Source organism: Cotesia glomerata, linkage group LG4, assembly GCF_020080835.1.
Source record: "Cotesia glomerata isolate CgM1 linkage group LG4, MPM_Cglom_v2.3, whole genome shotgun sequence".
NCBI classification, from domain to species: Eukaryota; Metazoa; Arthropoda; class Insecta; order Hymenoptera; family Braconidae; genus Cotesia; species Cotesia glomerata.
The window spans coordinates 21,665,773-21,733,253 of NC_058161.1; the positions used below are offsets into that span (position 1 = coordinate 21,665,773).

The window sequence follows — 67,481 nt, forward strand, 5'->3', positions numbered from 1 at the left end:
TATACGAACTATTATCAAAATAAAAAAGAAATAACAAATAACAAAAAATTTTAATACTTTATTAAAATAAAACTTATTATAAAATTATTAAAAACTACACGTTGGCTTTTTGTCCTGTGACCTCTATAATTAAAAATTACAATAATAATACACTCATTCTTATCACTGTGCTTGTCACTATAATTTTCAAAAGACCGCGCTCAAAGTCTAAACGTAAAGTTGACGCATGCGCATTGCAAATCTTTAGAATACAAATATTCAGCTAATTAAAAATGTTAATAAAACAACAAATAAACAATGTGAAGTAGAAACAAATGTTTTATATACATGAACAATCATAAACAAAGGTTCAATGACCCGTATTGCTAAAATATGACCAAAATATTAAAAAATGCGATAGGGGGGCTAACTTAAGGGTATATTATTAATAAATTTTTTAAAAATAAGTAAATGGAGAACTAACAAATGTTTATAATGAACAATAAAGACCAAACAATGAACTAACGATGTGATAAAAAAAAAGTTGAAAAATTAGAAACAAAAAAACTCTGGGGTGCTAAATTTAGTGAGCTCATATTTTTAGGAGCATTCGAATTGAGGTACTTTCTGGTGGCTCCATCTAACATCCCCAATCAAAATCTGTATCCTAGTACCAACCTAACTACAATGTATCTTGTAGTATTTGTTATTCACCTTTTTATTGTGATATGAATTGTCACCGCAAGAGTTGTTAATTATTTTTGAGCGGGATTTTCAAACTTCAATTTTCTTTGATGAAAGTCAGCTTTTCAATCGTGGATATGAAACATTTTATGCAGGATAACATTATTATTGTCAGTATGTCTATATATCCATGACATATGCAGATATATTTTGGTATTGAATAAAGAATTGTACTTTATATTGAAAAACTGGTTCTAATAATAATTTTGATGCAATATTTATTGTTTATGTTTTTCAGAATATTTTTAATATTCTTCTTTCACTTTAATTTAAATAAATATTAATAAAGTAATGAAATAAATAAATATTAATAAAGTAATGAAAGTCAATACTTCGTGTTTTTTCACTTAATAATTGAATAATACTCTAAATTTTAACCATATAATGTTTTTTAACCTAAAAACTTAATCAATAAATTCACGAACAATATGAACTTATTTGAAATGAACTAATTTGAAATGAATAAATAAATATATATATTTTTTCAATTTTTAGCAGTAAGAGAAAGAATACGTAATTAAACAACATTGACAAATATTTATCAACTATTCACAATACAAAATTAGGGAAAGAAATGAAATTTGATTTTCTATTTGTTTTAAGTTTTTATTAAATTTTATAGTAAAATATTTATGAAAAGTGAAGTCATGAAAATGAGAAAGATAATTCCTTTAAATAACAAAATAAATATTTAGCGTAAGTCTTTATAACAGTTATCACATATAAATAATAACGTTGCCACCTCTTCCTCGTCCTCGGGAGCGTGTGTAATTCGCTCTTAAGCGTCCTGCAGCCCTACGACGACCACGTTTAACTGTAATTTCAAGAAATTAAAATGGTTAAATTTAATTAAAAGTTTTCAATCAACTAATTAACTTAATTATTCAATAAACTATACTTACCCGACGATCTTGGCGAACCAGGCTCAGATGGAGGACACTCACGTAATGGTAGGTCCATTGCTTGTTCTTGACCATCATTAGCAGCTAGGTCATAATCATCAGCTACACTACCAGCTTCCTGATTATTAGCTGGACCGACGCCACCGGCATGATTAGGACCACGACCATCTTGATCATTAGCTGGACCACCACCAGCTTGATGACCCGGAACTTGTCTATCAAGATCTTGCTCTTGAGGCAGCTCTACTCGGTCTGGTATTAATTGTACAGGTGGAGGTGGACCTTGATGCATCCCATAACAACCTGCCAATAATTGCAGATCCTGAATTGGAGGCTGTGACGGGCAATAAAAATTCAGGAACGCCTGCTCGTAGGAGAGTTGATATTGTACGCCATATTGTGGGGCGTGTCCATAAGGAACGTATCCATACGGAGCGTATCTGTGCAAGGCGTGTCCATTATGGGCGTATCCGCGTAAGATTTGACCTTGAAGAAACCCACGTGGGACCTGTCTTTGAAGATACCCACGTGGAACTTGTCTCTGAAGATCCCCACGTGTTGGTAAATCACCAGCTTGATTAACACCAACATTAGCTTGGTGAGCACCACCACCAGCTTGATCAGCGCCAACATTAGCTTGGTTAGCACCGCCACCAGCTTGATTATTGACTGGAACACCACCACCAGCTTGATTATTGGCTGGAACGCCACCACCAGCTTGATGAGCACCATCACCAGCTTGATAAGCACCAACATTGGCTTGATTAGCACTACTACCAGCTTGATTATTGGCTGGAACACCACCACCAGCTTGATTATTGGCTGGAACACCACCACCAGCTTGATTTTTGGCTGGAACGCCACCACCAGCTTGATGAGTATCACCACCAGCTTGATGAGCACCAACATTGGCTTGATTAGCACTACCACCAGCTTGATTATTGACTGGAACACCACCACCAGCTTGATGAGCACCAATATTAGCTTGGTTAACTCCGCCACCAGCTTAATCAGCGCCATTATTAGCTTGATTAGCACCACCACCAGCTTAATTATTGGCTGGATCATCACCATTAACTTGATTAGGTAGTGGTGATAGTGGAGGAGGTGGTATACTCGGAAGCGGAGCTGGAGCTTGATGATCCCTAAAATAACTTGCCGAAGCTTGATGTGGCAGATAATAAGAACTCGAGGCAGCCTGGTTGCCAACTAAAGGATAAAAATTCATTGCATATTGTCGATGCAACTGATGTAGTTCTTGGACCGCATATTGAACATTTTCCATAGTCTGATTTCCATCTATAATAAAAAATGAAGTCAGCAAATTGAAATTTTAAATTAATTTTAAATTTATTAAATTAGAACTGAAAAATATTTTTAAAGAATTTCACTTATAGTTTTTCAAGTTTTTTGCAAATGAAATTTTTTTTATTTTATTGTAATTTTTTTTTCAATTAAAAAAAAATCCTAAAAATTTTTAAATGTCGGCTAACTAAATTTTCATAGATTAATATGATAAAATTAAATAAGTTAAAAATCGATACTTAGATAGAAATAAATAAGTCAGTAGTTTTTAATTAATATCATCCTGGATCCTGAAACCAGCAAAAAATAGTAAAATTATTATTAAACTTACTGGGTAACGTTCTCAATCTTCGGTTATTGTTCGCCATTGTTGTAACCTGGAATTTATTTATTGAATTATTTACAAATAATTTTAAATAAAATTCACAACACATTAAATTTTGTTTATTCACAAGTTTTTCACAGTTATATATTTTTTAATAGAAACATTTTTTTGCAAGTAGACTTACGTGTTAAGAGAAAATAAAATAGTCGCAATAAAATAAAAAATTACTCCGAGGGACGAAGGCTTTTCTCAGTAATGCGTAAAGGGGTTTTCTGATTGTTATCTTGTAGGCGCCACCTCATTAAGGCATGTGCTTGCAGAAAAATATTAATTAAGAATCGATTGGCTATTTACATGAATTGAAAATATGCATGAAAATAATTAATCACAAATAATGTAGTTGAAAGTTAGTTAATAAAAATCGATTATTCAATAGGCATAAAACACGAAAACACGACAGCCAAAAATAGTGTTAACAAACAATTCTTAAATAAATTAATATTTAAATAAAAATGATCCTAAATATTACAAAATCACGTGACTTGAAGAGCAATGTGATTGGTCTGAAATCAGTTAATATGATTACCGCGTTATTTGAATTGATTGAGAATACACGATAGATGATGAAAATTAAGCTAACCGACATCTAAAAAATTTTATGATTTTTTTATTAAAAGAATTATTCCAAAAAAAATAAGAAAAAAAATTACATTATTAAAAAAAATTAAAAACGTCGGATAACTTTTGTGTCATCGATAGATGATGAATTTTCTTAACAAATTTTACTTACGGTGTTTTATTTTTCATTTACCGTAAGTCTCATCATATTTTATTATTTATATAATAATTTACTAAAAATTATGATAATTCATGAACGCATAAATATAAAATTATACGGCCCTGGTTTAAGCCAATGCAGCGACTGTCGAGTAAATGAAAATTATTTGACATCGTAGGTAGTGAAATCTGAATGCGGCTAGAATTATTATCCTATATACTAAAATTGATGGTAGAATGAAGTTAGCTTAGTATCGAAAACATGGACCCTGATTCCTTATTGGTTAAGATGGTAAGGCGCGCGCGTATGCGCGCAATTTGAATTTCTAGTTACACTGAATTTTAAGTGTAGTCTGAAAATATGAAACATTGGAAATTAGTTTTCTAGTTATAAAGTGTTTCTATGCAGAGATTGCTGAATAAAAAATAGTAGGTAAAATTCAAACAGACATATTCAACGCTGTTTGAACAGGAATAATTCTAATTTATAAAAATATAAAAATAAATCATTTTTCTATAAAAAAATTTCTCCCTAGCAATCTTGTTATTGAAAAAAAATGAAGAGATAATTTTTTATTTTTTTTTTATTTCTGTAATAAAAATACTTATCATTCATAATAAAATATATAAACTTATTTCTCAAAAAGATATAAGTATGATATGAAAAATGTTTATGTTGATAAATTAAATTATCAATTAGAAGCTTTCCGTTTCCCATAAACTTTAAAAAAATTTTAAAATATTTTGTAAATAAAAATATAACCATGGCTAATGGTACGGCAACTGGGAGATACGGATCCGTTCACATAAGCTCACTATAGTAAGCACCCCAGAGTTTTTTTTTTCTAATTTTTCAACTTTTTTCTTATCACATCGTTAGTTTATCGTTTGTTCTTTATTGTTCAATATCAACATTTGTTAGTTCTCCATTTATTTATTATAAAAAAAAATTTATTAATAATGTACCTTTAAGTTAGCCCCCCTATCGCATTTTTTAATATTTTGTTTATATAAAACATTTGTTCCTACTTCACATTGTTTATCTGTTGTTTAATTAACATTTTTAATTAGCTGAATATTTGTATTCTAAAGATTTGCACTGCGCATGCGTCAACTTTACGTTTAGACTTTTAGCGCGGTCTTTTGAAAATTATAGTGACAAGCACAGTGATTAGAGTGAGTGTATTATTCTTGTAATTTCAATTATAGAGGTCACAGGACAAAAAGCCAACGTGTAGTTTTTAATAATTTTATAATAAGTTTTATTTTTATAAAGTATTAAAATTTTTTGTTATTTGTTATTTCTTTTTTATTTTGATAATAGTTCGTATTATTCATAAAAATAGAATTGATGAATATTAAAAAAAATATACATGCATTGATTAAAAATTGTTTCTATATTTTTTAAGAAATTAAAAATGAAATGGATATTTATAAGTTATTCATTTATTCACTTAATGATATTGATATTGGCTGACGTCTTACAATTTTTTTTTTTAATTATTTAAATTAATTATAAAGTGATTCCTAAAACATGACACTTGCAGATTTTTTAATTTTTTACATGTGAAATGTGCTTGTCACTATAATTTTCAAAAGACAGCGCTAAAAGTCTAAACGTAAAGTTGACGCATGCGCAGTGCGAATATTTAGAATACAAATGTTCAGCTAATTAAAAATGTTAATAAAACAACAAATAAACAATGTGAAGTAGGAACAAATGTTTTATATACATGAACAATCAAAAACAGAGGTTTAATGACCCGTATTGCTACCAAAATATTAAAAAATGCGATAGGGGGGCTAACTTAAAGGTACATTATTAATAAATTTTCTTTAAAATAAATAAATGGAGAACTAACAAATGTTGATAGTGAACAATAAAGAACAAACGACGAGCTAACGACGTGATAAAAAAAAAATTAAAAAAACAAGCTCTGGGGTGCTAACTTTAGTGAGCTAAAAATATGATAATAGCCGCAGGTTTATTCTTAAAAATCATTGTGATTTCTAGTTATATATTTACTGTAAAGTTTTATACATAGTATACAAACTGTACTTAGGGCGAGTTTTTCAATTTAGGATAAAAAATAAAATGGTCGTTTCTAGGATACTCAAATATATAAACAATAGCTCTAATTTAACTTTTATTGAGTACTAAATGTAAGGGCTAGTTGCATCTGTAATTTATATAGATAGATATTCGCAGTGGTAATTTATATTTTATCTTCTGTAAGTTACTGTGTTTGAAGTTCTCGAAACTATCACCTCAGCGCTCCGGTTGTGCTGGATTAATTTTTTATATGCTGTTCCTGATTTCGTTCCATCATTTACTCAAATATTTTTTTCTTAACAGTTCTACGAGTAATTGTCATTTTATCGATGATTTTTTTCAACAGCTACTGACGAAAACATTTGGTGTACTTATTTTAATTTAAATTATTGGTCTGTAATGTGTCAAAATTAATTAAGACAAATAGTTGGCATTTTGACCGTAGCATGTTTTTCTTTGCATGTTTAGTAAGCAAATAAATCTTTGCATTTTTAATAAAAAAATAAGTCTTTGCATGTTTAATGAAAAAATAAGTCTTTGCATGTTTAATAAAAAAATAAGTCTTTGCATGTTTAATAAAAAAATAAGTCTTTGCATGCTTAATAAAAAAATTAATTGTCTGCCGATAGCGACAAAATTGTCTGCCCATAGCGACATAATTGTCTGCCCATAGCGACGAAATTGTCTGCATCCAACGACAAAAATATTAAATAAATAAATTTTCTGCATAGCAGCAAAATTAATTAATCAATAAATAAACGAATATTCCATTGTGGATCATATAAATTGACAATTGTATTAAATATAAATAATCATACTTATACTGTTCTCTAATTTGTTGTAAATATTTGTATGTTTATTGATTTATTAAGGTTATCAACAGAATAATCTGCTGATATTTTTCATATTTTTTGTAATTTAATTAATCTAACTTAGAATTTATAATTTTCAATTAATAAAGATTTTATACTTAATATTCTATTGACGATTATTTTTATAAATATAAATTATTTACCTTCCTTCATCGGTTTTTATCGCTCAATTCACCCTCAAAATGTTTCCTCTCGACAAATCAGATTATTCTATTATTTCCAATAATGATTTATTAGGAGATCAACATATCGATTACTTTGCTTATCTTTTGCATAGGCAATTTCATTATGCTTTTCATGAAGTTTGGCAGGTTCAATATCCAGAGTTGATTGACAAACTAGATACTAATAAATTACATATACAAATACTGCATAGCCGTGATTCTGATTATGCTTTTAATGAAAATGAACAATATAGTACTGATCATTGGGTTTGTAGTTATTATGATACTAAAAAAATTTACATTTTTGATTCAGCTAACAAAAAGCAACTTCACAAAAAACATCAGATTGTCTTAGAAAAATTATATCCCGATTTTAAATTCAACGCGAATACAGTTGAATTCCCTGATGTTCAAAGACAACCAAATAATTACGATTGTGGAGTTTATGCGATAACATTTGCAACTTCTCTGGCTTTAGGAGAGTGGCCAATAAAAGCTTCATTTTTATTTGATTATAATCAAATGCGCTACATTTAATAAAGATATATCGAACTAAAAATATATCTAGTTTTCCAAAAATTAATAATGAAAAAAATTTAAGTAAACCTATTTTTAATGCAATGAAAGACAAAAGTATCAACATCACTAACTATAGCAAAGTCTTTCGAGTTTTAAATATTAACAAAAGAACTATTACAAAAATAAATCAAGAGCCGAACAATTTAAATGGTACCGAAAGTAATTATTCATCAATTAACATAAGAAAAAGAAAGAACGACACAATGCCGGCAAATGATTATGAATTATCTACAGTTAAAATTAAAAAGAAATCGTTCATTCAGCAAAATTTAGAAATAAAAAGTAGTACAATTACAGAAAAAAGAGATTTTCCAACAAATAAAAGATGAAAAAGGGTTAAAACAACTTCAAATGAAGAATAACCAACTATAAAACGTAGAAATACCAATCACAGGTGTCCCTTACCAGTGTTGAATGACAAGTATCTAAATATGGTTACACATGGAGATCAACTGCAGGATGAACATATGTATCAATTTAAATTAATTCTAGCTAATTGTTCGAATTACTATGATCATCGTGACACATTGTATTTGGCTAGACCAGAAAATATTGAGCCTGTGCCACCTCTAAAAAACCATATTCAAATATTATACAGTACTGACAAACACTGGATATGCTCATATTATGATACTAAAAAAATATATATTTATGATTCCTTGAATAAATTTATGTTAAATGAAGATCAAACCTTATTTTTGAGACATTTGTATCCTTACTTCAATATCAATGAAAACAAATCATTAATTTTCATGAGAGTTCAACACCAACGTAATGGCACTGATTTTGGGGTATTTGACATTGCGTTTGCAATATCTTTATTATATAATCAAAAAGCTGAATGCATTGTCTACGAACAGAGTCTCATGCGTTCTCATTTGGCTAAAATATTTCAGACGAATACAATTAGTCACTTTCCGACTATTGATCGCAATATTACCTTAAATTTACCATCTTTAAAAGAAATAATAAAAACGAATCATAAAAATTCCAATCAACGAGTAAGTCGCACAAATAAATTATTGCATAACAACATAAACAATGATACAGAATCTCATCAAAAAGAATTATTGATAAAGCAGTCTGAAATAATAATTAATTCACCGTCATTGCCTAATGATAATTCTTCAGAAAACTCAAGAGAATTGTCTGAAGAGAAAATTAATATCGAAGATGGTGATATTGTCGAAAATTTAATACCTAAACAAGACTCCGAAATTGATGACAAGAATCATTTCAATTCGAACTCAAAATCTATTGATAGTGAGAAAATTGTAAAACCAACTGATAAGAAAATCCAAAAACAAAAAATATCAATAGCTAAAAAAATTGTGGCTAAATATTGTCGAGAAAATTCAAGAAAAAATTTTATTAAAATAAAATCTTCTGAATATTATATTAATAAATTAGCTACAATTATTGATGGGAAAAATCTTGTGGAGAAACATTTAGAAGCGCAAAGAATCATCAAATGGTGTATGTGTCAAAGAAAAATGTATATGAAATTATTAATAGATACTTTGCATATCTTGAAGAACAAAGCCGAATTTCATTTTTCACACCTACCCGTTGATTCTTTAGCAATTACCATAGATGAATATAAGGCTATGTGTGGTTCATCTCTCCATCACTCAACTACAGAACCTTATTTTTACGAAACGTCATATTCATTTGCAACAATTGAAGATCAAATTACTTCTATGAATAAATTAGGTCAATCTACAAATATACTACCTTTATTAAAAGATAAAAATGAAAAAAAAAAGTGGCTCTGCAATAGTTACTGTCGAGTAACTATGGAGACGGAAATGTATGTACGGTATAAAAACTTTCTTGAAAAATTAAAAACACGGAATTTGAATAATTTTCAAGCATTTTTGGATCAAATGTTTATATATCATTCAGTTGATGATGTCGTGGATAAATTAGGTCACTACAATTTTTGTCTTAGATCTTTTGATTCATGCAATTCAGAGTTATTATGCATTGAGTTATTTTCACCTCATTTTCCTTCTGTTCGATATATTAAACAACTTAGATACAAATTTAAATGACTTGAATCATCTAGATAAGGCATTAGAATCTGGCGATTCAGAATTTTTAATAAATGTTACTAATAAAATGAAAGAAGAAGGAAAAATATTAGATGAAAAAGAAGGAGGGTTATGTTTAGATGAAGATAAAATACAGACTGAGAACCAAGCAGCATTCCTGGCCTTTACAAAACGGTCATTGGATTTACCACGCTTCAAATGCGTATCCTGTCAAAAGTTAGTTTTCAGAAAAGATGTTACTGAATTGAGTAAATTGCGTCAGCCTATTTCAAATGAAATATGGAATAATTTGATTAACTTTATTAATGAACAAGATCCAACTATGAACAGCGATTTTATTTGTAACTATTGTTTACGAAAAATTCGCTTTGGATCCATGCCTCCAACTTGCTTACTGAACAATATGTATGTTGGGAAAATTCCAAATGAAATTTTCGCATTAAATGAGTATGAAAAAGTACTTATATAGCGAGCAAAAGCATTTCAAGTAGTTCAAAGATTAGGAACCGTTGCTAAAAAAAATCTACCTCATACTATGCGAATACAAAAACTCAAAGGTCAAACATTTCATCTTCCCTTGCCGATAGAAGAAACACTCGAAAAAATTTGTTCTACAACTGATCCTTTGAATAAACATCATGAGTTGTACATTGTGATGCGTAGTATACCTACAAAGTCAAATGTTATATGGGAGAAAATGGTGAGCTTGGAAAATGTATTCAGACTATTGACATGGTTAAAGAGTAATAATACTCTTTACTCTGAAATTAAATTACCACAATGTCCTCAAAATTTACTTGTATAGTTAGATTCAAAAAATATTTCATTTCAAATTGAAACGAATGACGATGAAAATTGTGAAAATACAATAAACGGTGAAAAAAATAATGATAACGATAATACTTCTATCAGTATAGAACAAGAAAAAAATAATATCGTCAGTAAACAAGAGATTTTTGATAATGAAAACGTTGAAGAGTTAGGTAATAAGTCAGAAAATAGAGAAAATAAAGGACTGAGCGGAGAGAATCATAGTATTACTAAAGACCACAGCTATAGTAAAATGTCATCTGTCAGAGACAGAAGTATGAATTCTAGTGATCATACTTACAGTAAAATATCATTGTCAACAAAAGACAAAGAAACTACTGATAAAATTGATGTTCAAGAAAGTAAAAGTAAAACACCTCAACATCAAGCTATGATCACTCAAGTATTAAATCCAGATAGTTCTCAATATGCACAGTACACTATATATCCTCTTCACGATAAAAGAAAGAATGATACTTCAACAAATATGTATCAAATGTTAAAAATTAATGAAAAAGCATTAGACAATCGATTGAAGACATTAGACTTACAATGTTTTCCAGATTTATATCCTTCTGGTTAAAACGTTTAATGTGAAGAAAGGATTGTACCTCTTACTGCTTTCGAATATATTAAAGCAAAATTAAAATCAGCTGATCCACGTTTTCGTCTAAACCAACAATATTTATTCTTTTTATTAAATGACGCTAACATTCGTCAACTTGGTGCAGGTGTTTATCATACACTGAATGTTACAAATGCTCGTGAAAGATACACAGCGGAAAGTTATTTGAAACATCTCAAATATGGCCAGTTAGAAGCAAATTTAACAACTCTGTTTGCTCGACTTCGAAATTCAGAACAATTTTGGAGTAAGCCTAGAAATAATTTGGCATGTATGACACGTCATTACGGACCTGCAACATGGTTCTTTACTGTCAGTCCTGCTGAATGGCTTTGGGATGATTTAATTGAGTATATAAAGGAAATTAATGCTCCACATTTTGATAAACTATCTGCAAGTGAAGTAATTGCAGCTGACCCAGTATCAGTTTCAAGATTTATTGACAATAAATTTCAAGCTGTTCTTGAATTCATCAAATCAGATAGCCAACCTCTCGGTCCACTTAGCCATTACTTTTGGCGCCGAGAATATCAAGGTAGAGGAATTCAACATTTTCATTTAATACTTTGGGTAGAAGGTGCTCCAATAATGGGTATTAACACCAATGAAGAAGTCGTTGAATTTATCATGAAATATGTAACTTGTAAGTTACCAGATAGAAAGATATCACCAACACTTTATAGACGCGTAACTACACATCAACAACACAATCACAATAGTTACTGCTCACGAACAAAAAAACCAAAATCGAAATAGAAAGTTAAAAACCAAAGAAGAAATTTAAGAATAAGTACGCAATGATCCCGAATCAACTGAGATATTTTGTCCATTAATTGATGATTATTACCCTAATCGTCCTAAAGATTTAGAAAATTTATGCTTGTATAATTTTGCTAAATGGTACGATACAACTAAGACAGAACCAAAAAATAATATTAATGAGTATTATGAAATACGTCCAGGATTATTTTTAAAAAAACGGTTACGAGGTTATTTAATTAATCATTTTAGATATAATATTGCAAATCAACCAGAGAATTATTTCTACTCATTGTTATTATTATTTCAACCATGGCGTAATACAGATGAGCTTAAAAATGAATTTGAAACTTACACAGAGTCATTTACTCATCAGCAGTATATGCTTCAACAAGCTAATGATTATCGTGAATACAATGAAGAATTTAAAAAAGGTTTAGAATACATAAAAAAATTGATTGAAAATAAATGTAATAATGACGATGATAATAATGATGATTCACAGAAAACGTCATCAAACTGTGATGCTGCCGAAGTACATATAATAGCTAAAGAAATTAATGATGCTGCACAAAAGCATGATAATAATAATTGTACTCTAGCTGATATGATTAATAACATGAACGCTGATCAAATGAAAGTTTTTGAAAAGATTAAAAATAACGTATTATCTGATAATAAAAAATTAAGATTGTATGTAAGCGGAGAAGGTGGTACAGGAAAAAGTTTTTTAATTAATGTAATAAAACGTTGGATTAGAGAAGAATTGAATCGAGAAACAGTTGTAACAGCCCCTACTGGTATTGCTGCTTTCAATTTTAATGGATTGACTATACATCGAGTATTTCAATTGCCTGTCGAACATGGTTTCACACCATCTTATACGCAATTATCTGACAATGTGCTAAAAGCATTACGTGATCAGTTACAAAACACAACGCTGTTTAACATTGATGAGATATCAATGGTCTCAAATATTACTCTGATATATATACATTTAAGACTAGTAGAATTTTTCGATGTCGATGATTGGTTCGGAGGTAAACATGTTGTTGTTTTTGGAGATTTACTTCAACTACCTCCTGTACATGAAAATCCAAGTTATGTCACATTATCATCTCAAGATGCTGAAAAGTATGTTGGGTCATTGTGTAGTGTTAATTTATGGACCGACTTATTCTGTTATGAAGAACTAAGAATTAATATGAGACAAAAAACTGATAATATTTATGGTCAGCTGCTTTCTCGAGTACGAGTTGCTTCTATGACTAATGAAGACATCAAATTATTGGAGCAGAGAAAAATTACTATTGATCCGTCTTTTTCGTATAATGAGAAATTACATGAAATATGTAATTACATTGATAAATTGCCGTCCGATTCAGTCTGTATAGTACCTACTTGTAAGCAATGCGATTTAATAAATTCAGTTATGACGAGTAAAATTTCTTCTGAAGAAATTGTACTGACGGCTCGTGACCACTTAGATTGTAATAAATCATTGATAAAAAAAGTATCTAACACTTTAAATAAAATAGAAGACAATGCTAGTCAATCAGCTGGACTTGCTAAAACTATAACAATAAAAATTGGTGCGAAAGTTATGTTACGTCGAAATATTGATGTTACTCTTGGTCTAGTAAATGGTACTATTGGAACAGTTAAATCAGTCTCCAAATCGATTGATGGGAGTGAAATACAAGCTATCAATATAGACTTTAGTGCAGATACCGAGTACGCTATTGAGAAGATTAAAGTCAAATTTCAATTATTTGAAAGTGCTTTTGTTGTAAGAGAACAATTTCCATTATGCTTGAGTTATGCAGTGACTATTCATAAGAGTCAAGGTTAAAGTCTAAAAAATGCTATCATTGAAGCAGGGAACACCATTTTTAATGTTGGTCAAATTTATGTAGCTCTATCTCGTGTAACAGAGTTACGTGGATTACATTTAATTAATTTTGATCCTCATTCTGTTCAAGCAAACTCTTCAGCAATTAAAGAATATAATCGTTTAAGAAAAATTTATAGGTCTGATTTACCTACCATACCAATTCCTGATACCCGGTGGCAAAAAGTATGGGACATGATTTGGGCAGTTGATGAACATTCTATTCAAATTGAACCCAAAAATGCGAAAAAAGCTTCTCTTAGTTTACTAGAATTTCGAGGTATCGAAAACTGTGATAACGTTTCCGATGGTTTTAATTCAATTATACAATGTATATTTAACAATACAATAATTAAAACATTATTAATCAATCATAGCCTAAAAAATCAATCTGTCAACAATAAACTTAATGATTTATTTAGCAAATATAGTAATCGCGAATTAGTTTTAAAGTCCAGTGACATTAAAGATTCATTAATAGAGCAGCCTTATTTTATTACAAATAACGATCCTGTATCAGTATTTCTTAAAATTTGTGATGATAATTGTGATATTAAAAATTTAGTGCAATTTCAATTAGAAATTAATGATCGTTGCAAAACGTGCAATTATTCCAATTCTTACAGTATATTTGAAAATGTATTACATGTTTCAATATATGATGAGAAAAAAACATTTGAACTACAAGAATTAATTGATTCATCATTTGGACATTGGCTTACTAATTTAAAATTATGTGGAAATTGTAAACAAGTCAGAGAAACGCTAACAAAAATTTCATTAAATTCCTTGCAACAGATATTAGTTGTGAAATTACATTTGTCCGTCAAAGGAAAAAATAAATTGACAAATAGGAAAAAAGGATTTATAAAATTGGTACCCAAAGCAAAAATATCATTATTAAATACAAACTATTCTGTTGTAAGTGCTATCTTTCACTCTTCAAAAGATGGTAATTCTACAAATCATCATGTTGCAATGATTAAACATAATTTATCACGGATCCAAATAGATGATGAGACCGTACAATCAGTAAGATGGCCTGTAAATTCTAAAAGTGCTTACCTATTTTTCTTACAAAAGAAGTAAATTGAAATCCGAACAAAAACAGTTTCACTGTAAAAAAACGCGCCAAGTCCACGTTCATAAAACTCATCTCAATAACATTCGAGCTTTACAAAAAAAAAATAATGCTCGATTCAATAATTTTTATTCTTTACAAAAAAATGTAAAATCCGAACAAAAACAGTTTCACTGTAAAAAATTGCGCCAAGTCCACGTTTATAAAACTCATTTCAATAACATTCGAACTTTACAAAAAAAATAATACTCGTTTCAATAATTTTTTTTTATTCTTTACAAAAAGATGTGAAATACAAAAAAATACCAAGAAACCGTCATAATGTTGAAAAAATTGAAAAAAAATTTATTGAAAATTTAAAAATTAAAAAAAAAAAATTTTTATCGTACTTGGCGCGCGTCATTGAGCAACCCAAATTTTTTCGGACGAATCACAACTCGAGAAAAAACAATTTCGCCTGAATATTCTTATACATATATATATCGATATAATTATGTATGGTTATATGTAACAATAACTTATTTATGTGTATATGGGCTATTATAAGTCAGGCTGATCAGATTATATATGATTTTGTATATAAATATACATAGACTGACATTAATCAAGTATGTACTTAGGTACAATTTTATATAAGTCGACATTTGGTTGTAAATACTTATATATATATATATAAGCATATATAATTTCGTAGGAAATTATATATAATCGTATATAGTTATATATGATTATATATGATGATAAGGCAAAGTCATTTTTCCTGATAAGCCATTTCTGAATGCCTATTTGAATTATTTAGCTGCATATTTATTATTGACTTTGACTGTCAGTTTGAGGAAATTTGAGGAAAGACTTGAAGGCATCTTAATCATTCGTCGGGCTGCATGCTGACCACTAGGTAATAACACTATTCACAGAGGTCATTCTATATGCATGAACATAAGTTCTATCTTTCCGCGGGAAAATTTAAAAGAAATAACCTTAGAATAACAAGCATGCGCTTAAGGCCTGCATGTTTGGTTTTACCTAACTTTTGTAAAACTTTCGTAAAATAATGATTCATTAATTATATTTATGCATTTTATAGGTAAACCTACACATAAATTTCTATACATTAACAGAATGTTCATTAACCCTGAAAAAATTTAGGTTACTCAATGACGCGCGCCATGTACGATAAAAATTTTTTTTTTTTTTAATTTTTAAATTTTCAACAAATTTTTTTTGAATTTTTTCAGCATTATGACGTTTCTTGGTATTTTTTTTGTATTTCACATCTTTTTGTAAAGAATAAAAAAAAATTATTGAAACGAGCATTATTTTTTTTGTAAAGTTCGAATGTTATTGAAATGAGTTTTATGAACATGGACTTGGCGCAATTTCTTACAGTGAAACTGTTTTTGTTCGGATTGTAATCACTAACTACATTCAAGAATTAGTATTAATATTTTGTTCGTTTAGATTGTGTGACCAACAATAACGTATGTTATCATTCTTATACAATTTAATTATAACCTCAACGCTCCTGACGAAAATGATGGCCATTTACACGGGTAATGTAAGTATTAAATCTATAAATTTATAAAATATTTCACATAATTTCAATGGATTCGTTCAAGAGATAACTTCACATAATTTCACATAACTTCAGTCGATCTATTCAAAAGATAACTTCACATAATTTCAATCAATTCTTTCAAGAGATAACTTCACATAACTTCATGTAATTTCACATAATTTCACATGATTTCAGTCATTTTAAATAATTTTTTCACATAAATCACTGTATCAACATGGCTTGCACAAATTGTGATGGTAACATTCGAGAAATTACTGATTATTTTGGATTTATTGCGTTTGGACCGAAAATCGACGATTTTCCAAGTGGAGGTACTTCCTTCAAGTATTCAAATCGACTTTATTTTCTAAAGAACATTATGTTAAGTAATTTTTTCACAGAAATCACTGTACAAACATGGCTTGCACAAATTTTGATGGTTATATTCGAGAAATTACTGATTATTTCGGATTCATTAAGTTTGGACCGAGAATCGACGATTTTTCGAGTGAGGGTACTTACTTAAAGTATTCAAATCGACTTTATTTTTTAAAAAACATTATTTTCACTAATTTTTTCACAGAAATCACTGTATAAATATAGCTTGCCCAAATTCTGATGGTTATATTTTAAGGATTACAGAAAACTTTGGATTCATTGCGTTTGGACCGAAAATTGACGATTTTCCAGGTGAGGGTACTATCGTAAAGTATTCAAATCGCATTTATTTTCTTAAGAACATTATTTTAAGTAATTTTTTCACAGAAAACACTCTATAAACATTGCTTGCACGAATTCTGATGGTAATATTCGAGAAATTACTGATTATTTTAGATTCATTGCGTTTGGACCGAAAATCGACGATTTTCAGAAAGAGGGTACTTCCTTAAAGTATTCAAATCGACTTTATTTTTTAAAAAACATTATTTTAAGTAATTTTTTCACAGAAATCACTGTATGAACATGGCTTGCACGAATTCTGATGGTTATATTCGGAAAATTACAGATAACTTTGGATTTATTGCGTTTGGACTGAAAATCGACGAATTTCCGAGTAAAGGTACTTCTTTCAAGTATTCAAATCGACTTTATTTTCCAGAGATAATTATTTTAAGTAATTTTTTCACAGAAATCACTGTATGAACATGGCTTGCACGAATTCTGATGGTTATATTCGGAAAATTACAGATAACTTTGGATTTATTGCGTTTGGACTGAAAATCGACGAATTTCCGAGTAAAGGTACTTCTTTCAAGTATTCAAATCGACTTTATTTTTCAGAGATAATTATTTTAAGTAATTTTTTCACAGAAATCTTTTTGTGAAAAATTTTCGTGAAAACAAAATTTGTGAAGAACTTCACATAATTCCAGTCAATTCTTTCAAGAGATAACTTCACATTACTTCATGTAATTTCACGTAATTTCAGTCAATTCTCTCAAGAGAACTTCACATAACTTCACATGATTTCAGTCATTTTAAGTAATTTTTCCACAGAAATCACTGAACAAACATAGCTTGCACAAATTCTGATAGTTATATACGAGAAATTACTGATTATTTCGGATTCATTAAGTTTGGACCGAGAATCGACGATTTTTCGAGTGAGAGTACTTACTTAAAGTATTCAAATCGACTTTATTTTTTAAAAAACATTATTTTCACTAATTTTTCCACAGAAATCACTGTATAAATATAGCTTGCCTGAATTTTGATGGTTATATTTTAAGAATTACAGAAAACTTTGGATTCATTGCGTTTGGACCGAAAATCGACAATTTTTCGAGTGAGGGAACTCTAAAGTATTCAAATCGACTTTATTTTCTAAAGAACATTATGTTGTAACGGTTAAAATTGGTGATAATAGGGATTTTAGCCCCTTTTATTATCTAAATTATCTAAATTAACCCGAGTCCAGTTTCGCTTGATCCAAAAAATTCTAGAATAGAACGTACTAGACATTATCAATAAATTCCGGCTCGAATTTAGAGCTCACCGATGTCCAGGGTCAAAAGGGGATTGTCTAATTAAACCATAACAAACGTAATAGAAGAAACAATAGCAATCTTTTATTTAGTAACAATAATTAAACATCGTAGTGAAAATCCCGGTATTTTTCTGTTTTACCGGCTGTTGGTAAAACAGGAACCTGCTCACCAATTTTTTAATGAGATTACTTTCTGTTTTACCGGCCGTCTAAGGGTTTCCAAAAATGCATTCTCCAGTTCGCGGCGCTAGTAGGTCAATTTTCTACTCAGGATTCCCCCGGAGAAACGAGAGGATAATCTCCAACTCCCTTCTCCCGCGGGGCTGCCTCCCAGGTCTCCAAAGTCGAGGTATCTAGCCGAATTCTGGTGGACCTATCCGGACCTAACGTAGACCTATCGATTAAGGTCATTTTTACTTCGCGAATCCTTGGATGAGGTGCTAAATTTGCACAGGTTCGAATTCCTCGACCTCCTAATCGCCGTCCCCAAGGATCGAGAGGATAGCCTCCAGCTCGATCCCTCCTACTCGATTATGATCACTTGCCGTACCCTGACAGAAGGTCGGAGTACGGGGAGTCCGTAATACCCTTAATAGATGAGCTTCACTTACCTTGATACAGTTGTACTCTGGGTAACTTGAGTTCCTTGGCGTTTTTTCCTTCTGGATAGCCTCCACAGGGAAAATCGACTCAGTGGTACTGGATGGCCTTTTCCGCGACAAATTTGGGACTTTATCATTTTTCCAAAAAGTCACTTGCAACGAAACGGAAGGATCGTTTTAGACACCTATCGCCAGGTTTGGAAGCTCGAAAAACATCAATTAATTCTAAGTTTTTAATTTCGAAATTTCATTTTCAATAATTGATTTTGCACAAAATTATTTCCCTCACTAATTTTTGCCCGGGATTAATTAAAAAGAATGATTTTGGCGTTCTTACAGCCATCCTACGGCGCACTAAAATAATTGACACGGCGTTCTCCAGGCCAATTCTTACGATTTTAGATTCTCCAAAATTCGAGCCTATCCTGGCGGACATTTAGCGCATACCAAAATTAAACATAAATAATAAATACTTAACAATAATTGTAATAAACAATCCGAACAAAAACAGTTTCACTGTAAAAATTGCGCCAAGTCCACGTTCATAAAACTCATCTCAATAACATTTGCACTTTACAAAAAAAATTAGGCTCGTTTTAATAATTTTCATTCTCTACAAAAAGATGTGAAATACAAAAAAATACCAAGAAACCGTCATAATGTTGAAAAAATTAAAAAAAAATTGTTGAAAATTAAAAAATAAAAAAAAAAATTTTTTATCGTACTTGGCGCGCGTCATTGAGTACCCCAAATTTTTTCGGAAGAATTTCAACTCAAGAAAAATCGATTTTGCTTGTATATATATAATCATATTATATATTTATATAGATTTCATTAGTTAAGGATACTGAACTCATTGAAAACATTGCTTAGTGTATTATCAGTTTTAGTGGAAAAACCCGTTCTTAAAATTTTTTTTAGATCTTTAGTGAGAACAACTGTCAATATGGTGGTGTGTTCAAGGAATCTGAAATTATATAAAATTTTTGGATTCATTTTTTTTTTTCAGCTTCGTCATTAATCTTTAATGAAGAACCTTATGCAATATTAAAGTTTGATATTGCTTCGTTTAATTGTAATTAACACATTTTGATTGGCACTCACACCGCACTGTCCCAATTTAGTCGGCCATATGTTTTATTTTTTAGTAAACACAATTCTCACAATGCAACCGACCCAACGTATGCATGCGTATCGACTTATATGTAGTTTGCATAACTGCGTATGACATGTCAATTTTACATAACTTTTGTAAAACTTATTATGAACTAACATAGGTTGACTTACTTATAAATTTCTCAGCATTAAAAAGATGTTTATTTATCCTGAAAAAATTTGGGGTGCTCAATGACGCGCGCCAAGTACAATAAAAAATTTTTTTTTTATTTTTTAATTTTCAACGAATTTTTTTTCAATTTTTTCAACATTATGACGGTTTCTTGGTATTTTTTTGTATTTCACATCTTTTTGTAGAGAACGGAAATTATTAAAACAAGCCCAATTTTTTTTGTAAAGTGCAAATGTTATTGAGATGAGTTTTATGAACGTGGACTTGGCGCAATTTTTTACAGTGAAACTGTTTTTGTTCGGATTCATGTTTACTTAGTGCCTCTAACTTATTATGACTAATGATTTTTTGACTAAAAATTACTTTAATTGTTATAATGATAATGAAAATTCATTTATAGCTACCCAGTACCTATAACTGACCCTGATAACAAAGGTTTTTATTGAAATTACTTTAATTAATCTAACCAAAAATAAAAATTCATTTATGGCTGCCCAGTCCCTCTAACTGATCCTCGCTACTGAATTGTTAGTTTAAAATTGTCTCAATTATTCCAAATCAAAATCGGAAACTCAGTCACAGCCATCTAGAGCCGCTGACTTCCCGTAGTTGCTTATTTTTTGTTATAAAATTATTTTAATTCATTTAAATAGAAATAAAATTTCACTCATAGTTGCTTGTTGCCTCTACCTTACAACTACTATTGTATTTTTAATTAAAAAATTCAGTCGACTGTGAGCCGTCAAGGTGTACAGACCTAAGCCGGAATTACGAGTCACACTATACCAAGTGCTAACAGCGCGTACTTTCAACCATCCCTATAACGTTAAATTGTTTTACAGTGTAAAGTAGTAAATTAAACTTAGTGATTGTGGTCCTTTGAGGACGCCAACGAAACAATGGCCCAAAGAAACAACCCAGGTTCCTCCTACGTCAACGTAACCAAAAGCCAACAGTTTCCTACAAAAGAACAAGCAATTGTAATCGACGTCACCCCAGAAGCACAAATAGAAGATTATGTCGTTAGCCTCGCAGCCCTTGTTAAACCCGAATCAATCAAATTCGTTTCCCGCATCTCGAACAACAGAGTCTGCATCTACTTAGCCAACAAACAGATCGTCCAGGACCTTGTAAAAAATCATCCGAAAATTAAGGTAAACAATAGCATAGTACATATCAGACCACTGATCACCAAAAATATTAGAGTGGTTCTATCAAACGTTTGCCCGATAATCCCGCATGACGTAATTGAACAAGAATTCACTAAATTAGGCATTAAACTTTCATCAGAGATTACATTTCTAAAAGTAGGAATGTAAAATCCAGCATTCAAACATATCCTAAGTTTTAGAAGACAGGTCTACATCACACCGCAAGATAAAGAAAAACTCCCAGAAACTATCAAAATAATATTCGAGGAAACAACCTACTTCATCTACCTGTCTACAGACTCAATTTCTTGTTTCATATGCAAAAAAGAAGGACACTTGGCCAAAAATTGTCCCACCGAAAATCCCACTACACATCAGGAAAATGAACCAACCCAAACACAGGCTCATGAAACGGAAGAAATTAAAAAAGACTCAAAAATAGACTCAATGACAAAAACAACTGAGTCTAACAATCCCCCACTAAGTCAAACACAAAACCCTATAGATAAGCTAAACACCCGAACGACCTCCCAAGAATTTCAAATTCCAATCACCCCACTACTAACAGGAATGAAAAGACCACGCGCCCCTCCCAGCAAGACATCTAACTACACTTCCCCACAAAGACTCAAATTACCCAGAGGTGACGACAGCTCTACTGATTATGACTCATCAGGTAATGACATATCGGAAAAATCACAAAATAAAACTAAAACAAAAAAAATAAAAATACAAGATAAGATTTTGGCTGAAGACTGGGTCAATATTACCCGAATCATCACCCAAAAAAATGATTACCCACTGACTGCCTTACAACTAAAAGATTTCTACACGAAATTGCACTGCAATAAGTACCCAATTGAACTAGCACTACAGTACACCACAGATCTAATAGGCCTAAAAAAAATAATGAATGATGTGTATCCTTATCTAAGCTCTAGCCTGAAAAATAGAACAACCAGAATAATCAACATCTTCGAAGAACACTTAGTAGCTGAAGAACAAAACGAAGCTAGATCAATGGACACCGATCTCACCCAATAAGACAAAAAAAAAAAAAAAAAAAAAAAAAAAAAATACAACCAAAACAAAAGTCTTAACCACTTATAAATTCAAATATGCTGATATTACAATGGAACTTAAACGGATACCACACTAGAAAAGAAAGACTAAAACTATTAATTACCAAGCTCAACCCTGATATTATCTGTCTTCAAGAAACAAATTTCAAAAATCAATATAGTGCTAATATAAAAGGATATACAGTCATAAACAAAAACAGATCAAACACACTCCACGCGAGTGGAGGTGTGGCAACATATGTAAAAAACAATATTCCTTCGCAACCCATTACCTTAGACTCTAACCTTGAAGTAGTAGCAACCAAGATAAGCTCACCGGATAAGCTCACAATTTGCAACCTATATTTACCAGGTAGCACACAAATTAGCAAAGATGATTTGACAAAAATAACAGACCAACTTTCAACTCCTTATATCATACTTGGAGACCTAAATGGACATAATGTACTCTGGCACTCTAAACTCACCAACTACAGGGGAAGAATAATCGAAGACTGGATTACAGATAATGACAACATGGTCCTACTCAACAATGGACAACCCACACGCTTCTCAACGGCCACTGGAAATCAAAGTATCATTGATTTAACATTTGCTTCCACTAACATTGCAACCAACATTGAATGGAATGTACTTGATGATCCTAACGACAGTGATCACTACCCAATCACCATCTTCCTACCAGAACAACAACCCGAATCGAACGAATCCCGCACCAGACGATGGATTCTAAATAAAGCAAATTGGAGCCTTTACCAAGAAACAATCAAGACCGGTATTTCAAAACTCGAAGCACCAGGTAAAAATTCTATCCCTCGCATCAACAATACCGTAGCGGAATTCAATAACCTAATCACCACCGCAGCAAACTTATCTATACCACAGACAAATGGCTAGCAACCTAAAAAACAGGTTCCATGGTGGAGCACAAATTGTGAAAACGTTGTTAAAGAATCTAAAAAAGCATACAGAAAATACAAAAAACACCCCACTGAAGAAAACAAAATTAATTACAAAAGATCGAGAGCGAACGCACGACGAACACTAAAATAAAACCAAAAGAACTCATGGCAAAATTACGTATCAACAATAAATTCACAGACCCCAACATCGTTGGTGTGGAAAAAAATTAAAGCAATGAAAACTACTCCACAATGCTCACCAATCTACCTAGAAAGACCTGATAGAACCTTCGCAAAAGACCCTAAAGAAATTGCTGACCACCTAGCAGAAACCTTCGCCAATAATTCGAGCGATCAAAACTATGACCAAACATTTCTGAATAATAAAAACAAAAGAAACGCTAAAACACATCAGAATCACAACCTTGACCCAATAAATAAACCGTTTACACTAAAAGAACTAAACTCAGTTCTCAGCAGTAGCGAAGACACTAGCCCAGGCCCTGACAACATCCCCAACGCCTTACTTAAACAACTACCAGCTGAAGGCAAAAGTTATCTACTAGAACTGTACAACCACATCTGGAATGAGCAAGTCTTCCCAGATATCTGGAGGCTATCGATAGTGGTCCCAATCCCAAAACCAAATAAAGACAGCTCCAAAGCTAATAATTACAGGCCAATATGTCTTACAAGTAACATGTGCAAGATCTTAGAAAAAATGGTAACAAAAAGAATAAAATGAAAAATGGAACAAGCAAACTGGATCGACCATCAACAGTTTGGATTCCGGAACTACAAATCCACAACAGACTACCTCGCAAGACTTGAAGCGGACGTCTGTGATGCATTTGTCAATAAAAATCACTTATTAGCAGTTTCACTGGACATCGAAAAGGCTTTTGAAATGGTAAGCAAAGAAAACGTTATCGAAATACTCGAAGAACTTGAGCTCAATGGCAACATAATCGCTTACATCAGTAATTTCCTCCACCAAAGAAAAATTATGGTCAGGTTCAAAAATACCCTATCAGATCCTGCAGAAACTGTTAATGGAGTACCAACTGGCTCAGTACTGAGTACTGTACTCTTCATAGTCTCAATTAACTCAATCCTAACGAGAATTATTCCTCCAGCAAAAGCATACTTGTATGCTGACGATCTCACCATCACTTGTCCCGGAAAGAACATCAAAGTAACCACACAATTGATGCAAATGATACTCGATAGAATTAACACATGGACGCAATCATCTGGATTCAAATTCTCAGCATCGAAATCCAAGTACATCATCTTCTCAAAAAAAAAAAATACATGAAAATTACGAACTCTAGATCAACAATCAACGAATAACCAAGACCGAAGAAATAAAGATACTAGGACTAGTCTGGGACAGCAAACTTACTTGGGCAGCTCACATCAAGAACCTTGAAGCCGAATGTCAACGTAGAACAAACATAATAAAAATACTAGCATCTAAACACTGGGGGTCGGCATCTCAAATCCTAATCAATACTTACAAGGCCCTCATCGAATCAAAGATTAATTATGGGGCGGAAATATACGGCTCAGCAATTAGCTCCAACCTTAAAACTCTTGACACTATTCAAACAACAGCACTAAGGCTTGCAATCGGAGCTTTCCGAACAAGTCCTACAACGTGCATCTTAGCAGAAGCCAAGGAAATCCCTCTGAGACTCGAACGAATAGAATTGTCCATCAGGTTTATGACGAAAACTTTAGCAGAGAATCCCAATCTTATCACTAACAACAACCATCTCAACATCGAATATCAAAAGCACCCCAACACCCCTAGGCCCCTTCGGATCAGAATACAAGACTACCTAACTGAAACAAACTTAACACTACCAAAAACTTTCAAAAGACAATTGCATCCTATCGCCCCATGGGAAACGATAGAAATAATTTCGGACTATAACCTTAACGAAAGAGACAAGAATATCACCACTGCGAAAACCTTCCAAGCACTCTTCCAGGAAACTAAAGAAAAGTACAGCAATCATTTAGAATTCTACACAGACGGATCCAAAACCAAAACAAGAACAGGATACGCCGCTATCAACGAAGACAATGTAGAAGCCTCCAAGTTACCGGATACCTACTCCATTTCTTCCTGTGAATTATATGCAATTATGAAAGCACTCCAACTAGGAACAAAAGAAAACAAAAACATCGTAATCTACACTGACTCTAAATCCAGCATTCAAGCGATCGAAGACCAATTCTCAACAAACCCTATCGTACATCAAATACAACAAATCATATACGGGCAGAATGCGACAAAGGTAATATTAGTCTGGATACCATCGCATCAAGGCATCACCGGAAACGAAAAAGCAGACACAGAAGCTAAAAACGAAACAAGAATAATTCAAGAAGACTCTATAGCACCAACGACTTGGATAGATTGCAAAAACTACATAAAGAAGGCTGTACAAAAACACTGGGAAAACCAATGGAACCTTATACCCAAAACAGACAACCAAACAACACTAAACTACGAAACCGATAATCAACCAAACTTCAACAGAAATCGGAGAGAACAAACCATTATAACGAGAATTAAAATTGGATATACAAAACTCACACACTCAGACCTAATGGAAAAATCAAATAAACTCATCTGCCCAAGCTGCAACACAACGAATAACATCAAACATATACTAATAGATTGCAATTTATATAACCACCAGAGAATGAAAAACCGACTTCCACTTAAGGGGGTATTCTGGTCTAGAAGCCTAAATTTTAGGCATTTTTCAAACTAAAATAAAAAAAAAATTAAGAACATTTTTATTATCGGTTTTTTTATATGATGTTTATTAACGTTTCAAGAATATAAAAAATAATTGAAAAAAAAAAAAAAAATGATAAATTGGACAAATTACAGGTCGGTGAAGTGGGGGCTACAAAAAAAACGGTGCACCCTGGTTGACATGATTCCAGCCCTTGTAGTAATCTGAAACAAAAAAATTTGAAAAATTTTCAATCTGTAAAGATGTCGCTATCGCGTTGACCTTAGTCAAGAAAAAAAAAAAAATTCACAAAATGGCGTCGACATGAAATATCAATTTTTTTTTTACCCCCTTTTTTTGACCTTTTCAAATTTTTTAAAAATACTCTAAATTAAAATTTTTTTAAATCCAAGGCAGACGCGATAGAGAGATATATAAAAAAGATTCCCATTAAATTTCAAAATAATCGGTCGAGTAGAACTTGAGATATCATGTCAACCACTTCAAAAAAAGTAGTTTTGAGAAAAACGCGTTTAAAGTTTGAGAAACAATTATAGTAGAATAACTCGTATAATAACATTCAATACTCACTTTGGATTAATCGGCGATTCCAGATCCATACATTGGGCCTTCCTCAACTTCATATTCGATGTTTTGTGAAGTTCTTTCAGCTAATCGAGCTGTTCTGCCTTCTTTGGAAGCAGCAGTAGCTCGTAGCTCAGAGCGCTCAATCCGAACTTCGTTACGTCTGATAGCAAATGAATGAGCTTCAGTACTAACGGTGATGCCCATAAGTTTCATCATTTTTAACATGGGTAAATAACCTTCATTAAAAATGGCAACAGCTAAATAATTCGCAATTTGAATTGTTTGAGATCCAGCGTGAATATGCTTGGGAGCAAAAGTCCATATTAATGAATTGAGCGATTCATTGTTATTTTGAGTTTCGGATCCCAAACATCGATGTAGTAAATCGTCAGACGATAAACTGGTATAAATGGGCTCAATTACTTTCAGTACTTTTTCATCCAGGGGGGGATGTTCGTGGACAAACTCTTCAAGAGTGTTCTCAGCTGAGGCTTGTTGCCATTTACACCAGCTTGACGAACCAGTTGGGCAGTACATGTGTTGTGGATTCTTATCGCTTGAACTTTTATGATAATAAGTAGCCCATATTTCATTCTTCATACTCTGCAAACAATCAGGATGCCGACGAATTGCCAGACCGTAGTATAAACTCAACTCATTGATTACTTTATCTGTCAATTCACCAGCTCCTCTGCCGCTGTCTATCTGGACGACTACTGCTCCCCCGCGCACTTTTTCTATCCATTTTTAAGCAAATAAAAAAAACAAAATTTATTATTTCACAAAACTATCCACAGAGCACTTGTCTACTTCGCTTCAAGATTGAAACTAAACTGAACAGAATAATTAATGATAAACAATATCAACATTATAACTTTCGCATTGAACAGTTCCTGGTATATTTAGTATGTATATTCCTAGTATATTAAGTATGTATAAAGGTATATATAGAAGTATAAAAATATATATTGAATATATATGAAGGCTTATGTCGAAAACAAAAGAGTTCTTGGAAAGAACGAGTGCTCAAGTCTTCCAGGAACTGCCACTGTTTATTGTGTGATTCGCGACGATCGGCCGGCTTAGATGCTGCGTCACAAAATCGACTGTATCTTCGAAAATAATTCGAATCTTGAAAAATCCATTTAAGGACATATTTTTAAGGGTCTAAACTTTGAAAATATGAAAAAAAAAAATCGATTTTTTCAAATTTCTAGACCAGAATACCCCCTTAATATGCAAGAAATACTGAACACACAAAGCGGAAATCAACGACTCATCCTATTCCTGAAAGACACCAAATTGTATACTCAACTATAACTATCACATATAAATAATGTAACCAATCTAACTTAACATATTCAACCCATCTAGACCAATTGTAAGTCGAAAAAATAAGATACTGTAAATTAACAAACCTATACTACTATTTAAGATAAATTAATTTGTATAATATAATAGTGTAATCGCTCATGACCATTGATGTTTTAATAGCGACAATAAATAATTTCATAAAAAAAAAAAAAAAAATTAAAAAATTACTTTAATTGTTCTCAAGGAAAATAAAAATTTATTCACAGCTTTGTAGTGCCTGTAAATGACCTAGATCACTGATTTTTTCAATTAAAATTTATTTAATTGTTCTAAATGAAAATGAAAATTTATTCATAGCTACCCAGTGCCTTTGACTTACCGTTGCTACGTATATTTTATTTTCAAATTGCTTCAATTATTTTGAATAAAAATAAACATCTATTTATAGTTGCCCAGTACCTGTAACTGACCCTGATCACTAATTTTTCAATTGGATCTAATTTAATTATTCTGAATGAAAAAAATTTCATTCGTAGCCGCCCAGTTATTCTACCTAACCCTCGCAACATATTTTTTTTGCGTCAATAATCACTTCAATTATTTTAAATAAAACTGAAAATTTATTTATGGCCACCCAGTACTTCTAACTAATCCTCGCTAGCGATTTTTTAATTTAAAATTGCCTCAATTATTAAAAATAAAAATCAAAATCTCAGTCATAGCCGCCTGGTGCCCCTGACTGACCGTCAATCCTTATTTTTTATTTAAAAATTATTTTAATTTATTTAAATAAAATTAAAATTTCACTCATGGCTGCTTAGTGCCTCTAACTTATCATGACTACTGATTTTTGATTTAAAAATAACTTCAATTGTTCTAAATGAAAATAGAAATTAATTCATAGCTACCCAGTGCCTGTAACTGACCCTGATAACAAAATTTTTTATTGAAATTACTTTAATTAATCTAAATGAAAGTAAAAATTCATTCATGGTCGCCCAGTCCCTCTAACTGATGCTCGCTACTGGATTGTTAGTTCAAAATTGTCTCAATTATTTCAAATAAAAATCGAAAACTCAGTTACAGCCGCCTAGAGCTCCTGACTTTCCGATGGTGGTTATTTTTTATTTTAAAATTATTTTAATTCATTTAAATAAAAATAAAAATTCATTCATGGCTGCTTAGTGCCTCTAACTTATTATGACTAATGATTTTAGATTAAAAATTACTTTAATTGTTCTAAATGGAAATAATAGTTCATTCATAGCTACCCAGTACCTGTAACTGACCCTGATAACAAAGGTTTTTATTGAAATTACTTTAATTAATCTTAATAAAAATAAAAATTCATTCATGGTCGCCCAGTCCCTCTAACTGATCCTCGCTACTGGATTGTTAGTTTAAAATTGTCTCAATTATTCCAAATTAAAATCGAAAACTCAGTCACAGCCGCCTAGAGCCCCTGACTTCCCAGTGGTGGTTATTTTTTATTTTATAATTATTTTAATTCATTTAAATAGAAATAAAATTTCACTTATGGTTGTTTATTGTCTCTAACTTACAACTACTATTGAATTTTTAGTTAAAAATTACTTTAATTGTTCTAAATAAAAATTAAAATTCATTCACAGCTACGAAGTGCCTCTAAATGACCCTGACAACTGATTTTTTGATTAAAATTAATTTAATTTTTCTAAATGAAAATAAAAATTTATTCATAGCTACTCAGTGCTTTTGACTGACCGTTGCTACTTATTTTTCATTTTCAAATTACTTTAATTATTTTGTATCCTTTTCTAAAAAGTGATTCGGTCGGATGTTTCGTCAATTCTGTAACCTTTTCATTCGGTTTGTTATTGGTCCGTTTTCGTTATGGCGGTTGTTGTAGATAATAATGGTCGGTTTGGCGGTTTTTTCAAATTTAGTTTTTTTTTCGTTATTATTATTTAGTTCATTCCATTTATTTTATTACATATTATTATATTAAACATTATTGTTCAATAAATTTGTTTCTCGATTTATGATTCAAATAAAATTTTCAATAATATTCAAAAATAAACTTTTTCTTATTTTAATGATAAATAATGAAAGATTAACTGTTTCGCCTATTGGATACTTATTTTTATGTAATACCATAACAAAAATTATTATACCCATGACCTTGTTCATCGATTGTTTGATAATCGATCTGTTGTTTGTCATCTCGAATCTAGGTGGCGCATTATTTTATGTTTATGATACGGAATCAGTTTATTTATTTGTTCGAAGTTTGTTATCAAATTGTAAAACTTAATGTTTGTTGTTTATCATTTAACTTATAAACTTGTTGTTTATCATTTATATCCTTATAGAATTATATTTTTAATAAAAAAATAAGTCAATTGTGTGTATTAAAAATATAATTTAAGCTAATAACAATTTATCGTGAATATTTGGTTATGTAAGTATTATTTTTTTATAAAGTATTTATTTATTTTTCTGTATGATATATATTATTTCTTTCATTTTCTAATAAATAAGATTTACATAAAAAAAAATTTACTCGATTTATCTTCAATTAGATATACGAAAACCGTAAAATTTATTTTGATAGAAAAAAAAATGATATAGTTGAATATTTATTTAAGAACTGATGATCATGTATTTCTTTTTTAGCCAAACATTTGGGATTCGGAGAGAAAATTCAAAGAGACAATTAATTTTTAAGAGATCATAACAAAAATAAGAGAAATGATTTTATAATAAGAGTACATAAGAGCACATAAGAGTACCTAAGAGAATATAAAAGTACCTAAGAGCATATATATAGGAGATTATATTTTTTATTGTTTTAATTTTCAAGAGTATTTCAAAAGGTATCTTGGTGTAATTTAATGTGTGTCATATTAATTTTACTTTGATTTTATGTATTGTTTGAGTTTAAAAATTTATTTTTTCTAATTAATTCTGTACTGTTGGTATCATTAGTTATTAATCAATAAATCTTTTAAGTTAACTTAATTTCTGGACTGTTGATTTATTTTCTATTTAATAATATTTAATTTTTTTATTAAAAGATAAGTTGTTAAGTATAGTCAAAACTGCATGTGATTACTTTCCAGAAAAGTATATAAAACTCTAGACTTTGGTAATTAAGTAGTTGAGTATCGAGTGTGTGCACAGTGAGTTAGTCAGAGAGCTAGTTCTAAACGAACAGTATCGGATTATCTTAGTCTACCGAAATATTTCTTATACTTATTGCTAGTTGTAATTCTATTATATTATATTTAAATAAATACTGTTATTATAATTATTAATTCCACTGAAGCTTAATTCAATAATAACAGGTTATGGGCCCAGGTTGCGCAAAACAAAAAGTGAATTAAAAGTTGCCACGTGGAAAATCAGAGTTAGCGTCATTCGTACCAAATACGCGGGAAAACCGCTTTGTTGAGTCAGATACGCGAATCATAAAATGGCGACTATTAAAATCGATCCGCTCACTGCTGATAATTACGACACGTGGAAAATACATATGACTGCAATTTTGAAGAAAAATAATATGTGGGAATATGTAACTGGTGCAATCCGAAAACCACCAGCATCAGATCGGGTAAAATTGGCAGAATGGACAAAACTGGACAGCAAGGCGGAATCAGACATTTTGCTAGCAATATTAAGTAGTGAATTAAGACTATACGCAAATTTGGGATCATCAAAAGCAATTTGGGATAAACTAAAAGCAAATTTTGAGTCACGTGGAGCAACACGTATATCCACATTATTGAAGAGGTGCATCACGACAAAAATGAATGAGGGTGATGACCTGAGAAAACACGTCGCGGATTTTTGTGAAACGGCCGAAAAATTGAGTGATGCCGATACAAAAATCCCAGATCAAATGCTCGTAATGCTGTTACTAGGCAGCCTACCAGAATCATACGTAGTTTTCAAAGAGACCATCGAGTCACGCGATAAATTGCCAAAATTAGACGCGCTAATAGTGATATTACACGACTGACGAGAGGGACAAATGGCCGACGCACCAAGCCCACAAGGTGCCATGTATTCGAGAAAACCGAATACGACTCCAAGAAGTCATAATTTCCACAAGGAAGGGAAACAAGATCAACCACACTAAAGAAAAATTAAGTGTCACCGCTGCGGGAAGGAAGGCCACATTGCGAGGTAATGCAGAACGAAGCTGCCAGGACATCATAAGCAAAAATTTAGCGCCAATAAGACTGAAAGCAAAGCTGCAAATAACGAGGGATCAAGCACATGTTTAAACATAGCTGCAGAGGCAGTATACAGCAACGTGAGTGACGAATGGTGCATTGATAGTGGTTGCACTAGTCACATGTGTAACAACAGAGAGGCATTTGAAAACTACAAGCACGCCAAATCTGAGGTAGCATTAGCAACTAATTAAAGTACGCAAATCACAGGAACGGGAGACGTTCGATTAATGGTAGACAATAATGGTGATCATGAAATAAAATTTGAAAACGTGTTACATGTGTCAGACTTACGAACGAATTTATTATCGGTGGCTAAAGCAACGGATCGTGGTTTCGTGGTAACATTTCAAAAAAATTACGCGTTGGTGACAAAAGACAATAAGGTGTTTATGCGCGCAGATCGTCAAGGAGATTTGTATTATGTACGTAAAAGTAAAAACTGTGTGAAAAACGTGGAAGTAAAAAATAAACTAGACATTATGTTATGGCATGAGAGATTAGGCCATTTGAATGAACGCGATATCAAAGAAATGGTTAAAACTGGCCTTGTACATGGTTTAAAAGTAAACATAAATGAAAAACTTCCAGAATGTGAAGTGTGTATTAGTGAAAAACAAACACAATTACCGTTCGCAAAAAGTAAGGATAAACATACACAGAGTCTATTGGAAATAGTGTATAGTGACGTATGCGGACCGATGAGGCACGCGTCAGTTGCCCAAAAAAGGTATTTCGTAACCTTTATAGACGATAAATCGTGTTATTGTGAAGTGTACTTTATAAAAAATAAGAGTGAAGTTTTAAAAGTGTTCGAACAGTACAAAAATGAAGTTGAGACATTTACGGGAGAGAAAATAAAATCACTCCAAACGGACAATGGCACCGAGTATTGTAATCGGGAGTTCGACGCATTTCTACAAAAGCATGGCATAAAACGCCGGTTAACTACGCCATATACGCCACAACAAAATGGCGTAGCCGAGCGAAAAAACCGAACGTTGGTGGAAATGGCACGCTGTATGATGAAGCAAGCAGAGGCTCCACCACATTTTTGGGCCGAGGCGATATACAATGCAAATTATACACGTAACCGATGTCCGAAAAGCGCCCTGAGCGGTAGCATACCGTATAAAGTGTGGACGGGAAAGACCCCCACTTTGGCGCACATGCAAGTTTTTGGCGCAAAAGCTTTCGTACTCGACAAGAAACAAAACAAAGGCAAATTTAAGTCGAGATCGAAGCCCGGAATCTTTTTGGGATACTCCCAAAGCTCAAAAGCCTATCGCGTATTTATCCCTCAAGAAAATAACACAATCGTGAGCAGAGATGTGAGATTCTTGAGTTATTCTGGTTTTAAACGTGAATATAAAGAGATATTGAATGAAGATGATATTGAAAACGGAGATGGTCTAGTCGTAGACTTAAATGAGAATATTAATGAAACAGAGAAAAAGCTTAACGACCCACCTGAAACAAGACGCGCAAGAAAAAGAGGAGCCACATTGTCATGGGAAAATCTTGTACAACCAGCTAAGCGTGGAAGGGGTCGTCCAAAATACTTACGTACAGGATCAGTGGGAAGACCACGTAAGAAATATCATTTAGCAAGTACAAGTGACGATGAAAATCAAGAAGAAAGGGAGGCTCAAGCGAGTGAAGACGAAGAAGAGGATAAAGAAAACGATGATGACGTTTTTGAAAATACAAACCTTACGATGACAGCCGATCCTACAACATGGGAGCAAGCGAGAGAGCTTCCAGACGTAAACAAATGGAGGAGTGCACTAGAGGATGAATTTTTAGCGCAAATCAAAAATTGTACCTGGGAAATAGTGAAACGCCCGACCAATCGAAGAGTTATTGGTAGTAGATTTGTTTTTTGCACTAAAACGAATGGTACCACCGAACGTAAAAAGGTACGGCTGGTCGCGAAAGAGTGCTCGCAGAAAATTGGAGAAGATTTCTACGAAACGTTTTCACCAGTAGCACGATCAACGTCAATAAGGATATTAGCAGCACTGGCAGCGGAGATGCAACTTGAGATCCATCAAATGGACGTAGTGACAGCTTATTTAAATGGAGACCTTGAAGAGAGTGTATATATAAGTGTACCGGAACAATTACGCGAAATATTAACAAAAATAAACGAAAATAAACCAGTAGGTTTAGGTGAAAAGTGTGTGAGTGACATTAAAATAAAACAAACAGCTAAACGCTGGCTAAACAATCTTATAAATCTAGGTGATGGTGTGTGTGAGTTGAAGAAAGCCCTCTATGGTTTACGACAATCCGGACGTCAGTGGCATAAGAAACTAGTAAATAAATTGTATGCGTTAGGGTTTAATCCATTGCCACAAGACTCGTGTTTATTTATAAATAGAAAGAATAATAAGTGCGGCATTATAGCCATTTATGTTGATGATATTTTGATCGCGTGTGATCATGATGAATGGATAAATGAAATAAAGTTATCGTTATCAAAATCTTTTGAAGTTAAAGACCTAGGAAAAGTAGATCGCTGTTTAGGTATTGAGTTCTCTCGTGATGAAAATTATTGTGTTTATTTAAATCAAAAATTTTATACTGAGGATGTTTTAAAGCGTTTTAATATAGAAAATTGTAAGCCTGCAATCACACCAATGGAGGTGAATTGTAAATTAACAAAGACTGAGTGTGTGAATGAATATGAAATGCGAAAATATCCATATCAGTCGTTAATTAGTGCTTTGATGTATTTAGCGATTACCACAAGACCGGATATATCATTTTCGGTAAATTATTTGAGCCAATTCAACAATAATTACAATTCCAGTCATTGGAATGCAGCTAAACGCGTATTACGTTATCTTAAGGGTACGAGTAATTACGGATTGAAGTATGAGAGGACAAATTTATCATTATTTGGCGTAGCTGATGCTGATTGGGGTGGTAATGTAGTAGATTACAAAACTTATTCTGGTTTCGCGTTTATTTTAGCGGGTTCACCAATAAGCTGGGAAGCTCGAAAACAACGCTCAGTTGCCCAGTCAACTACTGAAGCTGAGTATATTGCGGTATTTGAAGCAGCCAAAGAAGCCATTTATTTGCGTGAATTATTAAATAATATAAATATTGTAACAGAGTGCGTAGAAATATTCAATGATAATCAGGGAGCAATAGAGCTTGTAAAAAACAATGCCTTTCATCCGCGCACTAAGCATATCGCATTAAAGTATCATAAAATCCGTGACGAGTTTGAGAAAGGAACTATTGATGTAAAATACTTATGTAGTCAGAAAATGCCAGCAGATGTATTAACAAAAGGGTTAAGTGGACCCAAGCATTATGAATGTATGGATAATTTAGGTATGGATGTACAAAATGCGTAAATCACGATACATTTTGAGGGGAGGTGTTAAGTATAGTCAAAACTGCATGTGATTACTTTCCAGAAAAGTATATAAAACTCTAGACCTTGGTAATTAAGTAGTTGAGTATCGAGTGTGTGCACAGTGAGTGAGTCAGAGAGCTAGTTCTAAACGAACAGTATCGGATTATCTTAGTCTACCGAAATATTTCTTATACTTATTGCTAGTTGTAATTCTATTATATTATATTTAAATAAATACTGTTATTATAATTATTAATTCCACTGAAGCTTAATTTAATAATAACATAAGTAATGGGGAGAAGAAAAATTATTCGTACTCAATAAATTGAACTCAACGAATAACTGCTTCATACGTTAAAGGATTAACTTTCATTAATGTAAAAAAAGTTTTTTAAAAACTATCAAAATAATTTAAGCAAAACAATAATCATCATTTATCTTATAAGTGAAATTCAGTATCAAGTGCCATAAATATATATCACATTTTCTAAGTAATTCGTATTTAAGTTGTAATATATCATTTGTGATATTATTTATGATAATATTTAAAATAATTAACTTGAAACGAGCATGATAATATATTATTTATTTTTTAATATAAGAATTGAAGTCATAATTATTACTAAAATTATCATATTTTTCTGAAAAAAACATTAAAAGTTTTGGACATGTCTATCTACACTTAAAAAATTCCTGACAAATTCACACCCCGTGAATGTTAGGGCCTTGAATCCACGCTGCGTAAATGTAAACGCCCTTGCATTCACGCTGCGTCGATTTATCAGGACTTTTTTATGTGTGAATTGACACTTTTAAAATTAAGTACTTTAAATGATGTTACAACGTAAATTAGGTGATATAATATTTAATATTATACATGAAAAAAAATTTATTATGATATTTGATTAATTAATTCCTATAAAAATTAAGAATTGAGAAATATATGATTAAGAATTTAATTAAGAATTAAGAAATTAATAATTTTATAAAATTACAAAGTTTGTAATTAGAATTAAGGAATATTGTGAGTAAAGGAAAAATATCAGTGAGTAAATAAAAGCTAATTTTTAACTACAAGTTATCCTTATCTTTTTTAAATGTTTAGTATCACAATTTTTATGATGTATTCGGGCGCCCGAAGGGCGCAGCGAGAACTACTAGTAAAAATAAAAAACTATTTATAGCCACCCAGTGCCTGTAACTGTCCCTGATCAATAATTTTTTAATTAAATTCAATTTAATTATTCTAAATGAAAAAAACTTCATTCGTAGCCGCCCAGTTTTCTAACTAACCCTCGCTACTTATTTTTTTTTATCAAAAATCACTTTAATTATTTTAAATAAAAATGGGAATTTATTTATGGCCGCCTAGCTCCTCTAACTGAACTTCGTTAGAAATTTTGTAATTCAAAATTGCTTCAATTATTCCATATAATAATTAAAATCTCAGTAATAGCCACCTATGGCCTCTGACTGACCGTTACTCCTTATAGTTTATTATAAAATTATTTGAATTCATTTGAATAATGAAAATAAAAAGTCATTCATGGCTGCCAAGTTCCTCTAACTTACTATTAATACTGATTTTAAAAAAAAAAATTACTTTTATCGTTCCGAATAAGAATAAAAATTTATTTATAGCTACCTATGGCCTTTTACTGAACCTAATCACTAAGTTTTTTATTAAGATTAATTTAATAATTCTAAATCAAAATAAAAATTTATTCATGGCCACCCAGTTTTTTTCACTAACTCTATCTACCGATTTTTTTCATTAAAAATTACTTTAATTAATCCAAATAAAAATAAAAATTCATTCGTAGCCGCCCAGTCGCTCTAACTGATCCTCGCTACTGAATTGTTAGTTTTGAATTCTCTTAATTATTTAAAATAAAAATCGAAAATTCACACAGCCGTTTGGAGCCCCTGATTTCCCGTTGATGCTTATTTTTTATTATCGAATTGTTTTAATTCATTCAAATAGAAACAAAATTTCACTCATGGCCGCTCATTGCCTCTACCTTACAACTACTATTGAATTTTCAATGAAAAATTACTTTAATTGTTCTAGATGAAATTGAAAATTCATTCACATCTACGCAGTGCCTGTAACTGACCCTGATCGCTAATTTTTGTATTAAAAAAAATTTAATTTTTCTAATTGAAAAAAAAAATTTATTCATAGCTACCCAGTTCCTTTGACTTACCGTTGCTACATATTTTACATTTTTGAATTACTTCAATTATTTTGAATAAAAATAAAAATCTATTCATAGCCGCCTAGTACTTGTAACTGATTATAAACACTAATTTTTCAATTGAATTTAATTCAACTATTCTGACTGAAAAAAATTTCATTTGTAGCCGCCCAGTTATTCTACCTAACCCTCGCGACTTTTTTTTTTTTTTAAATCACATCAATTATTTCAAATAAAAATGAAAATTCATTTATGGCCCCCCAGTACTTCTTACTGCTCCTCGCTAGCGGTTTTTTAATTTAAAATTGCCTCAATTATACCAAATCAAAATCAAAAACTCAGTCATAGCTGCCTGGAGCCCCTGACTGACCGTCAATCCTTATTTTTTATTTTAAAATTATTTTAATTCATTTAAATAAAAATGAAAATTTATTCATGGCTGCTTAGTGCCTCTAACTTATCATGACTAAGGATTTTTTGATTAAAAATTACTTCATTTGTTCTAAATGAAAATGAAAATTTATTCATAGCTACCCAGTTCCTGTAACTGACCCTGATAACAAAGTTTTCTATGGAAATTACTTTAATTAATCTAAATAGAAATAAAATTTTACTCATGGCCGCTCATGGCATCTACCTTACAACTACTATTGAATTTTTAATTAAAAATTACGTTAATTGTTCTAAATGAAAATAAAAATTTATTCACAGCTACGCAGTGCCTGTAACTGACCCTAATCACTAATTTTTTTATTAAAAAAATTTAATTTTTCTAATTGAAAATAAAAATTTAATTTTTCTAATTGAAAATAAAAATTTATTCATAGCTACTCAGTGCCTTTGACTTACCGTTGCTACTTATTTTTCATTTTTAAATTACTTCAATTATTTTGATTAAAAATAAAAATTTATTCATAGCCGCCCAGTACTTGTAATTGACCCTGATCACTAATTTTTCAATTGAATTCAATTCAATTATTCTGAATGAAAAAAATTTCATTTGTAGCCGCCCAGTTATTCCACCCAACCCTCGCGACTTATTTTTTTTTTTTTTTTATAACTTCAATTATTTTAAATAAAAATTAGGAAAACGGTTGACCCCAAAGGCTATCCCTGCAACTTCCCGCTAATTCCGTTAATACCTGGCCACTTTTTTGAGCTCTTCGAGCGCAAAAGTACAATCTGTGTATTGTTTTAAGCTCTCCGAGCTCAAAAAGATACCTTTTCTATGCTTTTGATCTCTTTGAGCTCAAAAGTCTGATAGAAATTTCATAGAACATCATTTTTTGAATGTTCATACCGCAATAACTTTTGAATAAATGAACCGATTTTTACGCGGTTGGCAGAATTCTACGCAGTTTTTTGTGCCTCATAAAGAATTTCTAAGTTTCAATTGGTCAAACTGAAAATTTCGGAGTAACTCTGAAAAAACACTTTTTTTGGTTTTCTATCGATCACGATATCTTTCGAACGAATCAACCGATTTAGACCGGATTGGCGGCAATCGACGTAGTTTTTTAAGGTTAAGAGCTTATAATTTTTTAAAATCGATCGGTTGAGCCGTTTAAAAGTTATCTCAAAAAACCACTTCAGAAAAATTTTTTTTTCCTACTTTTTTATAGATTTCTCGAAATTTCTGAAAATCTATAGGTCCGAATCGGTTTAAATTAACAGAAAATCTAAGGTTGGTGGAGCTCTTCCAAATAGCACCAATCGCGATAGAATCGGTTCAACCGTTCAAAAGTTATAAGAGGCTTACATACTTACACACACACACACACACGCACACACACACACACACACACACACACACACACACACACACACACACATACACACACACACTCGGGGCAGAAGAGATACTGCTACCGGGCGCGTCTCCCCGAGCGGATAGGAGAACGCTCGCTATCCTTGGATGACACTTAATCTCTTAGTTGATGAGGTACAGCGGGTAGGAGCCAAGCAAAATAACCAAACAAAATACGCTCCCGTGGACAAAACTCCCCTTTAATGGATTGGTCGCACTAACTGACCTAACTAGACAATCGTTCCCTGCTGTGACCCACTGGGAGTGACCGGAACGTCGTGTCGTAGTTTCCGACGATGCAGGCCACGGCTGATGTGAGCTTGCTCTGCCGAGGTGTAAGTTGCAGCAGTGGATCAGGAGCCAGCCACTTCGGGCCTTGATCAGGAAGTACGCAGTGAGTGTTAGAGATCGGAATCTTCACCGCTCCGAGCGAGTCTAGTCCGTCCGTGTATTCCGGGACTGGCTAAGTGTCGGCTAGGCCTCAGGGAACTGGGGTAGGAGTACTATCTCCGAGGGTACACCCGTTCCTAGTTATGACAACCCGCTCCACTCCGTACGATGCGCTGGTGAATTTAAAAGTATGAGTAAAATTCAGGAAAACAACAATAGTCAAAACGGGCCTCATGCCCAACAAGCAGCGATTGAAGCAAGCGCTGAAATAAAGCGGTCGCAAGCGTTTGAATGCCTTGAAAAGCTGACCAGTGAGTTAAATGACTTCATCCAATCTAAGGTCAATATCCACAAGGAGATTAAGACCAAGACGACCAGCGTAGCCAATGCCCTCCAGAGATTCAAGAAACTTGATGAAGAATGGTGTTTAACAGTACGACGCACTTCTCGCACTACACCGGAGAGAAGCATTCAAGCAACTATCGTGAATGAAGAAGCATTGGACACTGGAGCCGAAGGTGACGGTGAATCAGTCACGGAAGACAGAATCAGAACTAGCAGCAAGTCAACTAAGAGAAAAGATCGATCTTCTCCCGACCCAACGATCTGCCAAGTTGTGAAGAAAAAGGACCTGAAACCAAGCCCTCCAAAAAACACGGCAGTGCAGAACGCCGGAAAAAAAGAGGTGACTGAATGGCAGAAGGTCCAATCCAAGAAGGAGAAGAAGGACCAAGCGAGAGAGCGGTTACCAAAACAACCGGTGAACAAATCTCGGCCGGAGCCTTAGCGGGAAAAACCGCGAAAATTCACCAAACCAGATGCCTTAATTATTCGACCCGTTGAGAAGGCAAAATATGCCGAGATACTGCGTCGGATTAAAAAAGATGTCCCACCAGATCCGACCCGTGACGTCGTTGACAAGGTTCAAAAGACGAATGATGGGAATATGCTCAATACGCTTTCCAGAAAGACCGCATACAAAGGACAAGCTTTGCTGAAGACCATCAAGAGCATCCTTAAAGAAGAAGCGCAAGTCATCTGTGAAGGCCCAGAGAAACAGCTTAAAATCTGGTACATTGACGACGAAACAACTAAAGACGATGTCCGGAAGGCCTTACAAGAGGCAGCTGGAAATGATTACGAAATACCTGAAGATGTCATTAAAATTCGTCCGGCCTACAGAGGTACTCAAACTGCTTCGGTACGATTGCCAGCAGCAATAGTGCAGAAGATACTTGGAAAGACAGGCAAAATAAGGATTGGCTGGGTAAATTGCCGTGTCAGAGCAATTAAGACACCACTACGATGCTATAAGTGCTGGCACTTTGGGCACACTACTGCCCAATGTAAAAGCGAAGTCGACCGATCTGGGCTTTGCATCAAATGTAGGCAAACAGGTCATCAAGCTGCTCAATGCTAAAATAAAGTGAAATGTGCGTTATGTGCGAAAAAACCTGGCTCTCAGGACACTGCTCACCGGTCTAGTTCTGGCCGATGTCCAGTCTTCCAAAAAGCACTCCAGAAGCTGACAAATAAACGAACATGAGGATACTGCAGCTTAACATCAATCACTGCGAAGCTGCGCATGACCTGCTTATGCAGACAATACGGGAATTAAAGCTCGACGTTGTGCTTTTATCGGAGCCATATAAACATTTAGTTGGACAACCTTGGGAGACGGATATCACCACGATAGCTGTGATCTGGGCTTGTGGTAAGCTCCCTTTCCAGAGTGTAGCTACCAATGGCAGCGCTGGCTTTGTAGCAGCATCAGTAGATGGCATCCGTTTTGACAGCTGCTACGCACCACCTAGCCTCTCAATTGCTTAGTTTACTGACTTCTTGGATCGACTGACCGACGACACGAAGCAACATCATCCAGTGGCGATAGCCGGGGACTCTAACGCCTGGGAAGTGGACTGGGGCAGTAAGCAGACTAATGTACGAGGAAGAGAGCTACTAGAAGCTCTTCCTACACTAGATGTAGTCTTGCTCAACAGTGGTGACACGCCGACCTACACCAAAGGTGACGCAAGCTCGATTGTAGACGTCACTTTTGTCAGTACCAGCCTTGCTAAAGGTAACACTAACTGGAAGGTACTGGACATCTACACTGCCAATGACCATCATGCGATACTCTGGGAAACGTCAAACGACCAGAACCTCCGGGGGCCTATCAAGCAATTTTACACCGTCGGTTGGGAGGTGAAATCTTTTGACCCAGAAGTATTGCTAACAGCCCTCGATAGTGATCCGATAGAGACTGGATGTGCAGAAGAACACACTAAGGCCCTGATGATGCGAGTAACACAAGCTTGTGATGCCAGTATGCCTCGCAAACGTGTTATGAATTCAAGACCTGCGGTACACTGGTGGAATGATCATATCAGCAACCTCCGTAAAGAGTGTCATCGAAAGAGAAGAATATCACAGCGTGGCTATCAACGACCTTACTCTGCAGTGCTGATCGCAGAGTACAAAAAAGCTCGTCGTGAACTCAATGAGGCCATAAAAGAGAGCAAAGGAAGATGCTGGAAAGAGCTCATATACGAGGTCGACAAAGACGTGTGGGGTCGGCCGTATAAGGTGGTCATGACGCACCTGAAGAAACAACAAATGCCGTCACCTACGTGTCCCCAACTCCTTCAGAAAATCGTCACTGCGCTGTTTCCATAGCAACACAGTCTCAATTATCAGTCAACGCAAAATGAACTGGACGACATTCCACCTGTCACTGAAAAAGAATTGTTGGAGGCCTGTAATCGGGTAGGAAATAATAAAGCGCCGGGATTGGATGGAATCCCTAATATAGCCTTGAAAACCATCATAAAGGCCGCACAAATATTATTTCTAGACGCTTACAACGCATGCCTCAAGGGGGGGACTTTTCCTCGTCAGTGAAAACAGCAACGGTTAGTACTTTTACCTAAAGGAAAGAAACCGCCAGACGAACCGTCATCTAACCGACCACTCTGCATGCTAGATACGGCGGGTAAGATATTTGAGCGTATCATCCATCAGCGAATAGATGCAGTAGTCTACCCACTCTTGGCAGACAACCAGTATAGATTCCGGAAAGGACGATCAACCCTGGACGGGATCAACCTGGTTGTTAATACGGCCAAAGAGGCAATCGCAGGAACTAGATGGAAGGGTGGAACGAAGAAGTACTGCCTGGTAGCTGCCTTGGACATCAAAAATGCTTTCAATTCCGCTAATTGGGACTGCATCATGCAAGCTCTCGACGAGAAGAACGTGCCAACATATCTTCGCAGGCTAGTGATTAGCTATTTTACAGATAGAGTGCTGAAATACGATACAAAGAATGGTCCGAAAGAGTATGATATAACCGGTGTTGTGCCACAGGGCTCTGTTGTTGGTCCACTTCTGTGGAATATCATGTATGACGGGCTCCTGAGACTGAAGCTTCCAAAATGTGTCAAACTGGTAGCGTATGCGGATGATGTTGACGCTGTGATCGTCGCCAAACACCTCGACGAGATTCATTATCTGTTTAACATCACTTTTGAGAAGATCGACCAGTGGATGGATACAGTGAACCTACAACTGGCCAAGCAGAAGACCGAAGCAGTGCTTATTACCAGCCAAAAAGAAGTTGAAACAATCAAGATAAATGTCGGTGACCGAGAAATCACATCACAACCTTATATACGATATCTGGGAGTGATGCTTGATGCCCGACTCAACTTCAAGCAGCAAGTGGAACACGTCTGTAAGAAAGCGTCAGTAGTGAGAGCTAGTCTCGCACCATTGATGCCGAACGTCGGAGGCCCAAAGCAGAGCAGGAGGCTACTATTGTCATCAGTAGTCACATCGGTGCTCACCTACGGAATATCAATTTGGGCTGACGCACTAGAGGTGCAAGATTCATGGAGAAAAGCTGGACCAATATATCGTATGAGTACCCTACGAGTTGCAAGCGCCTTTCGAACAATATCAGAGGAAGCAGTGTGTTATTTCCGGAACTTTGCCGCTCAGAGTCCTAGTTGAGGAAAGACGGAACCTTCACCAACGAAAGAGGACAACCACACAAAGTGCCGAGGAACTCAGAGCTGAAGAACGGCAGAACAGCATCGCACGATAGCAGTGGGACGCCGCGACAACAGGGAGATGGACACACCGTCTCATACCGAAGATCGACGTTTGGCTAAACCGAAGTCATAGCGAGGTCAATTACTATCTGACGCAGTTGTTGTCAGGACATGGATGTTTTCGGACGTATCTTTACCGCTTCAAGCATGATGATTCACCGGAGTGCCCGTCCTGCCCAGGAATCAATGCAGACGCGGAGCACGTTTTCTATGAGTGCCCACGATTTTACCCACAGCGAGATGAGCTGGAGATGATCCTAAAGAAGAAAATCCAACCAGAGACAATAGTAGAAGCATTGTTGTCATCAAGAGCCTCCTGGAACGCCATCAGCACATTTGCAACAGAAGTCCTTATAGACTTGCGTTCCATCGAAAGAAGAAGAGCAAATGACAACAACTAGAAGAAAGGTAAAATAACACCTTAGCTACAAGAAGAAAGAGCAGTAGCTAGATCCTCCCCTCACGAAGTAATGCCTAACAGCGGTTTCCATGAGGGATTAGGGGAAAGAGGAAAAGGGGTTTAGGGTTTAGTGGGTAGGGGCGCTAGCGTCGAGTTTTAGTATGACACTGCGTCGAGTCGCCACATATCTAGGCCAAACAACTATGCCTAGAATCCTTAAAAAGGATTCCCCCCCTTAAAAAAAAAAAAAAAAAAAAAAAAAACACACACACACACACACACTCGGGTCAGAAGAGATACTGCTACCGGGCGAGTCTCCCCGAAAGGATGGGAGAACGCTCGCTGTCCTTGGATGACACTTAATCTCTTAGTTGATGAGGTACAGCGGGTAGGAGCCAAGCAAAATAACTAAACAAAATACGCTCCCGTGGACAAAACTCCCCTTTAATGGGTTGGTCGCACTAACTGACCTAACAAGACGATCGTTCTCTGCTGTGACCCACTGGGAGTGACCGGAACCTGTATCGTAGTTTCCGACGATGCAGACCACGGCTGATGTGAGCTTGCTCTACCGAGGTGTAAGTTGCAGCAGTGGATCAGGAGCCAGCCACTTCGGGCCTTGATCAGGAAGTACGCAGTGAGTGTTAGAGATCGGAATCTTCACCGCTACGAGCGAGTCTTGTCCGTCCGTGTATTCCGGGACTGGCTAAGTGTCGGCTAGGCCTCAGGGAACTAGGGTAGGAGTACTATCTCCGAGGGTACACCCGTTCCTAGTTATGGCGACCCGCTCCACTCCGTACGATGCGCTGGTAAATTAAAAAGTATGAGTAATGCACAGGAAACAAACAAGAGTGAAAACGGGCCTCATGCCCAGCAAGACGCACTGCTACTTAGTGCAAAGATGAAGAGGACAGATGCGCTGGCACATCTGGAGAAGCTAGTCAGTGGACTGCAGGACTTTCTCCAAACCAAGTAAAATGTCCACAAAAAGATCAAGTCGAAGTCGATGAACATCTGCAGTGCCCTGAGAAAGTTCAAAAAACTGGACCAAGAATGGCAGGAGATCCAAAAACAACACGGTAATATCGTGATGAAGACGAGTGTGACAGCGGTTTCACCAGCAAAAGCCGACACGTTTGTCGAGGAGATGGACACAGGTGGCGAGGGCGACGTCGAGTCAGTTGTCGAAGACGGAGAGGAAACTGGAACTGATATCAGGCCCGGGAAAAGGAAAGAACGAAATTCCCCAGACTCAATGACCAGCCGTACTAAGAAGAAGAAGGACCTTAAACCAAGTCCCCCGAAAAACGCGGTAACACAGAACGGCGGAAAAAAAGAGATGAATGAATGGCAGAAAGTCCAGTCAAGGAAGTCCAAGAGAGAGCAAGCAGTAGAAAAGCTCCAGAAGCAACCACCGAAGGAGTCCAGGCCAGAGCCTAATCGGAAAGAACCGCGCAAACGGATCAGGCCGGACGCACTGATCATCCGCCCCGCAGAGACGGCAAAGTAGGCTGAAATTCTGAAGCGAATAAAGCAGGACGTCCCTGACGAACAGGTACGTACTACAGTGGATAAGATCCAAAGAACTAGGACCGGGAGCTTGCTGATTACGCTTTCGAGGAAGAGCGCTGACCGAGGCCAAGCCTTACAGAAGGTAATCTGCAAACGGTGACGCGAAGGTAATCTGCAAAGGGCCACAGAAAAACGTCGAAATCCGAGATCTTGACGGTGCCACAACCAAGGAGGATATTCAGGCTGCCTTGCAAATGGAAATCAGAGAAACCTGCGAGATACCACTAGGGACAATTAAGATTCATAAGGCCTACAGAGGTACTCAGACAGCTGTTGTGACACTAACAGCAGCTGCAGCGCGGAAGATATTGACAGGAAGCGGTAAAGTCCGGATCGGCTGGGCCAACTGCCGAATCAGATCTACGAGGAGACCAATCCAATGTTTCAAGTGCTGGCACTTTGGACATCTTGGATCCCAGTGCAAGAGCAATGTGGATCGGTCTAAGCTATGTATTAGGTGCGGACAAGAGGGACACAAGATTGCTGAATGCAAAAACCCAGCGAAATGTGTATTATACGCGGATCAAAGTGCGGAGAACTCGGCTCATTATGCCGGCGCATCCAGGTGCCCAGTATTTAAAGAGGCACTCCAGAAGATAACAAACAAACAGACATGAAGATATTGCAGCTAAACCTAAACCATTGCAAAGCTGCACATGATCTGCTTATGCAAACAGCAAGAGAACTAGAGTTAGACTTAGTAATGATAGCAGAGCCATACAGATACCTGAATACCCAGCCTTGGGAATCTGACAGCACCACCAAGGCTGTCATCTGGTCTTGTGGTAAGCATCCCTTCCAGAGTGTAGTTAACAATGATAATGCCGGCTTTGTAGCAGCAACAGTTAACGGCATCCGTTTATACAGCTGTTATGCACCACCTAGCCTATCCATTGTTGAATTCACTGAATTCTTGGACAAACTGACCGAGGACGCCAAGCAGCATTATCCGGTCGCGATTGCCGGTGACTTCAACTCCTGGGCAGTAGACTGGGGCAGCAAGCAGACAAATGCGCAAGGAAAAGCACTCCTAGAAGCTTTCTCTACACTAGATGTAGTCCAGCTCAACAGTAGTGATACGCCAACCTATACTAAAGGAGAAGCAAGCTCTATCGTAGATCTCACATTCGTCAGCAGCAGCCTCATCAATGGGAAATACGACTGGAAAGTGATATATCTACACAGCCAGTGACCACGGGGCAATTCTCTGGGAAATATCACATGACCGGAATACAAGAAGACCAATCAAGTCATTTAATACCATTGGATGGAAAGTGAAGCCTTTTGAGACAAGCACATTGGTAATAGCCCTTAATAGTGAACCGATTACTACTGGATCCGCAGAAGAAATGACCAAGGACCTGATGAAAAGAGTTGTCCAGGCCTGTGACGCCAGTATGGTCCGGAAACACAGCATAAGCCAACGCCCGGCAGCGCACTGGTGGAACGACCACATCAGTGTTCTTCGGGAAGAGTGTCTAAAGAAAAGAAGAATATCCCAGCGTGGCTATCGACGACCTAACTCTGCGGAGCTGGTCGCAGAATACAAAAAAGCCCGTCGATCATTGAACAAAGCCATCAAGGATAGTAAGAGACAATGCTGGAAAGAGCTCATCAACGAGGTGGATAAAGACGTGTGGGGTAGGCCTTATAAGGTGGTTATGGCCCACCTAAAAAAACAACAAATACCATCACCTACGTGTCCTCAACTTCTCCAGAAAATCGTCACTGCACTATTCCCACAGCAACACAACTTCGATTACTAGTTGGCGCCAGGCGAACTGGATGACACAATACCTGTCACTGAAGAAGAACTGCTGGAGGCCTGTAACCGTGTAGGGAATAATAAAGCGCCGGCATTGGACGGAATCCCTAATATAGCCTTGAAAACCATCATAAAGGCAGCTCCAACATTATTCCTAGACGTTTATAATTTATGCCTTAAGGAGGGGACTTTCCCGCATAAGTGGAAACAGCAACGATTGGTATTGTTACCTAAAGGGAAGAATCCACCGGATGAACCTTCATCTTACCGCCCACTTTGCATGCTAGATACAGCGGGTAAGATATTTGAACGCATAATTCACCAGAGAATTGAAGCAGTAGTCGACCCACTCCTGGCAGACAATCAGTATGGATTCCGGAAAGGACGATCAACCCTGGACGCAATCAAACTGGTTGTTAATACGGCCAAGGAAGCAATCGCAGGAACCAGATGGAAGGGTGGAACGAAAGAGTGTTGCCTGGTGGCGACCCTAGACATCAGAAACGCATTCAACTCCGCCAATTGGGAATGCATTATACAGGCCCTCCAAGAGAAGAATGTACCAGAATACCTTCTTAAGATCGTAACAAGCTACTTTGAAAATAGGGTCTTGAAGTATGACACGAAGAACGGTCCGAGGGAGTATGATATTACTGGAGGTGTACCACAAGGTTCAGTCCTAGGCCCGCTCCTGTGGAATATTATGTATGACGGTCTATTAAGACTAACTCTGCCAAGAAACGTCAAACTCGTAGCATATGCAGATGACGTAGCCGCAGTGATTGTTGCCAAACACCTTGACGAGATAAACCATATGTTCGATCCCACTTTTGAGCGCGTTAACCGGTGGATGGACGCAGTGAACCTGCAACTGGCGCAACACAAGACTGAGGCAGTGCTTATTACCAGCAGAAAAGCGGTAGAGACCATTAAGCTAAAAATCGGCGAACAAGAAATCACATCACAACCTTATATCCGATATTTGGGAGTGATGCTTAATGCCCGACTCAACTTCAAGCAGCAAGTGGAGCATGTGAGTGCCAAAGCGTCAGTAGTGCGTGCCAGTCTCGCACGACTAATGCCGAACGTCGGAGGCCCAAAGCAGAGCAGGAGGCTATTACTGTCATCAGTAGTCACATCGGTGCTCACTTACGGAATATCCATTTGGGCCGACGCATTAAAAACGCAAGAATCATTGAGAAAGGTTGGACCAGTATATCGACTGAGTGCCCTACGAGTAGCTAGCGCTTTTCGCACAATATCAGAGGAAGCAGTGTGTGTTATTTCTTGTACTCTGCCTCTCAGAGTCTTAGCTAAGGAAAGACGGAACCTATATCAACGAAAAAGGTCAACCACACTGAGCCCTGAAGAACTTAGAAGCGAAAAACGGAAACACAGCATCGCAAGATGGCAACAAGAGTGGAATGCTTCAGATAAGGGTCGGTGGACGTACCGTCTCATACCTCGGGTTGATGTGTGGTTCAACCGGAGTCACGGTGAGATCAACTATTATTTAACGCAGATGTTATCAGGACACAGATGTTACCGGAAGTATCTCCACCGCTTTAAGCACGATGATACCCCAGAGTGCCCGTCCTGTCCAGGGGTCAATGAAGATGCGGAGCATGTCTTCTTTGTGTGTCCACGTTTCAACCAACAGCGCAATGAGTTAGAGAAGATTCTGAAGAAGAGAACCCAACAAAAGTCAACAGTAGAGGCAATGTTGTCGTCAGAAGCTGCCTGGAACGCCACAAGCATTTTTGCTACAAAAGTGCTTACCGAGTTGCGATCCATTGAGAGGAAAAGAGCGAAAGACCGAATCTAGAAGGAAGAAATAACATCTTAGCCACCAGAAGGAAGAGTGGCAGCTTATTCCTCCCCCCGCGAAGAAATGCCTTACGGCGGTACCATGGGGGATCAGAGGATAGAAGAGAAAGGGGTTTAGGGTTTAGTGGGTAGGGGCGTCAGCGTCGAGTTTTAGTATGACGCTGCGTTGAGTCGCCACATATCCAGGCCAACAGCTATGCCTAGAATCCGTAAAACGGATCCCCCCCAAAAAACACACACACACACACACACACATACACACAAAGCAGCGATTACCGTAAGCGCTGAGATGAAGCGGACGCAAGCGCTGGAACGCCTCGAAAAGCTGACCAGCAAACTTCATGAGTTTGTCCAATCAAAGGTCAATATCCGTAAAGAGATAAAGACCACGGCAACCAGGGTAGTTAACGCCCTTCGAAGGTTTAAAAAACTGGACGAAGAATGGCAGTCACCTCGACGACTCACTCCTCGTTTTACGCCGGAGAAGAGCAGTCAACTTGCTGTGGAGATCGAAGAATCAATGGACACCGGAGGCGATGCTGACGGTGAATCTGATGCTAAAGACAAAGGTCATACTTCCAACAAGTCTAACAAGAGGAAGGACCGAAACTCCCCAGATGGAATAGATGGGCGATTGACGAAGAGAAAGGACTTGAAACCAAGTCCTCCGAAAAACGTGATGAAACAGAACGCCGAAAAATAAGACGCGACTGATTAGAAAGATGTCCACAAAAGGAAAGAGAAACGGAGGCTAGCCAAAGAATAGCTCCCAAAGGAGCCTCCAAAAAAGCCCAGGCCGGAGTCTAAGCGCAAAAAACCGCTCAAATGGATCAGACCCGACGCACTGATCATCCGCCCGGCCGAGAAAGCAAAGTACGCCGAGATTTTGCGTCGCATAAAGAAGGACGTCCCTGATGAGCAAGTTCGCACAACAGTGGACAAGATCAACAAGACCAGAAGCGGGGACTTGCTGATTACGATTTCGCGGAAGTGCGTGGACAAGGCCTGCAACATACCATCGCAAACATTCTTAAGGAGGAGGCCAAAGTGATCTGCAAAGGGCTACAAGAAGACATCGAGATTCGAGACCTAGATGACACCACAACAAAGGAGGATATTCAGGCTGCCCTGCATGCGGTAACCAAGGAGCTCTGCGAAACACTACCAGAGACAATCAAGATCCGCCAAGCCTACAGAGGTACCCAAACCGCTGTCGTGACACTACCGGCTGCAGCAGCTCAGAAGATATTAGAAGGAAGCGGTAAAATCCGAATTGACTTGGTCAACTGCCGAATTAGAGCCACGAGAAAACCTACCCAATGCTACAAATGCTGGCATTTCGGGCACCACGGATCCCAGTGCAGAAGCAAGACAGATCGATCCAAGCTATGCATCAGATGCGGCCAAGAAGGACACAAGATTGCGGACTGTAAAAACCCAACAAAATGTGTTTTATGCGCGGAAAATAAGAGCGCAGAGAACGCTGCCCATCACGCCAGCACATACAAGTGCCCGGTATACAAAGAGGCACTCCAGAGATTGATAAGCAAGCAAACATGAGGATATTACAGCTTAACCTCAATCACTGTGAGGCCGCGCATGACATGCTCATGCAGACCGTGCGAGAATTAGAGCTTGACTTGGTACTAATAGCAGAGCCATATAAACACCTGAGTACCCAACCCTGGGAAGCTGATAGCACATCCAAAGCTGTCATCTGGTCATGTGGCAAGCTCCCTTTCCAAAATGCAGTCGACAACAGCAATGCCGGCTTTGTAGCAGTATCAGTAGAAGGCATCCGCTTCTATAGCTGCTACGCACCACCTAGCCTCTCCATTGTTGACTTCACTGATTTCTTGGATCGACTAACTGAAGATGGGAAGCAATACCATCCAGTAGCGATAGCCGGGGACTTCAACTCCTGGGCAGTTGACTGGGGAAGCAAACATACCAACGCACGAGGGAAAGCACTACTAGAGGCCTTTACTATACAAGATGTAGTTTCGCTCAACAGTGGTGATACGCCGACCTACACCAAAGGTGACGCAAGCTCATTTGTAGACCTCACTTTTGTCAGTAATAGCCTTGCTAGAGGTGACTACAACTGGAAAGTGTTGGAAATCTACACTTCCAGCGACCATCATGCGATATTCTGGGAAATATCAAACGACCAGAACCTTAAGAGACCAATCAAGCAGTCTAACATCGTTGGTTGGAAGGTGAAATCTTTTGACCCAGAAGCATTGCTAATAGCCCTCGATGGTGATCCGATCAACACTGGATGTGCAGAACAACATACTAAGGACCTGATAAGAAGAGTAACACATGCTTGTGATGCCAGTATGCCTCGTAAACGTGGCATAAATTCGAGACCTTCGGTGCATTGGTGGAATGACCACATCAGCGTCCTCCGTAAAGAGTGACATAGAAAGAGAAGAATCTCCGAGCGCGGCTATCAACGGCTCAACTCAGTGGAGCTGATCGAAGACTACAAAAAGGCGCGTCGTGAACTGAATAAAGCCATCAAAGAGAGCAAAAGAAGATGCTGGAAAGAGCTTATATACGAGGTGGATAAAGACGTGTGGGGTAGGCCTTATAAGGTGGTTATGACCCACCTGAAAAAACAACAAATACCATCATCTACGTGTCCTCAACTTCTCCAGAAAATCGTCACTGCACTGTTCCCACAGCAACGCAACTTCGATTACCAGTTGGCGCCAGGCGAACTGGACGACATTCCACCTGTCACTGAAAAAGAACTACTGGAGGCCTGTAACCGTGTAGGGAATAATAAAGCGCCGGGATTGGACGGAATCCCTAATATAGCCTTGAAAACCATCATAAAGGCAGCTCCAACATTATTCCTCGACGCTTATAATGCATGCCTCAAGGAGGAGACTTTTCCTCGTAAGTGGAAACAGCAACGATTGGTACTGTTACCTAAAGGGAAGAAACCACCAGAAGAACCGTCATCTTACCGACCACTTTGCATGTTAGATACGGCGTTAAGATATTTAAGCGCATAATTCACCAGAGGATTGAAGCAGTAGTCGACCCACTCCTGGCAGACAATCAGTATGGATTCCGGAAAGGACGATCAACCCTGGACGCAATCAAACAGGTTGGTGATACGGCCAAGGAAGCAATCGCAGGAACCAGATGGAAAGGTGGAACGAAGAAGTATTGCCTGGTGGCGACACTAGACATCAAAAACGCCTTCAACTCCGCCAATTGGAAATGCATCATGCAGGCCCTCCAAGAGAAGAATGTACCAGAATACCTGCTTAAGATCGTAGCAAGCTACTTTGAAAACAGGGTCCTGAAGTATGACACGAAGAACGGTCCGAGGGAGTATGATATTACTGGAGTGGTACCACAAGGTTCAGTTCTAGGCCCGCTCCTGTGGAACATTTTTTATGACGGTCTATTAAGACTAACTCTGCCAAGAAACATCAAACTCGTAGCATTCAGATGACGTAGCCGTAGTGATCGTTGCCAAACACCTTGACGAGATAAATCATATGTTCGATCTCACTTTTGAGCACGTTAACCGGTGGATGGACGCAGTGAACCTGCAACTGGCGCAACACAAGACTGAGGCAGTACTTATTACAAGCAGAAAAGTGGTAGAGACCATTAAGCTGAAAGTCGGCGAACAAGAAATCACATCACAACCTTATATCCGATACTTGGGAGTGATGCTTGATGCCCGACTCAACTTCAAGCAGCAAGTGGAACATGTCAGTGCCAAAGCGTCAGTAGTGAGGGCTAGTCTCGCACGACTGATGCTGAACGTCAAAGGCCCAAAACAGAGCAGGAGGCTATTATTGTCATCAGTAGTCATATCGGTGCTCACTTACGGAATATCCATTTGAGCCGACGCATTAAAGACACAAGAATCATTGAAAAAGTCTGGACCAGTATATCGACTGAGTGCCCTACGAGTAGCTAGTGCCTTCCGCACTATATCAGAAGGAGCAGTGTGCGTCATTTCTGGAACCCTACCTCTTAGAGTTCTAGCAGAGGAAAGACGGGCTCACCAACGAAAAAGGTCAACTGCACTGATCCCTGAAGAACTTAGAATTGAAGAACGGCAGAAGAGCATAGGCCGATGGCAACTACAATGGGATGCTGCAGAGAAGGGTAGGTGGACGCGCCGTCTGATACCTCGGATCGACATTTGGGTTAACCGGAATCACGGTGAGGTCAATTACTATCTTACGCAGATGTTGTCGGGACATGGGTGTTTTTGAGAGTATCTACACCGCTTTAAACTCGATGACTCTTCGGAGTGCCCGTCCTGCCCAGGAGCTGCTGAAGACGCGGAGCACGTCTTCTTTGTATGTCCTCGTTTCGATCCACAGCGTGAAGAACTGGAGAGGATGTTGAACCAGAGAATGCAACCAGATTCACTAGTAGAAGCAATGTTGTCATCAGAAGCTGCCTGGAACGCCATCAGCACATTTGCAACAGAAGTCCTTATAGACTTGCGTTCCATCGAAAGAAGAAGAGCAAATGACAACAACCAGAAGAAAGGTAAAATAACGCCTTAGCTACAAGAAGGAAGAGCAGTAGCTAGATCCTCCCTTCACGAAGTAATGCCTGACGGGGGTTTCCATGAGGGATTAGAGGAAAGAAGGAAAAGGGGTTTAGGGTTTAGTGGGTAGGGGCGTTAGTGTCGAGTTAGTATGACGCTGAGTCGAGTCGCCACATATCCAGGCCAAACAGCTATACCTAGAATCCGTAAAAAGGATTCTCCCCCCCTAAAAAAAAAAAAAAAAAAAAACACACACACACACACCTTGGGGCAGGGGAGAAACTGCTACCCGGCGCGTCTCCCTGTAGCGGATGGGAAAACGCTCGCTGTACCTGGTACAGAGGGTAGGAGCCAAATAAAATACGTTCCCGTGGACAAAACTCCCCGTTAATGGGTTGGTCACACTAACTGACCTAACAAGACGATCGTTCCCTGCTGTGACCCACTGGGAGTGACCGGAACCTCGTGTCGTAGTTTCCGACGATGCAGGCCACGGCTGATGTGATCTTGCTCTGCCAAGGTGTAAGTTGCAGCAGTGGATCAGGAGCCAGCCACTTCGGGCCTTGATCAGGAAGTACGCAGTGAGTGTTAGAGATCGGAATCTTCACCGCTCCGAGCGAGTCTAGTCCGTCCGTGTATTCCGGGACTGGCTAAGTGTCGGCTAGGCCTTAGGAAACTGGGGTAGGAGTACTATCTCCGAGGGTACACCCGTTCCTAGTTATGACAACCCGCTCCACTCCGTATGATGCGCTGGTGAATTTAAAAGTATGAGTAATGCACAGGAAACAAACAAGTGTGAAAACGGGCCTCATGCCCAACAAGCAGCGATTGAAGCAAGCGCTGAAACGAAGCGGTCGCAAGCGTTTGAACGCCTTGAAAAGCTGACCAGTGAGCTAAATGACTTCATCCAATCTAAGGTCAATATCCACAAGGAGATTAAGACCAAGACGACCAGCGTAGCCAATGCCCTCCAGAGATTCAAGAAACTTGATGAAGAATGGTGTTTAACAGTACGACGCACTTCTCACACTACACCGGAGAGAAGCATTCAAGCAACTGTCGTGAATGAAGAAGCAATGGACACTGGAGCCGAAGGTGACGGTGAATCAGTTGCGGAAGACAGAATCAGAACTAGCAGCAAGTCAACTAAGAGAAAAGATCGATCTCCTCCCGACCCAACGATCTGCCAAGTTGTGAAGAAAAAGGACCTGAAACCAAGCCCTCCGAAAAACACGGCAGTGCAGAACGCCGAAAAAAGAGGTGACTGGATGGCAGAAGGTCCAATCCAAGAGGGAGAAAAAGGACCAAGCGAGAGAGCGGTTACCAAAACAACCGGTGAACAAATCTCGGCCGGAGCCTAAGCGGGAAAAAGCAGCCCAGAGGAACAGCTTAAAATCCGGGACATTGACGACGAAACAACTAAAGACGATGTCTGGAAGGCCTTACAAGAGGCAGCTGGAAATGACTACGAAATACCTGAAGATGTCATTAAAATTCGTCCGGCCTACAGAGGTACTCAAACTGCTTCGGTACGATTCCAGCAGCAATAGTGCAGAAGATACTTGGAAAGACAGGCAAAATAAGGATTGGCTGGGTAAATTGCCGTGTCAGAGCAATTAAGACACCACTACGATGATATAAGTACTGGCACTTTGGGCACACTACTGCCCAATGTAAAAGCGAAGTCGACCGATCTGGGCTTTGCATTAAATGTGGGCAAACAGGTCATCAAGCTGCTCAATGCCAAAATAAAGTGAAATGTGCGTTATGTGCGGAAAAACCTGGCTCTTAGGACACTGCTCACCGGTCTGGTTCTGGACGATGTCCAGTCTTCCAAGAAGCACTCCAGAAGCTGATAAATAAACGAACATGAGGATACTGCAGCTTAACATCAATCACTGCGAAGCTGCGCATGACCTGCTTATGCAGACAGTAAGGGAATTAAAGCTCGACGTTGTGCTTCTATCGGAGCCATATAAAAATTTCGCTGAACAACCTTGGGAGACGGATATCACCACGAAAGCTGTGATCTGGTCTTGTGGTAAGCTCCCTTTCCAGAGTGTAGCTACCAATGGCAGCGCTGGCTTTGTAGCAGCATCAGTAGATGGCATCCGTTTTTACAGCTGCTACGCACCACCTAGCCTCTCAATTGCTGAGTTTACTGACTTCTTGGATCGACTGACCGAGGACGCGAAGCAACATCATCCAGTGGCGATAGCCGGGGACTCTAACGCCTGGGCAGTGGACTGGGGCAGTAAGCAGACTAATGCACGAGGAAGAGAGCTGCTAGAAACTCTTTCTACACTAGATGTAGTCTTGCTCAACAGTGGTGACACGCCGACCTACACCAAAGGTGACGCAAGCTCGATTGTAGACGTCACTTTTGTCAGCGCCAGCCTTGCTAAAGGTAACACTAACTGGAAGGTACTGGACATCTACACTGCCAGTGACCATCATGCGATACTCTGGGAAACGTTCAACGACCAAAACCTCCGGGGGCCTATCAAGCAATTTAACACCGTCGGTTGAAAGGTGAAATCTCTTGACCCAGAAGTATTGCTAATAGCCCTCGATAGTGATCCGATAGAGACTGGATGTGCAGAAGAACATACTAAGGCCATGATGATGCAAGTAACACTAGCTTGTGATGCCAGTATGCCTCGCAAACGTGTTATCAATTCAAGACCTGCGGTACACTGGTGGAATGATCATATCAGCAACCTCCGTAAAGAGTGTCATCGAAAGAGAAGAATATCACAGCGTGGCTATCAACGACCTTACTCTGCAGTGCTGATCGCAGAGTACAAAAAAGCTCGTCGTGAACTTAATAAGGCCATAAAAGACAGCAAAGGAAGATGCTGGAAAGAGCTTATATACGAGGTCGACAAAGACGTGTGGGGTCGGCCGTATAAGGTGGTCATGACGCACCTGAAGAAACAACAAATGCCGTCACCTACGTGTCCCCAACTCCTTCAGAAAATCGTCACTGCGCTGTTTCCACAGCAACACAGTCTCAATTATCAGTCAACGCAAGATGAACTGGACGACATTCCACCTGTCACTGAAAAAGAATCGTTGGAGGCCTGTAATCGGGTAGGAAATAATAAAGCGCCGGGATTGGACGGAATCCCTAATATAGCCTTGAAAACCATCATAAAGGCAGCACCAACATTATTTCTAGACGCTTACAATGCATGCCTCAAGGAGGGGACTCGTTGAGTGAAGTAAGTCCTCGTGAGTGAAAACAGCAACGGTTAGTACTTTTACCTAGAGGAAAGAAACCGCCAGAAGAACTGTCATCTTACCGACCACTCTGCATGCTAGATACGGCGGGTAAGATATTTGAGCGTATTATCCATCAGCGAATAGATGCAGTAGTCGACCCACTCTTGGCAGACAACCAGTATGGATTCCGGAAAGGACGATCAACCCTGGACGGGATCAACCTGGTTGTTAATACGGCCAAAGAGGCAATCGCAGGAACTAGATAGAAGGGTAGAACGAAGAAGTACTGCCTGGTGGCTGCCTTGGACATCAAAAATGCTTTCAATTCCGGTAATTGGGACTGCATCATGCAAGCTCTCGACGAAAAGAAAGTGCCAACATATCTTCGCAGACTAGTGATTAGCTATTTTACAGATAGAGTGCTGAAATACGATACAAAGAATGGTCCGAAAGAGTATGATATAACCGGTGGTGTGCCACAGGGCTCTGTTCTTGGTCCACTTCTGTGGAATATCATGTATGACGGGCTCCTGAGACTGAAGCTTCCAAGATGTGTCAAACTGGTAGCGTATGCGGATGATGTTGCCGCAGTGATCGTCGCCAAACACCTCGACGAGATTCAACATCTGTTTGACATCACTTTTGAGAAGATCAACTGTGGATGGATACAGTGAACCTACAACTGGCCAAGCAGAAGACCGAAGCAGTGCTTATTACCAGCCAAAAAGAAGTTGAAACAATCAAGATAAATGTCGGTGACCGAGAAATCACATCACGACCTTATATACGATATCTGGGAGTGATGCTTGATGCCCGACTCAACTTCAAGCAGCAAGTGGAACACGTCTGTAAGAAAGCGTCAGTAGTGAGAGCTAGTCTCGCACCATTGATGCCGAACGTCGGAGGCCCAAAGCAGAGCAGGAGGCTACTATTGTCATCAGTAGTCACATCGGTGCTCACCTACGGAATATCAATTTGGGCTGACGCACTAGAGGTGCAAGATTCATGGAGAAAAGCTGGACCAATATATCGTATGAGTACCCTACGAGTTGCAAGCGCCTTTCGAACAATATCAGAGGAAGCAGTGTGTTATTTCCGGAACTTTGCCGCTCAGAGTCCTAGTTGAGGAAAGATGGAACCTTTACCAACGAAAGAGGACAACCACACAAAGTGCCGAGGAACTCAGAGCTGAAGAACGGCAGAACAGCATCGCACGATGGCAGTGGGACGCCGCGACAACAGGGAGATGGACACACCGTCTCATACCGAAGATCGACGTTTGGCTAAACCGAAGTCATGGCGAGGTCAATTACTATCTGACGCAGTTGTTGTCAGGACATGGATGTTTTCGGACGTATCTTTACCGCTTCAAGCATGATGATTCACCAGAGTGCCCGTCCTGCCCAGGAATCAATGAAGACGCGGAGCACGTGTACTTTGAGTGCCCACGATTTTACCCACAGCGAGATGAGCTGGAGATGATCCTAAAGAAGAAAATCCAACCAGAGACAATAGTAGAAGCAATGTTGTCATCAAGAGCCTCCTGGAACGCCATCAGCACATGTGCAACAGAAGTCCTTATAGACTTGCGTTCCATCAAAAGAAGAAGAGCAAATGACAACAACTAGAAGAAAGGTAAAATAACGCCTTAGCTACAAGAAGAAAGAGCAGGAGCTAGATCCTCCCCTCACGAAGTAATGCCTAACGGCGGTTTCCATGAGGGATTAGAGAAAAAAGGAAAAGGGGTTTAGGGTTTAGTGGGTAGGGGCGCTAGCGCCGAGTTTTAGTATGACACTGCGTCGAGTCGCCACATATCCAGGCCAATCAACTATGCCTAGAATCCGTAAAAAGGATTCGCCCCTTTAAAACAAAAAAAAAAAAAAAAAACACACACACACATACATACATACATTCATACAGACATAGTGACACCCTCACGGAAATAGTCAGGAAAGCTTCCTAGGACCTCAAAACGTCGAGATCTGATGAAAACGCGATTTTTGAATAACCAATAACTTCCCGATTTTTAAGAATGTTCAATTTTCTAAGCGGAAAGTTAGAAATAAAAATTCATTCATGGCCACTCAGTACTTCTTACTGATCCTCGCAAGCGGTTTCTTAATTAAAAATTGCCTTAATTATTCCAAATAGAAATCAATAACTCAGTCATAGCCGCCTGGAGCCCCTGACTGATCGTCAATCCTTATTTCTTATTCAAAAATTATGTTCAATCATTTCAATAAAAATAAAATTTTATTCATGGCTGCTTAGTGCCTCTAACTTATTATGACTACTGATTTTTTGATTAAAAATTACTTCAATCGTTCTACATCAAAATAAAAACTCATTCTCGGCTACCCAGTGCCTGTAACAGGCCCTAATAAAAATGTTTTTTATTAAAATCACTTTAATTAATCAAAATAAAATTCAAAACTCATTAATGGCCGCCCAGTCCCTCTAACTGATCCTCACTACTGAATTGTTAGATCAAAACTGTCTCAATTATTCCAAATAAAAATTGAAAACTCAGTCACAGCCGCCTAGAGCCCCTGACTTTCCATTGGTGCTTATTTTGTATTTTAAAATTATTTTCATTCAGTTAAATAAGAATAAAAATACATTCATGGCTGCTTACTGCCTCCAACTTATTATAACTAATTAATTTTTGATTAAAAATGACTTGAATTGTTCTAAATAAAAATGAAAATTCATTCATAGCTACCCAGTGCCTGTAACTGACCCTGATAACAAAGTTTCTTATTAAAATCACTTTAATTAATCTAAATAAAAATAAAAATTTATCCATTGCCGCCCAGTCCCTCTAACTGATCCTCACTGCTGAATTGTTAGTTCAAAATTGTCTCAATTATTCCAAATAAAAATCGAAAACTCAGTCACAGCCGCCTAGAGCCCCTGACTTTCCATTGGTGCTTATTTTGTATTTTAAAATTATTTTAATTCATTTAAATAAAAATAAAAATTCATTTATGGGTGCTTAGTGCCTCTAACTTATTATGCCTAATGATTTTTTGACTAAAAATTACTTCAATTATTCTGAATAAATATAAAAATTCATTCATAGCTACCCAGTACCTGTAACTGACCCTGATAACAAAGTTTTTTATTGAAATTACTTTAATTAATCTAAATGAAAATAAAAATTCATTCATGGCCGCCCAGTCCCTCTAACTGATCCTCGCTACTGAATTGTTAGTTTTAAATTGTCTCAATTATTCCAAATAAAAATCGAAAACTCAGTCAAAGCCGTTTAGAGCCCCTGACTTCCCGTGGTTGCTTATTTTTTATTTTAAAATTATTTCAATTCATTTAAATAAAAATATAAATTCATTCATGGCTGCTTAGTGCCTCTTACTTATTATGCCTAAAGAATTTTTGACTAAAAATTACTTTAATTGTTCTGAATAAAAATGAAAATTCATTCATAGCTACCCAGTACCTGTAACTGACCCTGATAACAAAGTTTTTTATTGAAATTACTTTAATTAATCTAAATAAAAATAAAAATTCATTCATGGCCGCCCAGTCCCTCTAACTGATCCGTGCTACTGAATTGTTAGTTCAAAATTGTCTCAATTATTCAAAATAAAAATCGAAAACTCAGTCAAAGCCGTTTAGAGCCCCTGACTTCTCGTTGTTGCTTATTTTTCATTTCAAAATTATTTCAATTCATTTAAATAAAAATATAAATTCATTCATGGCTGCTTAGTGCCTCTTACGTATTATGACTACTGATTTTTTGATTAAAAATCACTTCAATTGATTTAAATTTCAATTGACCCAAATTTTACTTTTTGTAATTGAGTATTTTAGTTTATTCGTTGTTAATTACTTAAAAATTAATAGAAACAATTATTGTTATTAGTGCGGCGATTATTATTTAATTATTGTATTTATTTAGTTAATAATTTTATATTATTGTTACCGAAGGTATGATTAAATTAAGAAAATAAGCATGTGAGAAATTATTACGAAGCCTAGCGAATTAATTGTAAAAGAAATTAAAAGAAATTAAAAGAAATAAAAAGTTCCGAACAAGATTTAGTATGGGAAAGTGATGAATGGATATAAAATGAAAGAAATGACGATTATTATTTTGTAAGAAATAAATTAGGTAAGCGAAAATTTTATGTCCCGAGGACAATTTAGTATGGAAAAATCAACGAATGGATATATAATGAAGGAAATTGCGATTAAAATAATAAAGAATTGTGAATTTGACGAAACGAATGGATAGAGAATGAAGAAAATTGCGATTAAAATAATAAAGATTTGAGTTTCAAAAATAAAAACTTAGAATTTGGCGAGACGAATGGATAGAAAATGAAGGAAATTGCGATTAAAATAATAAATAATTATTTTTGAATGCTAGTTCGAGAACACCGGACAGGTGTCTAAAACGACTCTTCCTTTTTGTTACAAGAGAGTTAGGCAAAAAATGATAAACGCCAAAATTTGGCTCGATAAAGCAAGCAGTTCTTTCTCGGGAGAATTACTCGGGCGAATACTCTTCACCAAGTAATTCCAGAGGATGATACTCTACCTGGAGTCTGACCAAGGCCCAGGTAAGTATCATGAACCGACCGGATGAAAGTGCTTCTCCCCGTGCCGAAGCCTTCAGCTGAGGTACGGTAGGTGATCATAAGCCGTGTAGGTGGGGGCGAAGAGGACACTCTCCATTAGCTCTCGGGGTAGAGGTTTAGGCCCAGGGGTGACGGCTAGTCTCCTGGGGAAGCGGGGAACCAGCTTTTGAAGTTTAGTTCGCGATTTTGACGCTCACGGCGAGTGAGAGTATGTGTGAGAAGAGTGTTCTAATATATTGTTTATATTGTTTAATTTGTTTATATTGTTTATATCGTTTATTAACATGATCAGGCCAATAAAGAGGTTTTTCTTTTTTTCTTTGATTTATTTAAAATAAAGTGTTTTGTTTATTATTTTGTTATTGATAATGTAATCCCCGTTTATGACCCTGGACTCCGGCGAGCAAATTTCGAGCCGGGGACAAATAAATTATTTTATTTTTATAATTTTTGGAAAACGTGGACGTTACAATATATGGCCGGCCAGTACCTCTAACTGATCCTCGTTAGTATTTTTTTAATACAAAATTGCTTCAATTATTCCATATAATAATTAAAATCTCAGTCATAGCCACCTTAAGCCTCTGACTGACCGTAACTCCGTATAGTTTATTTTAAAATTATTTTAATCCATTTGAATAATGGAAATAAAAAGTCATTTATGGCTGCCTAGTTCCTCTCCTTTACTATAAATACTGATTTTTTAAATAAAAATTACGTTTATCGTTCTGAATAAGAATAAAAATTTATTTATAGCTACCTATCGCCAGTTACTGACCCTAATCACTAAGTTTTTTATCTAAATTAATTTAATAATTCTAAATCGAAATAAAAATTTATTCATGGCTGCCCAGTTTTTTTCACTAACCCTCTCTACCGATTTTTCTCATTAAAAGTTACCTTTATTATTCTAAATAAAAATAAAAATTCAACACGGCCGCTCAGTATCTGTAAATAATCCTCGCTACTGATTTTTAAATCGAAAATTGCCTTAATTATTCTAAATAAAAATCAAAAATAAAAATCATTGTTGATACTGTAGAGTGAACGAATCGAGCTCCTGAATTTTTTATATCTATAGTGGTTATCCTGAGTGTAGTATTGGACTATTACCAATAAAACAGTGTTTAATAAATCGCTTTACATAATAGTTAATTAATCTTCACTGGCATGTGCCTTGATTTTTGATTACAAGAGAATTTATAATCAGCACTTAGATAACCTAGAAATTTTGGCTTAATCATTATTATTATTATTTCTCATAGACATCATTATTATTATGATTTGGGTGACCTGCATACCATCTCTTGGTTGAGTTGTGCAACATATCATAAAATAGTGCAGCCGGTAAAGTTTATACGCGGCGCTGTGGAGTATTAACAAAAATAACAACAACACCTGACTGTACCTAGTGTTATTTTTTCTTGTTTTTGTCTGATTTCTCTCTGTCATTCAAAACAGTTTTTTTTCGGCACAATTTCTTCTTATTTAATTTTCAAATATGGGGGACAGTGAGAAAAAGAAACAGGAAGATGCTTTAGGAACTATCACACAACCAGCTAAATGCCGAGCTTGCTATCATGTTATGCTATCATCGGATATTGTGCACTGTATCAAATGTTTTTCTGGCTATCATCCCCTCTGTGCGAAAAATGCCGGCAAATTGACCAATGGTGCCATTCAAAAATGCTGCGGGCCCAAGAAAAATGCCACTGTTGACGACATTAAGGAGCTACTCGGTCGCTTGAGAGCGGATATCAATATTGATCTCCAAAAAACGGCTGAAAATCTTCGTGGGTCATTTGAAGAAGCGACAGCAAAACTGGGTGCCAGAATTGGTGCTGTAGAGGAGAAAAATACCTTGATCGAGAAAAAGGTTGATGATTGTCAAAAGAACCTGGAGATATGTACTGACTCGATCAATGTTATTGGAAAAAAAATGCAATCATTAACGTCAACTGAACCGAATTCACAATATGCCTGCATACTTGCCGAAGTTGAAGAGAGAGAAAATCGTAGAAAAAATGTTATGGTATTTGACCTTGCTGAATCTACTGCAGCAACAAATGCGGAACGTGTTGCCCATGATAACAAGGCAATATCTAATATCTGTGCTGCACTTGATTTAAGCTCGGCAGGTTTCCGATCTTATCGCATTGGTAAATATACTACTGCTTTACTAAAACCGCGGCCTCTAAAGATTGTATTCAGTAATTCTATCCTTGTTGAACAACTTATACAGAATCTTGTGACGAAAAAAAGAAGCACAGACCTACCTGCAATCCTACAAGGAATATCGATCACAAGAGATCTAACGCCGCTACAACAATCTCATCAGAAAACAGTAAAAGCAGAACTCAGACGTTGCCAAGCAGAAGGGGAAGCAGACCTACGTCTTGTGATGAGGAATGGATCCTACAGCATAACCAAGCAACGTCATCGAGAACCAGTGACTCCAATCAACATCGCTCAATATTAAACACATCTATAAAACAATTTAATATTTATTACCAAAATGTCCGAGGATTAAATACCAAATTGCATAAAGTATTTTTAGATGCAATTGATTCTGAATTTGACATATATATATTTACGGAAACCTGGCTTAACCAGGGAACTTTTTCTTCTGAGTTATTTGATGCTAATTTATTTTCTGTTTTTAGGTGCGATAGACGAGAGACATTCAGGAAGACCGGAGGTGGTGTACTTATTTCTTGCAACCAAATTTATGACGCAAAGTCAATTAATTTGGATTTCATTACGCAACGGTTTCCCCAAATAGATGCTGTTGGTGTTGAAATAGGAGCTAGCAACTTTATCTGTATTATAGCAGTATACATTCCACCTGATCTCCACTCCCAGATATTTGCGGACTTCCTGGACTGTCTCTCGTCATCTATTATCATGGATGCCGATTCACTGATGCTCATTGGTGACTTTAACTCTCCTCTCTTCCACGCACACTTCAGCAGCAGCAGTTATAGTAGCAAATCGGAATTATTACTATCCTTTATTGCATTACATAACCTAAATCAATTCAATAATGTGCTGAATACTCATGGGCGAACGTTGGACTTGGTATTTTCTTCAACTGACTGTTTAGTTGAACGTGTTGAATATCCTATCGTTAAACTCGACCAATATCACCCTACATTAGCTATTACCTTGCAACTGAATATCGAGAAACGTCGTAGTGTTTCTAAAAAGCCGGTCGGTGCCTTTAACTTTCATAAGTACGATAAAGACAAATTAATAACTGAATTAGGAAATATAGACTGGTCACCACTACTTGATAATATTGACCCTGATTCCAAGTGTAAACTTTTTTATAAGATGTTGGAGAAAGCATTTAATATTGCCATTCCTCGTGTTAAAGGCACTACATATTGCACAACATTATACCCTACTTGGTTTTCGGGTGATATTATTAGGGAATGTAAACTTAAAGATAAATACAGAAGAAAACTACGGCAGAATCCAACACCCTACCATAGAGAGCAATTTAAAGCATTACGTAAGTCACTAAAAGATAAGATAAGGTTAACATATAATACACATCAACAAGAAATAGAAAACAATATTTCGAAAAATCCAAAATGTTTTTGGAACTACATTAAGTCAAAAAAGCAGCATAATCAGTTCCCAACAAGCTTCTTAATTGATAACAGAGATTGTTCGGACCCGCAGCAAATTGCTAATTCCTTTGCATCTTTTTTCAGCAGTGTGTTCAATCCCTTGGACACCCTGCCGGCTTATAATAATTGTGGACATAAACATTTAGGACAACTTAAACCGCCGAAAGAGTCAGATGTCCTAGATTGCATAAAGAAACTGCCCAGTAAATGGTCTGCTGGAACTGATGGCATCCCTTGCATTATTGTAAAAGATTGTGCGAATGTCCTAACATATCCATTGACAATAATTTTTGAATCCTGTATATCTGTGGGTACTTTCCCGCGGGACTGGAAGGAGGCTAAAGTCTGCCCGATTCACAAGTCTGGGGATAAATCCAATATCAAGAACTATCGCCCGATCTCTATCATCCCTACATTTGCAAAAGTATTTGAAATGCTTTTGTATGACCTGATCCTCCAATACTTCAAGCCAATTGTCTCACCCTCACAGCATGGATTTTACAGCAAGAGATCAACTGTTACTAATCTTTTGCCCTATACTCAATATTTATATGACTCTCTTGCTGGAGGATCCCAGGTTGACGTCATTCATACTGACTTTGCTAAAGCATTTGATAGAGTTGATATCTCCCGATTAATTGATGCTTTGAACAAGTTGGGTCTGCCAGAGCTTCTAATCAAAATGCTGAGATCATACTTACTAGGGAGGCTGAATGTAGTGTTGTACAATGGGTATCTATCAGTACCCTATCCTACGACTTCTGGAGTACCCCAGGGGTCTAACCTAGGGCCACTACTATTTATTATCTTTATTAATTCTATTGGCAATCATATTTCTTGCTTCTTTGACCTTTTTGCTGATGACGCAAAATATTATCTTGCAGTTCGATCCGTAGATGACTGTGTTTACCTGCAAAGAAATCTGGATGTTGTTGCGGCTTGGTGTCGCGACAATAAGTTACACCTGAATGAGGAAAAGTGTAAGGTCATCTCATTTTCCAGATCTCGTAACCAGATTCGTTTCGATTATAAAATTAATGGTGTTGTGCTACAGAGAGTTAGTTGTTGTAGGGATTTAGGAGTTAACTTTGACTCCAAGCTTGCTTTCTCCCAACACTACAGGTCGATTGCTTTATCAGCAACTAAAACCTTAGGTTTTGTTATCAGAGCAACTAAGGACTTTAAGAGCTTAAATACTATAAAATTGCTTTTTGAGTCACTTGTTCGCCCAAAGCTTGAGTATGCAGCGCTAGTGTGGTCACCCACTTATAAAAAACATATTATGTCCCTTGAAAAAGTCCAACGCAGATTTTTAAAATATTTATCTTGGAAGAAAAATGGTACGTATCCTGCGATTGGAATCGATTACTTAGAACTGTGTGCTGATGCTGGGGTGTTGACCTTGGAGGAGCGAAGAAGTTGTACCGCGATACTGTTCGTGAAAAATTTATTTCGAGGTTTTGTGGACTATTCCAAAATGCTGGAAACTGTTCCAATTAATGTTCCATCTAGAATAAATAGAACAAAGCTTTTATTACGTCCGAAAGTATCGCGGACAAATTTCTCTCAATATTCTCCCCTGCACAGGCTGATTGCTGTTTGCAACCAAATAGACCAAAATGGGAACTGTGAGGTGGACATTCTAGCTTATAACCAGCCACTGACTTCAGGTGT

The 67,481-nt window shown here is 36.7% G+C and overlaps 2 protein-coding genes across 2 annotated transcripts; both read left to right on the forward strand.

Moving 5' to 3' along the window:
- Positions 1 to 12,424: 12,424 nt before the first annotated feature.
- Positions 12,425 to 13,800, forward strand: LOC123263976 (ATP-dependent DNA helicase PIF1-like). Its single transcript, XM_044727021.1, has 2 exons — positions 12,425 to 12,483; positions 12,639 to 13,800. Exons 1-2 carry the CDS (start codon positions 12,425 to 12,427, stop codon positions 13,798 to 13,800), a joined length of 1,221 nt encoding a protein of 406 aa, XP_044582956.1.
- A 10,438-nt stretch (positions 13,801 to 24,238) lies between these two features.
- On the forward strand, positions 24,239 to 26,279 carry LOC123263977. The gene is made up of 2 exons (XM_044727022.1): positions 24,239 to 24,685; positions 24,825 to 26,279. Exons 1-2 carry the CDS (start codon positions 24,239 to 24,241, stop codon positions 26,277 to 26,279), a joined length of 1,902 nt encoding a protein of 633 aa, XP_044582957.1.
- The last annotated feature ends 41,202 nt before the right edge of the window (positions 26,280 to 67,481 follow it).

Coding starts and splice junctions, on each gene's coding strand:
- LOC123263976 (XM_044727021.1), top strand. CDS start 12,425: ATGACGATGATAATAATGATGATTCACAGAAAACGTCATCAAACTGTG. Junction 12,484..12,638: donor CAAACTGTGATGCTGCCGAA/GTACATATAATA, acceptor TAAAAAATTAAG/ATTGTATGTAAGCGGAGAAG.
- LOC123263977 (XM_044727022.1), top strand. CDS start 24,239: ATGGAACAAGCAAACTGGATCGACCATCAACAGTTTGGATTCCGGAAC. Junction 24,686..24,824: donor GTCCCGGAAAGAACATCAAA/GTAACCACACAA, acceptor TACGAACTCTAG/ATCAACAATCAACGAATAAC.